Here is a 72,089-nt window from a genome sequence, read left to right on the forward strand (position 1 = left end):
AGCGCCACCTCTGTTAAAAAGCATGATTACCTTTACCTGGTGAGGTAGGGCAGTTGCATTGTTGTGTTCAAAATATTTCAAGCACAAGTTGACGATTTGAAATGTACGTTTTGTGGACATCACTATCCACGCTAAACGTAATGAAAAGACATCTTAACCGCGAGTTTACGGATTGCGATTTATGTTTTACGAGACCCCTCGCTGTTTAACGATTTGCATCTTCGTTCCTTTTTTCTAAAATCTCTATGAAATGCATATTTCACTTTTCGCGTGGATCTTTAACGATTACGTTGTTTTTACGAAATATGGTCCTACAGCCCTTCACGCGGGTCTTTTTCTGAAGATAAAAATGTCGACATTATCAATATATCCTCTTCCCAACATGCTGCCTGTTAGGGGTCCACCAGCGCCACTGTCAGGCCTTTACTGCCATAAAAGTGTAAAAATGCTTTAGTTTTGATTTTGAAAAGATACACCTTGTGTTCGAAATGGAAATGACTATTGCAAAGTATTATCCTACATCATATGAAAATTTATACAAAAAAGTGGGAACAAATCTATTTACAATAGTTGACGAGAGAAAAATAAAGGTCTCAACAACACGTAATTGATGTACGGTAAGAGCGTCTAAACGTCAGTATACAAACAGCCGATTAGAAAGAGGAATATATAAAGCGACTGTAGGATGCGAACGTGAGTGCAATTTGTGTATGGATGTATGTATGTGTGGGTTTGCTTGTGTGTGTGTGTGTGTGTGTGTGTGTGTGTACGTATGTATGTATGAATATGTATATAGTAATGTATATATTGTTTCAAACAATATTTTATTGCTACTCGAACATCAGTTATTGTTGCTATCCGATAGCTGCGTGATATTTCAAACATATTACCAAATATTACAAAGTAATTCTTGGGACTGTCATTGTGTCAAATTTCTAATTATTACACTCTACACAAATAATAAACAGTAACTGCATTCATAAATGTACTCATCCCTGCAATAACTATTGAATAATAGAATCAATTCTCGATAATGGGTCAACAAAAGCAATATGTACAATATACAATACACGATCTACCCATTAATTCAATTATACTTGTCACAGCAGTAGTCAGCAAATAATGGAATCAATTGTTGATAAGGAGTCAACAATATAGATTAATTTCAATGTTTTAATACCTCCCCGCCCCAGTCTCCTCACATCAAACTATTTAATAAACAGATTTAAGTTTCGTTATCTAAAAAAGGCACCTAGTACCGCGCGCCTGGTGGACTCATTAACTTGCACCAGCACTCACCCCACTCACCTCATTCTCTGTACATTATAGTGTCTATACGTTTTTTGTTGTCGCAATGTGATGCCAGAATGACTCTATTTTGTGTCTTTTCTTTTGTTTTCGATAAGTGTACATGATGTATGTTTTGCCCATTTTCTTTTTTTTTCTTCTCTTGTAAGGTTGTCGTATCTTTAAGCTATGTGCTTATTTGACGACACTCTTCTGCATTCACACTCCAAATACATGCGACATAATTCAGTCAGATCACTTGATTCACTATATCCCGAGTGGTTCCCAATTGACGTGTCCTCTTATTCCTTTCGTCAATCTGTACACGTATATCTCAGTTATGTTCGGATGTACACACTGTATGTTTAATTGTCTTGAAAATAAAAAGAAATGACTGTATTTTATTTGTAATATATGCAATGCAGAAAATTCCCAATAAATTCATTTGAATTGAATGGAAAAAAAAGCCTGCATACGTATGTACACACATACATACAAAAGCTATACAAAATGTACATGATCAATATCTGTACATAACCCATACCTATAAAACATTATTCCTCCATCGCTCACACAAATCACCTAATCAACAATTCCCACTCTAGGCATACCCAGGTATACCTCACCTCAGTACAGATATATACTGCGAGATATCGATCCTGACCGAAACGTACGCAGTGTCTCATTGTGAAGCATGTGTGTGGAAGAAATCAAGTGTGAGGCGGACGTTGCTCTCTGCTTGTCCCTTTTATAATCAAGCTGTCGGCCTGTCGCGCATGGCCTTCATCAGGATCTTCCAAAAGAACACATCATGCCATTGAGACAATTATTGTAATGGGTTATTTTGGTAGATCCTGATGAAGGCTATGGCAGGCAGGCCGAAAGCTTGATTAAAGAGAAAAGCAGAGAGCAACGTCCGCCTCACATTTGATTTCTTCCACATGTACATACATGTCATACGGATAGGTGAATACAGCACGGACGCAGGCATCCGCAGGGTCGTAAAGTAGACATCCACAGACTGTCCGTAACTGATCCGTAGTGAACCGGAAAATTTGGGTTTTACGAAATTTTGGCATTTTCAACATTTTATTTGTTGCAAATATTCTATTTATTTTTTTAATTTGTCGTTACCGGAATTTAATAGGGATTTGTTGAAAACATGGTTGAAAAAAGGGGAATTAAGGTTTTCTTATAATCAAGTAAGGAAAGAAGTATTTCTGAATTAAAAAAAAACGTATTGAAGGAAAAGAAGTTAAAATGAAAATTTGTATAAAAAAGAAATGTTTCAGATTGAACCATAATGGATATGAATGGGGAATTTCATTCGGTGGATTATTTTTGTAATAAAGGGCAAATGATTAGAGAATTCGAAAAAATATATAGAGCGCCGCCAGTTAATCAGAAAAGGAATGCAGATAACATAGAGGTAGAGAATGATGAAGAAATGGGAGGAAAATCCCTCTGGATAAGATTACCTCTGAAGATATTCATGCTGTATTGGTGAAGAAAATAAGTGATGATTTATGGATGAAAGAAAAAACGATTAACATTTTTGTGATTTTCCCAGTTTACTAGCTATTTTTATAGGGTAAGATGTAGCACCTTCAGTTCTGTTTTTAGGGTTTTTCAGTTTAAATCATTGCATAGAGTAGTGTGCACAAATCATCACTTATTTAAGTTTAAGTTCGTAAATGGTAATTTCTTTAATTCTTTTTGGTATTGATTTACCAAAGGAAAAGCTCAAATAGCTAATCACTTTTTAACATCGGTTAAAAAAAATACTTTCTTTAGGAAGGAAAAAAACACACCGACAACGGAACACTGATTTAAATCTTTGCAGAAAAAGATAATGTAGAAGAAGAAAAGAGCAATTAAACTCAATACGTTTCCACTACATTGAAAAAGTGGGAAAACTGGAAAAAGTTTTCAGATTCCGTTTTGGTTTGTTTTTATCGAGTTGAACATCCAACAGAAAATGCCTTTCGACGCGCTCGAACTTATGCACATGTTTTAGTTGTCCCTGAGGATATTTTTTTTGTCTTGGTGGGGAGGGGGGGGGGTGGTGGCGGGAAGGGGTAGGGAGAGTAAGGCGGGAATGGGGAACATGGCGAGGGTATTTTAGTAGGGGTTGGCGGTGATTTTGACAGGGGGAGGATACATCTTTAAGAAAAAAAAACTTCGGTCTATATTGACATCAAAGGTCAGGTAAGAATGAATGTGAGTATAAAGGTTCTGTTCTTGATATTGAAAATAAGTTTTGTATGGTGATGAATGAATAATACCGGAGAGGGATTATTTGTCATTAAAAATGATAATGCGGTAGATAGATTGTCATCCATTTTGGTGAAATATTCATCAGAGTGTAATGACCATGACACTGATGTAAAGATATTGTATATTTCTTTTGTACAATTTGTTTCCATTAATGAAGAATAAGATATTTTTTAAAGAAAAAAAAAAAGATATGGTGGATCGCGTGCAGCTTCTGGGAAAATACGATTGCAAAGGCACTATCGATCATCACGTAACGTTTAACATAATTTGATACAATGAAAGTTCCAGGATTTATTCTGTAATATTTTGTAATTGGTTTGAAATGTCACGCAGCTAGCAAACAATAACAAAATGTTCAATTTGTAATCAAGTATGGAATCTAAAAAGATATTGTTTGAAACTAACAGAAAAAAAGTTCTACCTTCTCACAATGTTGAACTGGGAGGGCTCTTTTAGCATGAAAGTTGTGTACCACGACCAAAATTACCCAACAATTTAGCACTTAAAATACCCCCAAACAACTCATTATCCTGGCAAATCGCATCAGTCAGCGAAGTTTCTTGGTAGATCCTTTCGATGAATTGCAAGCATTTTCCAAATTTTGGAAGAATAATTTTGGGCCCTTATGAGAACTTTGTTTTGGCTTTAAGACTCAAAAACTGATTGCTGTGCTTGCCTTTATTTCAGGCCACCAGAGATAAAAAGATATATAAATAAAGTTATCATATATATATGATATATAGGCCCTATACATATGTAAATTGTGCGTGTGTGCAAGCGCGCATTTGTGCTTGTATTTCAAGAATCAAGAAGTGTTTCGTCAGAAGCTCGCGAACGTCTTCTATCTCCTGTTGAATGAGACTGAAGCGATTGTGATAATGGCTACGTCCATAATGAATTTACTTGCATATACAGTGGTACCATATAAACATAATAGAATACTGAAGTACATTTTTATAACGAATATCATTTTTGGGGGGTCAAATTCAGCCATTATCTATAAGCTCACAGTCAGTTGCATTTCATGGCAGTTTTAAAAGAATAAATCATAGAACACGGTTACAGGGAGCTTCTGGACAAGTTGAGATTTGTCCGACAAGAATTAGTAAAATCTTACAAGCACAAATAGTGAAATTTCGGTCAAATCGGATAAAAATTAGGGCAGTTATACATTGTGAAGTTTTGCTCTTGAAGAAAACAATGAACGATCAATAACATATTCAGCCTATTCTACCTTCGGTATCTAAAATTTTGGAAAAGCTTGTCCAAGTTCAACTGACTAATTACTTGAAAGATAACAGCATATTACCCCAAGCTCAGTCGGGCTTAAGGAAAAAAACGTTCACCCATTTCTACTTTACCAAAAGTAAATAATGACTGGCTGACCGCCATAGACCACGGTCAGTACACCGGTACAGTCTTTATAGACTTACCTAAAGCATTTGATACTGTTGATCCTTGCATTTTGTAAAAAAAAAAAAGTTGTCTGCTATAGGTGTTGCTGAGAGCTGTTTGCCATGGTTCACTAGTTACTTAACTGATCGCCGAATATATACACTATTTAGTTCATAAACATCAGTGGAAGCCAATATGGATTACGGTGTTCCGCAAGGGCCGTTTTTTTTGCCCGCTCTTGTTCATCATATATATTGATAGCATAGACAAACATGTACATTTTTGTTCAATACATTTATACTCTGATGATACTGTAATTTATTTCACACATACAGACATCACTACGATTTAGTCTGTTTTGAATCCTGAGCTACAAAATATATTCAGTTGGTTGTGTACATCTAAGTTGAGCCTTAATCAAGATAAAACTCTCTGTATGTTATTCGGCTCTTATATTAAGTTTAAAAAATGTAATAAACTTCATCTAATGGTAAATGGTGATATTATTCGTCAGGTACAATCTACAAAATGTCTTGTCATGATCTTAGCTCCATCTGAAATGGAACCTCCATATTGACAAAATGTGATGTCGAATAAGTAATCTGGTACTGTTGTTATCCCGATTGCGACATACAATCAATTTATCCAGTCTGAAAATTGTATATAATGCAATTATTCTTCCTATTTTTGATTATGGAGATATCGTCTATGGTGCAACCAGTGCTAAACACACAACGTTATTACAGAAGCTTCAACACAGAGCATGTCGAATAATGATAGGAATAAATCCGTATAGACATGCCTCGGTCAGAGAGCTGCATGCACGTCTAGATTGGAAGTCAGCTCGACGTTATTGCCATTTGAACACCATGGTTTTTTAAGGGATTAAATTACTTTGCACCTCCGTATTTAAAAGATCAATTTCAATATTGTCACTCAGGTCAACCGGTAACTTAGCATTACCAAAACCTAGGACAGAATATTATAAAAGGACGTTATATTATAGGGGTGCCGTGCAATATAACATTCTCCCTCCTGATTTAAAAGTTGTTTGTAGTCTTGCCTCATTTTCTAGTAAGTTAATGTCATTTGTTCCAGATATTTTTTATAATCCCTCCATAGGTATAAGTTTATTTTCTTCGTAGCTCATACTTTTTTTCTGTTGTCAATGATATACATATTTTTACAGTTTGAATCTTTTTATCCCAATATCAATTTCATGTTAGGACTCCATGGAAGAACAACCCATGTATTCGCAGACAGAGTTGAATGGGCGATCCTGCCGTACATATTCATAGCTTATTTTTTTTTCTTTCTCCCGTTTTCCTTATGATGTATTTCCATTTTTAAGTACATATTCTTCTGTTGATAACATGTTTGTATATCGCCTGTCATACTTTTCCTGTATTCTTTTTTTGCATGAATTTACGGTGAATAAATGAATCAAAATATGAATATGAAAATGAGTAAGATGATGACGTCTAATATAACAATTTCCACTTAATTGTACCCCAAAACAGACAAAAATTAGATTCTTCTGCTATGAAATCAAGGGCAGCGCAAATTACCATTTATAGTCACTATTGCAAAGTAGATAAACTATTCGACTTTTATCTGAGTGTTCTTGTTGTGTATTTTTATCTCTATTATTTCAACGACTAACATTTTCACATCTGACAATCCTAAATTTGGGTTTTTATGGTAGGACATTTTTACCCCTGACATTTTTAAAGTTGTATTTTCAATGATCGCACATATGTACCTCCGGTATGTTTGCCTGTAAGATTTTTTTAACCTCCTATATTTCACCTCTGGCATTTCTTCCTGTGACAGCTTTGCATCTGCATTGCGTGGCAATGCGTAACGCCTCAGGCATTTCCCCTTTGTCATATTACCTGGGTCATTTTTACCTCTGACATCTTTCTGACGGAAATGTAAGGGCCTCTGCATTTTTTTGCCACCGGGAATGTCTAATTAATCAAGCGTTTTCTATCTCTGCAATTCACCTCAAACATCCTTACTAAGTGCATGTAGAATCTAATGCATGCAAATAAGTGTTGTTGATAGTGTATCGAGAACCTCTCGAATGTGATTACGTATAGGCATAGGGTGTTCATTACATTTTATCTTCACCTTTCTCTTCCAGCCAACGTCATCCTACTACCTGTCTTTCCTAAGAAACTCTTGCCAGTTCTGTCATTTCGCTTCTTTTCGTATTACCAAACGAACTTTAAAATTGTAAGCTCAACCCTAGAGCAATCGAATGTGCAGTTTCAACACATTTCATTGTTCCCCTTTTCTCCCGCTGGTATTATTGTTTTTACTAAGACTGACGACTATTGTTTGCTTATTCGGGGAATCTCGTGGTTGATTGAAAATAACGCCATAAAGTAGCGGCAATTCACTCGTGCATCAGCTCTCCTCTGCTCAATATGCAAAATCGCCATGATAAAGATAACAATACAAAATCTTCCCTTCATTTGGCGATAGAGCTAGACGTTTGTGTCATATTGCAGTAGCGACCCAGAGATTGATTCATCAGTTGAGTGTTGGATTCTTGAAACGATGCCACGGAGTTACATATTAATTGATTGACATTTTTTGTTTCCTTTGAAAAATGAAAAGAAAAATGAAAACGTGGAACTATGAGTATTTACATTATTAGTTCTGCCTTGCAAAGTCACTATTCAAGGAAAGGGACACAATGAGTATAGTTATTGTTGTCACAGGAGTGTAACATCGCTTATTTAGCACTCCACGTTAATTTCAAAATAGTCAGACCGCATAATGCAGCAATGGAGATAACGAGGCAGAAATCCTGGTTTTATGTACAGCACACCAGGGCACACGGGATTTCTTTGTGCACTTTGCATGCTAAGATGAGGTGAGACACTGCTTTACCAAATCGCGATAATTCATGATCACAATAGTGTGTGATAAAAAGGTGAGCATGACAGTATAGGAGATGATGCTTGGAACTTCTGAACTATATACAATGATTTTACTTTGATACTTGATTAAGTGATAAAATATAAAGTCAAACTGATGATTAAATATGAAATGTTCTTTTCTGTTCATCAAAACAAAATATTAAATCTTCTCGCATCTCTTTTATTCTTACATAATCTTATAGAAAAACTCTTCCCATTTACCTTAGTGTTACTTGTTGCAATTTCAGTGTTTCAAATGGGTATAGGAGCTTGCAAAGAAACAGACAGATGCAAAATGTGACAATGGATCTCTACATTCCACGTATGTGGACGCCAGGATTTATGAGAACAAACAAAGTGATTGCACTGAACATTTTTCGTGTTTATATTAGCTTTATACAAAAGGTTCTGTCGCTTTTGCCAAAAATGTCCCTTGACTTCATCTATACCGTTTTAAGCATGGGCTACATGACGACCCTGGTGTAGTGATAATGGAAGGAAAGTGCTCAAAGACAAGAATCTATTCGAAGTGAACAATGCTGAAATTTCATGACTATTATCATCATCACCATCATTATTGTTATTATCATGATTGAATTATCTATAGCCCCACCCACCATAAGCATCTTCACCAGTAAAGGCAAAGGGATGCATAAACAAAGAACTATAATTATTATAAGGAAACGTGACTTTTGAAATTGAATATTGTGTTTCATATCAACCTGATTCAGACCATGATGGAAATCTCTCGATGGTCCGGCATAACAGAAATCAGTTGACATTCTACCACCCTAGTGCAAGTGCAAAGGCTTTATGGCTTCGATCAGCATTCTTGAATAAAGGCAACCCGTTTTCTACAAGCGTTCTGTCGCTTTGACTATAGAAGTGAAAGACGGCCTTTGGGGAGCACTGCATACGTCACACAGCCGTCTGCCTAGCGGCGTCTTCTATGATAATGCACACTTTCTAGCCATACTCTTATCGTCTAAAAAAGGGTAGAAATAAAACTACAGGCGAGGTGAAACTGGGTGCCTCCTGTTCGGATAGATAATAGACAGAGAAATTAAGACAGATTAATGATAGACAGATATAGACGACTACATACCTACCTAAACATACACACACACACCCACACCCACACCCCCCCCCCACACACACACGAAGAGAGAGAGAGAGAGAGAGAGAGAGAGAGAGAGAGAGAGAAAGTGGTCGGGGTAGATACATGGGTATTCGTACGCACGAGCTATAGCATTTATTTTGGTACAGCTCTCTAACTGCGTGGAATAAGTATGCATTCCTCTGCTTGCATAAAAAGGTAAAGAGTACCGTTACTTGAAAGGAACGTGTTGTCAACATACGTCATCTCTTTGTGTTTTTTTTTTAAAGATGGCAGAAATGAAACATATGGTGTATACCTATCAAACTGTTAGTAATATCATTTTTCCAAAAGAGCATTTCCTGCAGGATATCACTGCGAGAGAATGTTTTGAAGGTTCTGAATTCCCTACAACAACAACAAAATACAATTTTCCAAAAGAGAATTTATGCAGGATATCACTGCGAGAGAATGTTTTTAAGGTTCTGAAATCCCTAAAACAACAACAAAATACAAATATTTGCATTCGCTGAGAACTAATGCATTTGACATTTTTACAAATGAATTCTTCAGAAATATTTCTGTATCTCTGTATTGCAATGGTAATTCACATAAGTGCTACAGGTAAAAAATTGATCAGGGTTTCATGAAAATAAAACAAGATTAAGCTGTAAAGATTAACCTTATTCTATGTTTAATTGTCTTACCAAATGAAACATACAAGCTAATGAAAGAACAAAATAATTAATCCCCGAAAGTACTCTATTTTGGTAAAGCACAAAGAAATCTAAAAGCAAAACATGAAATAAACGTAATTTGACTACATTGATGTGGATTTCACGTAGCACTAAGCATGGGGTGACTTAGGCTAACATGATTGTATCAGAATATATCAAAACACATGTGCGAATGTGTACCACAAGAGCATGATAAATATTAGCATGGGATTTCATTTTTAAAGCTGCTATCTTCAAAGCAGATTTTAAAATGACACTGCAGGACTTCCCGAGAAAATCATGACATGACGTGACTTATAATGCAGTGGAATGGCCGTTCAAATGTAAGTATCCCATCAGAAAGGACAACTAACACAATATACCGACTGACATTCCAAAGATAGTTTCGGAAAAAAAAACACGAAACGCGGAAACTGCCAGCATTCAATCATAATTGGCCTTGAAACTGAATATAATTTGCCAGAGAATGGTTACATTGACTTCTTCCCCAAAGATAAATACAGTTAATCACACACACACACACACACATCATATAAATATATATATATATATATATATATATATATATATATATATATATATGTATATACAATGTATATATATATATATATATATACATGTATATATATGTATATATATATATATATATATATATATATATATTATATATATAAGGAACTAACTGCTGTAAGTTGATGATCAAGGAGTAAATTTGGATTATTGCAATGGGTTATTATATGGACTCCCTGATTCTCAAGTTGGGCGCCTGCAGCGAGTCCAAAACTCCGGGGTCATCCCACTAGACCGACACCCACGAGTTATACAGCCCACGAGTTCGACACTAGGTAAAAACAGCCCACGAGTTCGACAGATACAACACGGGGCTTAATGTGTCGGTCTCGTGGGCCTTGTTAGCTTAGTGTCGAACTAATGGGCTGTATGACTCGTGAGCTGTATAACTCATGGGCTGTATGACTCGTGGGCTGTATGACTCGTGGGTGTCGGTCTCGTGACGTGCACCCAAAACTCCTGCGCAAGGCTTATCTGTAACAAACCCAGGTTCTTAAGGATTACTCCTCTTCTGAAAGACCTACACTGGCTTCCGATTCGTAAACGAATATTGTTTAAGATTTTGTTGATTGTATGTAAGTCACTCATCGGTCAAGCCCCCAGTTACATATCCGAATTATTAGTATTTAAATCTCATAGACATACTCATAATTTGCGCAGTTTTAAGGACACTCTTCTCTAACATATTCCAACACGTAAAAAAAGTAACATTGGGTGACAGAGCATCTACCTGTGCAGCTCACAAACTCTGGAATGATCTACCATTAGAAGTCCGGAAGTCCCCAACTGTAGCAGTCTTTAAATCACGACTCAAAATACATCTTTTCATTTAAGTGTTCATCATTATCAAGCACGTCAGAAGCTTTTGCAGCGCAGAAGAATATATGTCTTCAGGTTCTGCGCTTTATAAATTGATATATTACTATAATTATTATTATTATTATTATTATTATTATTATTATTATTATTATTATTACTGTACAATATTTCTTTTCACACACGCGTTCTTGTTGACATACCAATGCAACATATCAAGAAAGCAACTCAAACCGTCTGATGCTGATGATGACAAGATATGATTGGCACATAAATTACTAAATTCTTACCGTCAATAACTTAAATCTACTGTCATGCTCAAACTTATGTTTCCTGATCGTCATGAGTTGAAAGTATTACATCAGAGAAGCTGAGAAAAAGATATCGAAAAGCTTTGTTACCATTAGTAGACTCCTTCACGTTTTTGTAAAAAAAAAAAAAAATTCTTGCGAGTGTTGTATTGTACGTTCATCCTCCCGTATTTCTCTAAGTACATTTTGGTATGGGCAAACACATGCCAGTCACACCTTAAAAATAAGTTTGATCTTCAAAATAAAGTTTCGAATAATAGTTGGTGCATACCCAACGAACATTGCTGAGCAATACATCATAAAATGAGGCTAATGAAAATTCATGATCTTGCTTTTTCAATAAGGTGTCTCTTTGTGTACAAAACTATGAACAAAATTAAACCATCCCGTTTTAGAGACAATTAAAGAGTTTTCGTAATTACAGCACACGATCATCGACTTGTCTACATCTCGCAAGTCATAGAACAATCTCATATCGGTATGATATTCGTCTTACTGGACCAAAATTGTGGAACTCATTGTCCCTTCATGTGCCAGTGTCACAACTTTGAATGTACTTCAAAGAAGATTTAAGAAATGCCTGTTATCAATGCACTCTAAAAAATTATGATTTGCCAGAATTGTTGATTCATGGTAGATGAACACATATACATGTACATTATCATCATTATTATCATTATTGTTATTATTATTATTATCATTATTATCATTATTATCATTATTATTATTATTATTATTCCTTTTGGGGGTGAATAAGAATCTTGCTTTCCTCTTTTACTCTGTCTTCTCCATATTTCATTCTTCCTCTATTCAATTCTTTGTGTGTATTTGTTTGTTTATGTTTGTGTGTGTTTATGTGTGTGTGTGTGTGTGTGTATGTCATTTTTGTATTTTTGTATCAATTTCATTCACACTGTTACATCAAGGTGTCCAAACATAAGTTATGTGTTCTGTGTAACTTGTCGGGATATGCCCTACTGGTATGTATCAGATTACTGTTAACTATTTTGTTTGAGATATAGTGTACTCCTGTATTTTGCGATCGATCTGACTGGATTAAACGCATCGGAATGATAATGATCCTTTCATCATCATCATGTTATCCGTTCAGATCCATTAATGGATCATAGGAATCATTATCGATAAAATGCAATTCCACTCCATGTTCTGTAACTTCAATAAAGCAAAATCCAACGAAAAGAACTTTATAATTTTCATGTAAATAGGACAATGAAAAAGAATACGAGTCTTTAATTTTTCCTATGTTTTCACGAAATTGTGTGACATTAGCTCAGACCTATGCAGTTCAGATGAGGTGATGATAACTTCACCTCACAAGTCTCCATGAACACAAATCATCATCTCTTTATTCTTTCCATCAAATCGCTGTTGTTTTTTTAAATTCTCAAGTTGATGCATTGTAGGAGAAAGGGGTGCAGTTGCTAAATTCGACAAAAACGTAACTTTTACCGTTTTTGCGAGTATGAACCATGAGAAAATTGTAAGGTGAAGTTATTATCACCTCACCTAAATTTTCATGAGTAATTGCAAGCACCTTTACTGTTCAGATTTTTATGAAACATGCCATTGTGTTCATTCAATTCTACTCATTGTATTAAAGGCAACCAGCACAAAGTGTGCCATTGCTATTCAAAATAATAAAATTGTTGTGAGCGGGAGTCCTACAAATGGCCACTTTCGAGCACCGGAGCAACTGAAAAAACACCAACAAACACACACACAAAACAACAACAACAACAACAACAAACACAAACACACACACACACACACAAACACACACACACACAGACCCTCATATAAATAAGAATATACCTCGTATTTAGGATGGATTGAAAGCTTTCGTTAATATTTGATAACACGGAAATATGTGTACGTTTATAACTATCGGTATACATTATAAGTAGATTCATCATTATTAGCGTAAGCAGGTCTTATAATATGATTCGTGGGAATTTTCATTAAGAATTCCCTAGTGCCCATAAACACAACGAGATGTTCCAAAAACTAGTGCAAATAGCAAGAACATGCACATGCATGCGCAAACACGCAAGCACACACACACACACACACACACACACACACACACACACCAAAACGTTGATTACAAGCAAGGTACTGGCTGACAACGCCAGTAACATTAAACAAGATGATATTCAACGTTGCCTTGTTCTCAGGATAGAGCTCCCTGGATATTTCCATGTCATATTCTGTCCGGGAGTCAAAAATAGACCTTAGTCTCCATATCTCCACCACTGTTTCATCAATGGTGAAGGCATAGTCCTTGGTCCTTTCTTCAATGTCATTGTCTTTTTAAGCACTATTCAAGCCCGTTGAAACTGTGGTGATGAGCAACCAGAGTCACTCTGTTCTTTCGATGTAAACGTACCGTTAAACATTGTAAAGGCATTCAATGACCGTCGAAAGGCAGTAAAAACATTATTTTTTGAAGAACTCGTCTAACATGTACTCTGCATTTCAATTGCAAGCAGAGAAAATCTACAGGAAATAAGCCATCATTCATATTATTCCAGCGTCAAATGTCTGTCATCAAAGTCATAATGATTTATCTGGCTCGGTATAATCTTCGCAATATTTGCTCCTTATTGGCCTTGCTGTTTGTTTGACATCAGTGAAATATTGACAGGATAAATCATGTAGCTATTTGTATGTAACGTAAACATTCAATTTTGAGAGAGTAGTCATTCCTTAGCTGTACCATATGCCAACCTGTGGTACAGCGAATCGCATTGCACTCGTCGTTCGTTCACGCTGATTGAACGAGATGTCGTGAGCATGATGTCGCTTTTGAGGTGCGGATGCACGTAAGACTCGTTGCTAAGCAACGAAACCTCTGTTGCTCGGTAACGGCAGCTGCGAGGCAAATGCCTGAATTGCGAATTGGTTAGTGGGGGAGGGGGTTTTAAGGACAGATGTCAAGGAGTTACAGAACAGCAAATACCATGGAATATGTGAATTTAAGAAGGTTTTGGCTGTCAATGGGATGATACTATGTGTGCCTTGAACAGAAAACAACCCTTACCCGTTTTTCCCCACCTTCAGTGTTTCTGCTGACCCAGACGCTAAAGAGGATGTTAATTTTAAAGTCGGTCGGTGTCATTTGAGGCGAAATGCGTGAATTTAATCATTTGTTTACTCATTGTTGTACGGTTTGAAAAAATATTTCTGAATGTGATATACCACTTCAGTCGAAATTTGTTGACTCAATATTTGAACTGAATTCAAACAATACACATCACAAAGGACATAATTAGTCAGTATAGACAATGTACAGATTGAAAATCGCGAAGTAAATGGACAGGGAGAACAAGTATGATAGAAAATTTTATTGCAATAAGTCTTACAGGGTTAGTCATATATCCATGAAATAAAGTTGATGATTTCACTCGTTTTGGTACTGACTATTTTTCTCATATCGATTTAACTCTCAAAGACTTGTCAAAGATGTGAAATCGGTAGCATCACAGTCGCTCATATCGCAAACTTCGCCAGGATTCAAACAGATACATTTGTAACTGTCAAGAATGTCTGATGCTTATTGTAGTGAATCATATTCGACTCTAATAAACTTAGTGGATGAATTAAAGATTAATGTAATTCTATCCTGCTATAAGTATCACATAAATGTCATGACATCAAACGAACCCCCCCCCCAAAAAAAGAAGAAAAGAAAAAACCCAAACAAACGAACAACGGACGGATCGGGGGATTAAAAACACGCACAATGTGCTATTCTATGTAAGACATATAGTAGGAGCTCAATGTACTATGTTATCATCCTAAAAAGGCAGGGAAATACGAAGCCAAATATCCTTCCTACTCATGATGTTCTAGGAGTATGTCTTGTCAAACCACTGTTTGAATGACCAGGTATTTCTACAACATGGGCTATCTTCGTTGAAATGCTTAGAGAAAATAGGATTATCTGCATATCCAGGAATATCAGTATGTTTATAAATACACTGTATTCTTCTAGGACACAAGAGAGAGTTGACATTTTACATTAATACCGAGAGGCATTCGCACTAATTCGCGCACCCTCAGCATGTGAGGGTAACATGTATTGTGTAATCACGCGTCACAAAACACCTGCAGGTGACGCACTCTCGTCAATGCTACACTGCCATAGAAACGTACGAGGTTCTGGAACCTGCGGGCAATTTCAGGCAATCTTATTGCTTCAATATCCAAGATAATATATGTTTTCTCGCTCAATTTCATCACATTTGCATTCAATTTAACAATGTGATCATTCAAGTTCGAGTGAATTTGAATGATCAACGAGATCAACATTCAAAAAGGTATAACTATACTCATTCAATTTAAGGCCGTGTCACACCTTTCCGGGCAAGCCTTGCGTGCGACTTGTGAAGAACAATTTTTACTACCCGGAGGTCCCCGCAGATGACCGTTGCTGGCACGTATCTCACTCGTAGTCGCCGGAGGTGCGCACGGACAATCTTTTTTACCCGCAACCATGTTTAGGCCCTGTCACACCTTTCCGGGCACGCTAGGCGGGGCTTGTTGTGTGTGTGGGATATTTCCAGCATACCGGACAATTTCTGAACACGGACAAGGATTTGGGCGAGTCAGAGCATGTGTCTTACTTACTGACGCGTTCTACTTAAATTCTACTTGCGGGTATACTGTGTGACCTGTTGTACCAGTCGCGTGGGTGCTGACAACTCAGTGAAGGAATTCCCATGTAAGATTTGTAAGATTTGTAAGATTTTATTGACTTTATCGACCCCCTCTCGGGGTATGAGAGTACAAACATATTTACAATATATGAATACAAAGATATAGGTGATAATGTACATGTACATGTGAAAATAACAGATATGAATAAATATGTTTACAAAAACAAGGCGTAAAGGACGTTTAACTACTCTACCACTACGTGTACAAACATTCACATCTACTTTACTTTCTACTAAAAATACTGTCTTTCTTCTTTGGTATTGAAGAGACCTGAAACATAATAATTCTGACAAATTTGGCTATTTTTTTCAAATGGCAAGCATTAGTTGAATTGAATAATTTGGCCATATGTAATGCACTTGGTCTACTGGCCGTCAAGCTACTTGGTAAATACAATAATCTCTCTTTGTTGAAAAAGGGACAAACAAAAAATATAATGAAATTCATCCCCTATATCGTCGGATATGAACAGATAGTACAATGCAATTCATCTGTCAAGCTTTGCATCAAACCTGCCCTTATTAACGGTAATCCATTAGATCTACATCTGAATTTACTTAACGTAATATAATCTTTCTTACACAAGACCTGTAGATACTTCTCTAACATCAATTTATCCTTAAACATTCTATAATTTGTACAGATTCTATTTGACCATGTTTGCTGCTCTCCACTCTTGTTGAAGGAATGGCAATGAAGTCCCACAGAATGTCATTATCTTAGCTGCATATGCGGACTGCGAAAGTACCTGTGTGGGAGTTGCCTGCGAGGTGCTGCCGCTAAGGGCCTCTCCTACTGGCGTTCTGCGTGGACCTCACTCCGGGCATCCCCGCGACTCACCCGGAAAAAGTTTCGGTCATGCTCAAAAACTTGGCTGCGGTTAAATGGGACTTGCGTGCGCACCCTCCGGGCAACTAACAGGCGAGATACGCGCTAGGTACTGTCAGGTGCGGACCAACTGCGGAGAGCTCCGGGTAGCAAATTTGTTTCCCCGAAAAGTCAAGCCGCAAAAACTTCCCCAGATACGGTAATGACAAGGCCTTGAGCATGCTCAAAACTTGTTCCGAGTAGAGTCGCAGAAGGTACACGTAGAACACCAGTAGGAGACCCTTACCGGCAGCACCTATCATGCAATTACCTGTAAGTCGCTCGTAACAGAAAACGGATCGGTTTCAAAGCTCTCAGGCAGGTCACACGGAATACACGCAAGTAGAAGATAAGTAGCACGCGTCTAGTAGGTAAGAAACAAGTGCGAAACTCGCAAACATTCTTTTCCCCCCGGGGAAATTCTCCCGCGTGCTGGAAAATTCCTCTACGCAACAAGCCCGAGTAGCTTGCCCGGAAAGGGTGGCACGGCCTTTAATTTCATCAGCATGCGATTTCATGACTTTCTCCAATAAACGTGTAAAGAGGGCGTTCAGTTAAAAATGCACGTGCAACGCATTCAAATTCACGATAAGACAAATATTTATAACATATGGACATTTTTTTTTCGTCGTTGCTTGTATTATTTGTAGTTACTTGTCTGTTTGAATATGCAGATACATTGTGCCTTGAAATGGTACTTTTGCTCGCATAACTCCACATTCAAACACAGACATGTTCATTATTTACACACGACTTAAAGGACAAGTTCACCTTCATAGACATGTGGGTTGAGTGAATGCAGCAATATTAGTAGAACACATCAGTGAGAGTTTAAGCAAAATCGGACAATCCGTTAATATTTATGAATTTTTTTGAAGTTTCTGCTCAGTCACGGCTGGATGAAAAGACTACTATAGCTTATGATATCACTTGAGTACAACGACGAATAAAGAAAATTCAACATATTTCCATTTTTCTCGCATAACAAAAGAACACTCGACTTCTCTCTTTCAGAAGGCAGGGGGAATAATATTACCCTTAACATACGTCAGAGCAAGTCGAAGAAATGTGCACTTTATTCAAAAAAGTCAAGTTTTGTGAAAATTCTCTTTTTATTTTCCTTATTTATAGTTGTACGCATGTGACATCACACACTGTAGTAGTCTTCTCTTCCAGCAGTGACTGCGCAGATACTTAAAATATTCGTAACTTTTGAATAGATTGTCCAATTTTTCCTCAAACTTTCACTGATGTGTTCTACTAATATTGCTGCATTATCTCAATCCTTATGTATATGAAGGTGTGACTTGTCCTTTATATGCGGCTGCTAGAGCAAAGTATACATGGATATGATCTCGAATATGGACAGAATTAGTGAGCGAAGCATTTGACCACCAGCAAAACTATCATTGGCGAAACCCTTGGGTGAAGCAGGTCTACAGCTGAGTCGATTGTGATAACTTCTAATATATGACACGGGGAATGTAGGAATGGAGGTCCAAAATTTGAATATGGATGTGGACATACAAGAAATTATGATATGGCCATTCCCTGTAAAATTAATGTTGCATCCATACTGTTAGGTGATAAATTGAAAGAGGAATAAAAGGTCTGGCAGGAAAGAAATAGCTAAAGCTAGATACATAAAAATAATGATATCATAACTCAATATATCACAGGGGGAAAAAAGGGATCCGTAGAAACGCGTTGAAACTGTGTTAATTGAATTCGACGACGTTCAAAGTGTGAAGTTGTGTTCCTATAAATGAAATTGAAGTTGGTACTTGGGACGAAATTGACCGTCTATCCAGCTGGCATGAAATTGAATGGCAACGTTGAGAGTCGTTAAATTGAATGAATTTCTCTCATAATTGAATGAAAGGACTTGCATGAAACGAAATTTAAATGCTCAAGGAATTAAAATGAACCGTGGGAGTTGATCAGTGACTAAAACCGCTTGAATATGAACGCCCTTTCATGAAATCGAATTCATATCTGATGAAACTGGGAGGGAAAACCTATATTAAGTGGCCATACGCAGTTTTGCCATTGTAATGAAGTCGTCTCCTAAAGGACTGATATTACATTGCACACAGTTCCTATGGAAAGACCGAATTTATGGAATCACTTATTCGTTCAATTCAAGAGAACATTTTATTTAATGGAATTTCAAGTGATTCCCTTGATTGTGTTTCATTTTTCCAAGACTTTTGATATTTGGAAATGAAGAATTTAAATATACCACTAAACTGTTTTTTACTTTTCTATCTTTCGTGCACACATAGATTTTCCCCGTCTCTGTGGGTAAGATCCCTCGTTTTTCTCCTCGAATACTGATGAATCTTTGACACGTACCACACAACGAAGCTGATTAATCAGTCCATTCTTTTTTGAGCGCGATAACAGCAACTATTAACCAAAAGGAAAGAACAGGAAAGACCCAAACAAATCAAAACAATCCAAATAAGACAAAAGCAAAATTGCTGATATAAAGGTAAATCATTGAAGTTCTAACATAAACTCTCACGAGAAGAAACCATTGGTGTATAAATATCTATAGTCTTTCATATAAAGATTATTAGTGTTATACTACTACTACTACTACTACTACTACTACTACTCCTACTACTACTACAACTCGAGGGCATGTGTTAGCTTCAGCATATGCCATCTCGGGTTCCATAAACGAAGTTGTACCTCCAAACCTCTCTATCTAAAACATGACTGCCAGCAGTACATTAATGTTATCAAGGCCTGACGGATGAAAGTGACCCCACTTCTTCCTCTTTTTGCAATTCCCTGTTTGTGCCCCCAGAGTATGAGAAAATTGGCAGATAGCTCAGGGTGTTGCGCACAGTGTCCCGTTAATCTCATCCTTCTCTCACGCACTTTGTCAGACACTTATGGTAATGTACCATACAAGTCGACATTCTAATGTAGTCACTCCACGATAAATTAATACATAATTCGAGGGCATGTCTTAGCTTCAGCTTATGCCATCTTGGGTTCCATAAACGAAGTTGTACCTCCAAACCTGTCTATCTAATATGGCTGTCCGCAGTTCATTAATGCCATCAAGGCCTGACGGATGAAAGTGACCCCTATTTCTTCCTCTTTTTGCAATTCCCTGTTTGTGCTCCTAGAGTACGAGGAAATTGGCAGATAGCTCAGGGTGTTGCGCACAGTGTCCCGTTAATCTCATCCTTCTCTCACGCACTTTGTCAGACACTTATGGTACTGTACCATACAAGTCGACATTTCTAATGTAGTCACTCCACGATACATCAAAAATTATCCTGGCCACGAGTGTGTACACTCCGTCCAATGCTTTCTCTTTTCGGGTTGTAAGTGTCCACGTCTCTGCTCCATACAGTAGTACAGACTCAACTGTTGTGTCAAAAAGTCGCCATTTTATGTCATCATTAAGTGTGGATTTCCACACTTTCCTCATACTGTGCAAGGCATCCATGCGTGGCCACGTCTGATCATGATGTTTCGTTCTGTCGAGGCAATCCAGAAGCCCAGATACTTGAAATCGTTCTTCACATCGAATACTGCACCATGTAAGGTTGTGATAATGGTGTCGTCAATATCAGGCCATCACCTTTGTCTTCTTGGCATTGAGCCATAGACCAATCTTCTTCCACTCCTTTTCCACTGCAAATAGCAGTTCCATTGCCTTTTCAGACGTATCTGATATCAAGGCAATATCGTCAGCAAAATCAAGATCAGTGACCATTACAGGTGGAACACGACGGCTTTGACGGGGCACCAATGTAAATCCGGTTACAGCTCGTTATTCCGAAGGTTCGTTATTCCGAAGGCTCTTTATTCCTAAGATTCGGAATAAAGCCACACATTTTCGGATTAACGAACCCTTTTTCATTTTCGGATTAACGAACCTCTAGGTATAGGGAATTTGCGTGTTTCGGATGAACGACCCTTCGGAATAACGAACCTTCGGAATAGCGAACTTTCGGAATAACGAACAGCACCCGTAAATCCAAGCTCGTCCTCCTTGCCATTGATCGCAAGCCTCAAAGCATAGTCATGGACTACGATGAATAGAAAGGGTGCTAATGTGTCTCCTTGAATTACCCCAGCCAGTATTCAAAATACTATGTCTCTCCATCATGCGAGCACACCTTTGCATGCGTCTTGTAATAAGTGACATTAATTGCATGAACTAGTTTCTCAGGAATTTCATAAACACTGAGAATCTCGAGGAGCTTCCCTCGATGGATGCTGTCAAAGGCCTTCTTGAAATTGATAAATTTGATCACTGCAGATAGGCTTCTATCTTTCACTCCTTCAAGTATTCTTTTAAATGCTAGGATCTGTCCTACAGTCGATCGTGCCTGTCGGAAGCCATTCTGATAGTCCCTTAGCAGTGGATCCATGTAGTGTCTGATACGATTCAAGATCATTCTGTTATTTCTTTTGGCTACTACTGAGCTCAGGCAAATCCCACGGAAGTTGTCAGCCTTGGAGAGATCCCCTGACTTTATTACTGGGATAATGTTAAATGTAGACCACTGTTCCGACTGGTCCCCTTCTTCATATGAGCGGTTGATAAATTCTAAGATAATGTCATCCACAGGGACATTTTCAGAACTGCAGGGGCTACCCCATTCTCCCCACTGCTTTTGTTGTTCTTTATGCATGCTTTAGCCTTCTTGTAATCACTCATAGCAAACGGGACATCTGATATGGGGGAGGTCACTGAAAAATAGGTGCTGTTGGTTCATCATCTTCTAGAAGCTCAGGAGGGTTGCCCAAGAAGTTCTTAAAGTGTGAGTACCAGGTCACAACTGAGCTCTTTTCTCCACTTTCAACCCGAATCCTGACAGACTGAGATGTCATTGGTAGTGCATACTTTCGATTTTCATGTGCTCCCTCTACTTCATTTATTAATTTTGCATAATCAGTTTTTCCTGATCCAACATTGTATATGTCTTGTATAAGTTTTTCCTTTACCTTGCATACTCTTCTCTGATCTTGCCATCTTCACTCTTGTCTGTGATGAACGCTCTATAAGCAGCTGTCGTCTTCTTCCTGGCAAACAACTTTAGGGTTTAAGCTTTTGTACTCCTCCCTCTTGGCCTGTTTGAGACAGGCTTCTGCTGCTTGTTGGTTTGCATCAATGAAGCGTTCGTAAGTTTCTGTGGCTGACTCAGTCTCCTCATGGAGCAGGTGGGCCGCGGAACCGGGGGCGCTGGGGGGGGGGGGGGGGGCTGCAGCCCCCCCCCCCCCACACACACTTTTGGATCGTGAAAAAAAAAGAAAGGGGAAAAATCGGGGGAAAAGTCACGCTTCCCGAATTTCTCACAAAAAGTGTTCTTTAGATCGCTTTATCTTGATTTTAAAAACGCAAAAGCTCCATCGAGTGGGAGGGGGCATCCCCCTCCCACACCTTCCCCCTCTACCTCATTAGGTTTTGTACATACACATAGATGATGCACACGCGGAATAAGAGCTAAATGCCGTGATTTTGCTATTAACACTTTCCTGAAAAAAAAATCCAAATTATTTCCAGAAATATTTTTTTTGGGGGGGGGGGGGTGGGGGAACTAGAAAAAAAATCCAAGTAATAATAATAATAGTGAGACTCTTATAAAGCGCACATTTCTACCTAAAAAAATATACTCAAGGCGCTATAGAACTGAGTACATATTGTGTCACGTTACAACAGTATCACAGAAAATAATAAGACAATAAACCAACAAACAATAGGCCTATATACGTACACATACTATACATACAGGTATACAATATTGTAAATTCAAATTAAAAATATATGTCTTGAGATTCTTTTTGAAACTTTTATGGAAGATGCTTCTCTAAGAGATTTTGGTAGGCCATTCCATAGTTTTGGGCCCATAAAAAGCCCGATCCCCCCCAATTATGCTTGATTCGAGATACCTGTAATTTTAGCGAGTTTGATGAACGGAGATTACGTGGTGGTTGGTGAAGATGAAGAGTATTTTGAAGGTAGACAGGGGCAAATTTGCGCAATGTACGGTAAACAAAAAGAAGAATCTTGAAGTTGATACGTTTTTCTACAGGAAGCCAGTGTAGGGGCCGAAGTATTTGGGTAGTATGCACAGTTTTCTTCTTGAAAGTAAGTAATCTAGCGGCACAATTCTGAAGACGTTGCAGTTTAGTGAGTTCTTTTTGTGGAAGGCTGCAAAACAGAGAATTGCAGAAATCTAGACGAGACGAAATAAGAGCATGCATCAGTTTTTCTGCTGCTGATCTAGTTAAATATCTCCGAATTGAGCCCAGGTTACGCAAATGAAATCTTACAGATTGGGATACATATGAAATGTGGTCTTTGAATGTCAGATTTGCATCATGAATAACACCAAGATTACGAACTTTGTTCGAAGGCTTGATATTACTATTATTGCACCAAAAGTTTGCACCAGATCGCTGAATTTCAGGTCTGAAAATGTAAAATCACCTTCGTGTGGGAGGAGAAATATCCCTACGCCAGTGCGTCTAAGCGGGGTGGGGGGGGGGGGGGTGTTGACCTTGATACACCCCCCTCCGGCTGCGCAGCCCCCCCCCCCCCCAAACCGAAAAACGTTCCGCGGCCCCTGAGGAGTACATGGAATCTATTTCTTATTTCCACTGCATATTGCTCTTGTAATTGGCGGTCAGTTGTTAGATTCTCCCAAGCATATTTCACCCTTTTCACTTTCTGCTTTTTCGGCGCCCTGAGACTAAGTCTTACTGTTGCAGTCACCACCCTTTGATCAGACCCAAGAGAGGAAAAGGGCCCAAATGTTTCATTGTTAACGATGCTTTCAAGCCATTTCTTACGTGTCAGAATGTTATCTTAACTGACGAGTGGTCTTGTTTAGTGACATCCAGGTCCATAGTTTTCCCTTGTTTATGGCCAGTAACTGGACATTCTTTCATCATATCAAGCAATCGTCTTCCATTGTCATTATGGTCACTGCATGTGAACAGAATATCATCTGGACCGAGTCGTGCATTGAGATCGCCAAGTACCACCAAGAAGTGATGTCGAGGAATAGCTTCGATTGTTTGACGAAGATTATCTTTGAAATCGGTTATCAGTGAAATCAAAGTCAGTACTAGCTGGCCTTCATTCACTTCACTATTCCGCTCTCTTTTAGCTTTCTGCTGCCTTTACTTTTTTTTTTTTACTTCAGTGAATGTTGTAAAGGTGTTGGGAAGTTCAATAATATAGAATACATACCGTACAGGTAGCACACTGTGATACTCCGTAATTCGAATAAAACCACTGAGTTTAGATTGTTCCTGGGTTGAAGGACGGACTTTTCACTCATACATTCATCAAAGAATGTACGCGCGTAAACACGCGCACAACACAAAACAACACAACACAGCGCAACACGCCATGAGTTCAACGTCAATGTACAAGACCTATAATAAGCCTCTTCGTGGTTCCACTTTGCGCATGTGCAGAAAAAGTAATTTATGACAGGTATATTGGTTTGAAGTTCACTGAGATAGCCTACGTGATGTTTTGATAATAAGCCATATCAAAGCGTTTATAATTAAAGCCTAGCACTTGGCAATATTGATAATGGAAAAAGTTTGTTAGTGCTTTTAACGAGAAGCGATGAAATGTATGATTCCTCACGTGTTCATTTCTGGTCACAGGTCCACCCAAGTTCATTCTTTGTTTGAACATGAATACATAAATTACGTTACGTCAGTCAAGCTGATAATAATTGCGAGCTTTAGATCTACGACGCGAACGCTAAGACGAGATAATTAGACAAAAAAATGGTGTTCTGCACGTGCGCAAGACAGCTGTTTCCATTGTCCAACCCGGGAGGCTGCGTCGTCTTAGTGTTCGCGTCGCAGATATAAAGCTTGTTACTAACGAGAAAAGTGCTGAAACAAATGAGAAGAAAGTCACTGAGTGAAAAATAGTGAAGGTCCATGAATTGGTCCTGACAGAGGTCACATCTTATGTTCAAACACCACGTACTTTTCGTCGATGTCTCATTAATCACTGAATCAGGAACATTCAATTCTTCTAATACTATAAACAGTGTGTGTATCCATGCTTTATGATCAGGCGTATTAAATGATATTGAAAGGTCCATATACGCCGAATCTGTAATTCCATCACATGGTGTAATATCAAGGCATGATCAGTAAAATGATCTCTCATAAATCCCACCTGGTTTGAGTATGTTATTATTTTCTTGAAGCGACTTATAAGCGATCAATGATTTTTTTTTTTTTTGGTCTATGCGTGTTATCTTCGTAAATTTTAGGGAGCTAGGACAGCCACCAGTTATGAACAATACATTGAAAATATGTGTAAAGTGCACACTAATGTTTGTCCCCCACCCATTTTTCATGAAAGAGGGGTAACTGCCCCCTGCCCCCCCCCCCGAACTCGATTCTTGACTCGAACTCAATACAACTGTAGTATACATCAAAGAGAAACCACCCATGTAACTGTACGTACCCTCCCTCCTCCCCCATCCAGCCCCCCCCCCCCCCAAAAAAAAATGAAAACAGAAAGCTGTGCTTGATTAGAATAACTGCGAGGGAACGGGAAAGGCTCTCCTATACGCGGGAACGTGTTACGAGTAAGCTCTTATAGATGCGTATGCAGATGACATACCTCTAGGCTTTCCACACAAGACGGTTACCGCGTGCGTGTATGCCAGTAAGGGCGATTTTCCCCTAAAACGGATGAGTGGGCGTAACTCGCTATTGTTAGATGCGACGTGAGTCTTAGTTTTCCTGACTCCTGACCTTTTTAAGAGCTAACCGTATCATTTTGTTGTAGAATTAGTGAATATACTTTAGAGCAATGAATAATAGTCATACTAATTGTCCGAGGGTTTTTGATTATCTATAGATCATAGAGGCTGAAATCTGACTGACATAAAATCTGTTGCAAAACGGCGTATTTTCAAACATTTTTCTTGATTTTCTGATTTCAGCGCAATTTCGGCATTTAAAAACCTCTGTTATTCCCCACAATATTTTCTGTCTTTGAAATCTAGAGATCAAATTTCCATTTCCTTGGACCATGTTTCAGCTCTTTTTCCATGCAAGCCGTCTATATAGACCGGTTCTGTAATCGCCCTTAACAACCAAAACGCTTTCCGGAGGGTTGCATTTCCTATTAACAACTAAGCGAATTCCTGCCTATGGGACTTAATGGGAGGGAACGGCAGAATGAAATGCGTCGTTACTAGGCTGTGGGAAAAGAAACATCCACATATAAATTGTAATAAATTACAGAAAAAGGTCTATTGTAAACCAGAGCGATCTGACTGCATACACGTACTTGTATTTCTTTTTGGAAATTGGTTTCTGAAATCCCGTTTTAACAGAGCCTTGTTACCGCGACAACTTCCGGATAGCGTCCGGGTAAATTTCTTTATCCTGCCTGTTATGTTAACGGTCCCCGCAAAATGTTGCTCGGACGTTGTCGCTGTAACTTTTGCCAAATTCTATCCTATCCAGTCTATTCTACCCTGACACTACCCCGATAACCCTTCTGTTAGAACGCAGTTACGGTAGCATTACTTTGATACACTGTCACACCGCGCGCCGATCACGTGCGTGGATTGTAACAACTGGGCCCCGTTGCTAGAAACTCGAGTTGCGATTAAACGCAACTTCACATCAAACGCAAGCATCGCCCGCAAATTGCGTTTGATTCCTGCATTCCGTTGCAAGAAGAGACTTGCGTTTGACCGCAACTTGCACATGATTCATTTTCAGATTTAGGCCTAACCATTTTCGACGAGGATAGTCTGAAATTAGCCGAAATAAATCCCTGCAAATAGGAAGCGCATCGTCTATACATTGCATCAAGCGACGGCGGTAAGTATTGAAAAGTGCGCTCAAATACTGAAATATTGGCTAATATCAAATCCCTTGAGTAATGAAGTTTTACAGAACACCAGTTAAGGATTAAAATAGCTCGGATACCTCGATATGCGCATAATTTGCTTGTAAAAAAAAACAAAACAAAAAACAAAACAAATAAACTCACGTTCATGCTAACTTCAGTCCCTGAAAAATACATTCTGCGATATGACTTTGAAATCAATAACTGGGACTATGGGATTATCTAAAGCTGTGGTGAGCTCGTTGGGAAGGAGTTTATGCGATCGCATTTAGGCCTAGGGCCTATATCAGGTTGTACAAAGTTTACACATTGCATAATTCCTGTGCGAATTACGAGATCTAAATTACATACACACTAAGAAATACGGGTTCAAATTTGAACCCCATAATTGTCGCTATACAACCACCCTATAGGGTGCAACCTTCACCCCAATAAGCAATTTGCACCCTTAGAGATGCAATACGCTGAATTTTGAACCTGCAGGGGTGCAAATTTGCACCCTCAGTTTTGTGCTAATCAAGGATCAAGGGTGCATACATTCACCATAAACATTAATACATTGTGAATTGAAAATTTGGACCACGGGTACCAAGGTTTTACTCGCAAGATCAAACTTACATTCTGATGGATACGTCTGCATCTTTGTAGGTACAAATATAAATATTAAGAGATTTAATTTTGTACTTGCATAATAAAAGGTGCAATTGTGCACCCCAGGGTGCTGCTATAGGGACAAACAGGGTGCAAATTTCAACCTTTATTTTTTAGTGTGTAGATATAACCGTTGAACTATACAGCAGCGAGAAAAAAAAATCGATAATTACGATAGAAAGTGTATGGTTTCAATTTCGCGGGGTTATTGCAAGGACTCCTACATAGGGCATTACACGTATCATATCTACCATGTATAATATGACCTCTTTGCTGTAGGTAGCTACGCGATGCACGTGGACGTGCATACATTCCATGCTATCTTCGATAGACGGGCAATCATCAAGGGGGGGGGGGGAGGATTGTTCGCTTCTGGACTGTCACAGACAGTGTAGTAGTTGATGAAAACTGACTTTCATCATTTTGAATTTCTGTATTGTTTAAGCGACTAACTTTACTTTACATGATTCAATAAAGCTTTGTTGAACAAATTATCACCATACTGGTATTGACAAAGTCTTTCTTTTTTTTTTTTTTGCTACAATGCTGGCAGTTTTATTGGCCATCATGAATCAAACGCAAAGTTGCGTTTGATATTTGTGTACAGTATCAAACGCAAGTCCATTCAGCAACGCACTTGCGTTTAAACGTAAAGTTGCATGCGATTTGGAGGACTCGCGTTTGATTTTTCGAGTTGCGTTTAAACGCAAAGTTTCTAGCAATGGGGCCCAGATCTCTTTGTAGTTGAGATCAGTGGTTGTAACCACGTTTTGTTTACGCACATGTGGCGCTGGCGGTGGGCGGGGTAGTCGCATCAGTGGACAAACCCCCTTCGTAGAAACCTAGCCGGAGATGGTTTTCGGTGTATATCCGTTATTATAAACTTCCCCTTTATTGCCCGAGGAGAGGAATTTTGTTCTCCTGACGTTGTCGCGGTAAGGTCTGTCAAAATGGGGCTTATATAGGAGCTTTCTTTTCTTTTTTTCAAATGAAATATAACTTGTTACATTTGTGTATTGACAGAGCTCTGGCTTGGTAGTCCATGGTTGTTTCCTTTTTCTGAACAGATTTATTACTTAGGAGGGATATATCTTTATCATAGAATGAAAAATTGCGTATGAACATCTCGTATGCCCTGTCAGCAGCAATATCAGTCAGAACATTTTCCCAGTCTTCCAGTTGCATACGTTTTGTTTCTTATCTAATGATACTAATACACATTGTAATACCCAATATCTGAAGTAGCGCTTGTTCTATATAGACCCAAAGCGTTTCAGTTATTTCAACAAAATACAAGAAATTAACAACGTTTACTGAAAAAAAAAACGGAGAGAAAGGACAAAACAAAACAAAACAAACAATAAAGTTGTTAGGTCAATACCAGCTATGCAGTAGAATTAACTCAGAACTAAAAAGAGGTCCTACTTTCCGGAACGAATATAAGTTTGCAACAGTTTTTGAATTGATTTGTGTTGACTGCTGACTGGATTTTAGAGGGAGACTAATCCAGGATTGTGAAGCTGCAACACCCAAGGCGCGATGCCGGGCTCTTTGAGTGTTACCCTTACTAGAAGAAATACATTACCCCTGTTTTGTCCGCATTGCACTGGTTACCCGTTGAATCTCGCATTGTATTTTAATTATTACTGTTTGTTTGTCATTGCATTCACGGATCTCCCCAGATTATAATGTTAATTTGCTGACATTTTATAATCCTCCCAGATGTTTAAGATCATCCGATTGTAGATTGCTTGTTGTTCCAAAGACGAAGAAATCGGGGGGGGGGGGGGGGGGGGGGGGTCGGTCATTTGCACATGCTGGACCTTACCTGTGGAATCAGTTGCCTCAAGCTATCCGTTACATTTCGAATGTTTAAAGTTGCCCTCAAGACTCATTTGTTCGTAACTGTCCTCCCGTAGAATTGTATATTATGATTTTTTTTTCATCATCATTATTGTCATTCATTTTCATATGCATGTTTGTGTAATGATTTTTGTACTTCATAACTCACTTTTTCTACTACGCCTTGAGCATGTTAGTTATGTGGAATTGGCGGATTATAAGTACCCTGTATTATTATTATTATTATTATTATTATTATTATTATTATTATTATTATCATTGTTATTATTATCATTATCATTATCATTATTATCATTATTATTATTATCATTATCATTATTAAGTATAATACGTGTGGTTGACCGGATGTTATACGTTGACTGGCGGATGCGAAGGAGCTTAGAAAGGTTTTCAGGCACTTCATTATGGAGGGCTTTATACGCAAGTATGAGAGCAGCCTTAAAGCCCAAACAAAGCACTGGTACGCCTGCAAAAGTTGTCAAATTTCGCTCCCAAATGTGAACGTATGCTTAGGAAATGTGCAGGATAGCGATGTTATTACAAGATATTCGATGGGTAACGACGAAAATGCGAAATATTAACCAAAAAAGGTTCAGTCTCAGTACTTACCCGAACGGGGTCAGGCTAAATTCGGACTCGGGGGTAACTCAGCTTCGATTTGACGGCGGGATGAGTTGTAATGGTTGTCCCTCTGATTGTACAATGTTGTCCTATGGGAGCGGCCTGTATAAACTAGCGCTTCGTGTTCTGGCTACTCGCAGTAATGGTCCGAGTTGTTACAACGCGCGCATCAAAAACCTCTTTTGCGCGCATGCAAAATTAGTGTGCGCCTAAACAACAACAAAAACTCCAAAGACCGCGCGTCTCAGCAATTGAGGACCGCGCGCTGTCATTTTTGTTTTGTTTTGTACAGGATTACGTTAGCACGCACTTTCCTGTCCATTCAGTTAGGCCTTATTTGGCATTATGCAGTGGCCAGTAGAATGTGGCGATCACTTACTGCGTGTGAATTGTCTGAAGTAGGGTCGAATTTTTCCCGAGACCGAGTTAGTCTGGAGTCTTCTGGAATAAAAGTCGGTTTTCCTACTATTATTATTTTCTCAAAATACTCCAAACCGACTCATCATTCCGGCAAACCGCGTCAGCCAGGTAAGTTTCTTAGTGGACTCTTTCGATATATTGCAAGCAAAAATGAAATGGTGCTAGACGGGTTCTCAAGCACTTACCGAAACTTAGTTTTCACTTTAAATTCAATTCCCTTAACCCCCACTCACACCTTTGCGGTTTCAGCTGCGTATAGCTGCGTAAGCCCAACGCAGCCTTAAAGCAGCCTTAAAGCAGCCTAACGCAGCAGTCCGCGGCAAAATATTCTGTAGCAGTCACATTGTTGCGTTGTAGCTCGTATATTTTTCACAAAATGATTGCCTACGGTTGCCTTAGGTTGCTTTTCACCTCGCTCCAGCTCGCTTTTGCTCGTAAAGACTGTGTCGTCGCCTCAATGGAAAAAGGGGTTAACGCATCCGAGCTACGCGGGGCTGCGCGAAAAAAGTTTTCGAGATAATCGACTTTAAAGGTTTTTTGGCTTCAAAATTGGGTTTAATCAAGGTTGATTCCTTCATTTCTTATATATAGTGTAGATTAACGATTAATTACTTTACAAGCGTACTTTCAGCGATAATCCTCATTAAATCTTTGAGTAATTACAATTTTTCCATTAGTAACCTTAATACAGCCATATCTTCGCGTGCTTTTGAATGGCAAAAAGGGGTTAACGCTAAAGCGCGCGTCGATAACCCCTTCTTGCCATTTAACATCGCACGAACTGACGGTGTTGAAAGGGTACTGTCATGTGTGCATTAAGTTTGTCTGTACCCAATAGTGATTTTAACGTAACTGCTAGGCTTTATCAGTCGTGTCTTTTATATACTGTAGTGGGGCCTTATCCCCATTTTATTACTGGAAAATTCTAAATTATAGGATTCAATATATTGTATTTGTGAGAAATGCATTAACCCCATGCATACCAGACCACATTCCTAAGAGGACATCAATCGCTTTTTAGTATTAAAATTAGCAACATAAATTTCTTCATTTCTAAGTCAATTCTATGAAAATGTATGCTTTGTGTATACAATATGGCATAAAAACATGTGGCAATCCTTTCCAATCGAAAAAGTTGCCAATTTGCACCTACAACAGTGTATAGAATTATGTTGCCAATTTAAGGATTTGCAGCTTATTTTGCCTTTAGATAATTCCTGCAAGCTATTTCAACATATTTTGCCCGTGACAAAAGGGGATAATATTTTGCAGCATTGGTTATTTCATTTGGTACATAATTCATAATTTTTAAAGAAAAAAATAATCAAGAGTTACGCATAGATAATACATGTATATTGTACGAGAAAATTTTAAATGTGGTCTGGTACTAAGCACAGAGATAGTTTTGGGAATGAAAAACAGAAAATAAAATAGAACTTGCTCTTTATATCTTAAGACATTCTCGCAAGTGTTTCTAAATAATTTTCACGCTTTGAACAAATATTAGACTAACGATTTATTCATAGTTACACCTTGTAAACTATAGCTGATAATGTGCATGTATTCATTCGAATGCCCTCGAGACCATTCTTAAATAACTCACATAAATTATTTAGAAATTAATGAAGAAATTTAGAGCAATTACTACTGCTCAATGACTTGGCACAACGATCATGATCAAAATTGATACTACAATTTTTTTGAGAAGTATTTTTCAAAGGTTTTCAGATTTATCAAAGCTATCTTTGTGCTTTAATGGTCTAATGTAGCTGACCAATGAAATACCAACAATGAAATCAAATCAAACACCATGTATGTTCAAATGAGTTTATTATATATATATATATATATATATATATATATACAGCCAATTAACATTTAAATTGCGGCATCGGTCTACCTGACATGACACTTTTAAGCTATATATTCAAAATTTGAAGTCGATAAGTCACGCGAAATTCAAATAATACACATAAACAATACATGATTGATAGTTCTTGCTCAGACAATTGACATGTTTATTTGTTGAAATAATAGGTTTCTGTGTATAATTTGAAAAAAAAAACAAATGTTGAACATATTATTCATTATTGTAGAAGATATTTTGGAAAATATTGTAATAATATGGTGAAAATAAGGACTTCACACATCATTACATAATTACAAATAGGGACTGTAATACAGACTAATATTTGTTTCGAGGTATGAAAAAAGGTCGTTTGAAATTTAACGGCATAATGTTTTGCGTGTATACATCAAGATTCCAAACGTGAAAGCTTCAGATTGTCTAAAATTACATTTTAATCAACTTACGATGTTGCATAGCTATTCAAGGAACGAACCATCTTTAAGGCAGTTAATACAATCAAATTCATTTTATTTATTTTCTCAAAGTTACCTCATTTTTCCACAAAATGACCTCTGTGACCTTTGACCTTTAACCCAATGACCCCAAAATCGAACCAAAGTATTATTCCCCCCCCCCCCCCATATACCCTCATACTAAGTTTGATGTCAAACCATCACGGTTCTTGAGATATTGAAAAAAACAAAATGGGACGGACATACGCACGGATGGACGACCCGAAAACATAACGCCTGCGGCCACTTCGTTGGCGGAGGCATAAAATATGAAACAATGCTAAATATCAAAATATTATTCACTTTCTTGTTCATGCTGTGCAGATATAGTTACGAAAGTGAAATCGACAATTAGATTAATACATTTCGAATAATACACAGTGTTGCATCTATGCAGGACTTGTGATGACATTCTGCCAGGTATATACTCGCGTCTCTAACTATGATACTTTTTCAAAACTTGTTGACATTTTTTTACTGTTCTTGCCTTTATTTACATTAATATGAATTCATGCTCTCCTTGCTGTCATTGCATCGCAGAATATCCAAATGCTAATCACAATTATTAGTTATGTTGTGAAAGTAGTCTAAGAAAGTGAAATCGTGGCATTTCAAATTGCAACTTAGAAATCAATTTTCAAACAACACATTTGTAATTTTGCAGGGCATGTCACATTCTTCCAATACTTACATTTCAAAAAATAAAGATAATGGTGTAAATTAAGCATAAATTTTCTTCACTTTGGGCGAAAAACCCCAAATCTCATCAAGTTCATCGGAATATTTTGAAATACAAGAAGACATGTATTCAAATTTCCCAAGGTTTGAGGATTTGCAGATTCGATTCAATTCGTTTTGTAATTTATTATGATACAATTGTCACACAAGCACACATTATACCAGGTATTTCTGTAATTATTGTTAGTGTCCTTATTTGCACTTAATTTTGAATATTTCGAATTACCAATGGAAAAACAGAATTCCTAGAATACATTTTAATTCATCCAAAAATGTGTACATACTTACTGTATTTTCTAAGTACAGGCCTACGTGTTCAATCTAAGTAATGTCCAAGTCCAAGTCATTGCATTCTCCCTTCAATGTGGTGCCCTAGTTGGGCAAAACGAAGTAAGCGACAAAAGTGATACTCCTTGTAATGACCAAAATGTGTCTCAAATTTGCAAGGGCATCAATGGAATATCACAATGTATAACCTATTATATCTCTGAGCAAGGTGAGTGTTTGTGCATTAAATTTGACTTGGAAGAAGAGCACATTAGGTGTAATATAAAAACGTCAATTACTCAAATTTGGATGGTATGTCTCTTGATTCCTTTTACCAAAGTAAGGCAGTATGAAATCTAAAGTTCCATTCCATATGCTAATAGGCTCTAATGCAGACATCAGGTTGGCTCATGTTATATACTGTATGTGTATCTCCGCCTTAAAGTTAGAAAGTCCTTTTGCAGACTTCCCTAAATACACCAAACACTGTATACAACTAATGATACTAGTATTTGGATCATGTCTGTGAAATGTCAAAGTCGCAAGATGTGTAGAATTCAAACGATGCACAAGAGTACTACAGCTGTATATGTATTTGTACTGTCGTCTGTGTTCAAGCCACAACAGTAGGCCTACAATATGATTCACTGTTCGGATGTTTGATGCATGTGTCCATCATTTTCCTCCTCCTCGGATTCATCACTCTGAGACTGTTGTACCTCTGTCGTGAGGTTTTCATAGTAGCTGTGATACATCGATGGGATAATGTTGTCCTTGCACAAACTAAGCAAATCTTGCTTCTTTTCCCTTGAGAGGGCGAGATGTTGCTTGTACAACAGAGGCAGACGCATGTCATTTCTTCGACTTGAGCCCGAGACGCGAACTTCTACGAAGTCTTCGTTGAAATCATACTTTATTTTGATGACAGAGGGGTCTGTCCTCTGTACGCGGATCTGACGAATTTTCAACCAGTTGACGGGATTGCCAGCCCTGTCTTTCTTCATGTACTTCACACAGGGTGTTGTCAACTGACGCAGATCAAGGAAGTCCTCTTTCGTCATGTGGGTAACTTCATACCGATTCCTGTTCCTTGCTGTTTGAATAACTGGTATCCACTGGTCGGGGTGATGGATTGTCACTCCCCTTTTGTTCCTTTCGATGCAGGAATGCATCGCGTCACATTCCATTTGAGTATGTCCGCTGATCAAGAATTTATGGTCAATGATGGCAACATTAGTGTGCAGAACTGCATATAGCAAAGTGCAAGCTATAATTCTGTTCCGATTTTGGCCTCCACAGCAGTCAGAAAAGAAACTTATGTGTGTGGTATCAGGATCAAGTGACTGCATGAACTTTAAGAGGCATGAGCCAATCTCACATGCTCCCCGCTTCGCTGTAGTCTCATGCCAGACAAAGCAATTTCCACATGCAGTAGCCTGGTTGTATACAGTGAAATTATACGTAGACATTTTCCGCTTGTAATAGAACGAAGATGTCTGGCCATAGGGTGTAGTCAAGACCTGTTGAAGATCAAAAGTAAAGGAGCTAAAGATTGGATCGATCTTTGCTCGTTCCTTGTCTCTTTGTTTCTCTTCTCTTGCACTTTCCTTTTCAGCAATGTGTTTCTTGTAGTTCTGCTCTTTAACTTCCCTTTCTTCCGGAGTTGAATTATTGAATGAAGCACATGTGTTACATTCATCTTTCTTCGGATGATGAAATCCCAAATTATATTGGGAATTGAAAATGTTTCTATACACTGCGAAGGAAACTGGTTTCGATACAGACGATTCGTACATTGCGTACATCTTGGAAACGCTTAAAGAAGGGTCCAGATATTTCCTTTTTGAAGACGCACGACAGTAATGTGATTCAACAACAGGAAATGAATCAATGTGTTCACATACTTTCTTAACATCTTCTTCTGAAGTTTTGTTCACTGACGGTAACTTTCCCCTCCTGTCTTCTCGTGCAAACGGGCCTTCATACTTCTTCAATGTATACTCAATAAGCTTGGAACCAATTCCCAAAGTACTGAGAAAGAAATGTTTGCACACTCGTTCCCTTTGTGATGTGAGCGGGAGATGGTATTTGTACATGTGACGCACTCGCTTCTGACTTTTTCTCTTTTTTCTAGGTATTGCTTTGGACCGAGAAATATGGTGATGAATAAAATCTCGCTGACGGGTGTAGGAGCCCGTTTTCCAGTAATCCTCGAACAATGTTTTCCTGTCTTCATCAGAGAACTTAGAGAAGCACTTATGGGGACATTTTGTGTTACACTTCTTTCCTATCTTTCTGGCAGGGATTGTTTTATTACGTACAACATATTCCTCTCCCCGATTACGTTTTCTTGACTGCTGTCTTTTCTTCCATTCTTCTGGATTCCGTTTTCTCTTCCTCCCACGTTTCTGAAATAGAAAATAACACATGATTAACTCTTTCTTTCTCCTTGCTACAAGTAGCACACAGAATGTAAAAAGGAAATTTGTTTCATAAGTTTATTGTAAAAAAGTGGGAATATACTGAAGGTTCAAAAATAATCCACAGAAACATGTCAATATGCAAGTGAAAAGTCAATATTAGATATGGGCCATGTTTCGTGAATACAAAGGTACTGTCCTACACTGAACCGTTTAGCGTCTAAAAACGTATGCGTTTTTCAGCGAGTTTACAGACGTAAATTAGAGGTCGAAAAAACGGCACGAGGCAGTTCTCATATTAGTTTCCCTAAAATTCTGCAACAGTAAGTAATAATGATAATAATGATTGATGAGATTTGTAATGCGGCAAATCCACTCTGTAGAATGCTCCACGCGAAAATAGAAGAGTAAGATAGAAAGTAAATTATTAATACAAGGCATGGGTAATCAAAAGGTAGCATTAAAGAAGTGAGTTTTAAACTACTTTTAAAGGACTCTGATGAAGAGCAAAGTTTATCTAACTAAAAGGAGATTATTCCATACAGTGGAACCAGTCTGATCCTTGTGTGCCCCAAGTTGTAGCGAATTTTGGAATTTAGAATTTAGAAACTAAATTTCTGGCGCGTTTGCAATGGACTTGATTGTAAGCTATTGCAAGTCTGTAATTGAACTACAGTACATAACCCGTGTATGAAGAGCCAATCACACTTTCCGAAATAAGCAGTTACTAAGTGTAGATAATGATTTGACAGAGATTTTTGTTGTTGAAATACTGCTCATATTATCATAATTCATGACACCTTTTATATCATATAATCACCTCAGACTGACTGTCTTGAACCTCGTGCATGTTATCTTCATGTTGGGTATGCTGACCCTCTTGATGCTCGAGGGAGTCACGGTCACCTTGATCTTGCTCCGTCTCATTTATTTCATCCTTCGAGTGATATATGGAGACAAGAAGCCAACGTAAGAGCATTATCTGAATATCTAACTGGACTCAGTAAAACAAAAAGAAACAGAGAATACAAAAAGGGGGTTAAATTTTTAGCAAAGTTTTCATTAGCCTTTCAAAAGCTTTGAAGGTGCCTGTGATGACATGTTAATAGTTTTAACTGAAAGCTCATGCTGTCTTCAGGGAACTATGTTATAAATTCACAAATCTATGAATTAAGAATAAAAAATATCGCTTTTATTCAAAACACGGGAAGAGGCTGCTATCGTTCTGCCTGGCTAAATTTGAAGGAGCTTAGTCAATTGCCGTTATGCCATCAGGAGAAATAAGCAAAATGCTAGTACAAGCACAATTGATATGATTGTTTTAATAAGTTTGTGATTTAGAGGACTTATTGATAAGGAGAGCCTTAAAGACATTATGTCCCTTTTGCATTGAATTTGTGTATACAATTGGTGTAAAACAATAAGGTATATAATGAAGAAGACACTGTTACAAAAACCTTTGTGTAGTTTTTAGACCTGTAGGGTCTTCACTTGTGAAGTACAAACTACCGTTATAATTTGAATTTATTTTTTCGAACCTCGAAAAAATATATTAGTCTCTGACACAGTCCTTTTCAATTACTTTTTACAAAATATTGAATAATGTCTTCTATAATGTACATTATGTTCATAATGTGTTTTGTAATTTAAATTACACACAGATAACTATTATTTCAAGAAACAAAACTTCCAAGTGTCTGAGCAAGACTATCTCTCATGCACTGTTTACGTGCATTATTTGAATTTTACATGATTTAACTATTTCACATTTTGAATATACAACCTGCCCACCATGCTCTAGGGTTTACAGATGTTTGGATGGTTTTCTGCTGATCTGCAAAAAGGACGATATGTCTTTAATTGTGTGATTGCTTGTTGTCACACTGATTTATATTTGAAAGAGAAGAAAAAAAATCCGTATTACCTTCTGCTGTTCAGCATCATCAAGGTTAAGTGAGACCTCCGGGTCTGGCTGCTCACGGTCGCTTCGCTCTCGCTCGAAGTCTGCATGGTTAAGTGAGACCTCCGGATCTTGCTGCTCACGGTCTCTTCGCTCTCGCTCGAAGTCTGCATGGTTAAGTGAGACCTCTGGATCTTGCTGCTCACGGTCGCTTCGCTCTCGCTCGAAGTCTGTAACATCCTACATATATATAATTATATATATATAATATATATATATATCAGAATCAAACAGAAATTTAATTCTCATAAAGAACTAAATGCAATTTTAATTATCTATAATTAGTACGAGTCACACACAATGCATCAAAACATATCTGGTTTCAATTCCGACACTATTTCCGTTTACATGTGAACGAAGTGTTGAAGATTTCTTGTTTAGTTCTTATGCTATCTGCATTAGTTTGTTCGCAAGAAGAAATCAATATTAGAAATATTAGTTCATTTCCATTGACTTAAGTTTTTGTTTGATTTTGATTACAACATAGAAACATTAGAAATAATCATATGTTGTGGTACAGTCTCTGAAGAATTAGAATAAATATTGACTGGCAATGTTTATCACATTCAAGTTCATGTATGCATGTGTATATTGAATAACGAGCTCCAAGCTTACTGTAAGTCACCATGACAATATTTTTTATGAGAAGTTCATGAAAATAACAATAGTATGTCAAGGTCTGTCTACTATGTCAAGTATGTGAAACCTCACGCGGAATTATTGGTGAACTGTTAGTATTTAGTTTCTTTTTGATATTTTTAAATTAAAGCTTAGACTTAACGTGCTAACTCTTACCTCCCAAGCTTTGCCATCGTGACAACTGCAAGGATCCTTTGCGACAAAATGTTCATAGCAGATCAGCTTCCAACATGTCATACATTCCTGGTAAACTTCACGAGTACATCCTCTATTACAACAGAACATAGGTAGGCCCTGTTGCAGTTCATACAACGACTCAGGAAATGCTTGACTTATATCCAAGAAAGTACCTAAAATGGAAAACAAGTTAACACTCGTTGCCGAATTCCAATCACTTTAACTTTTCATTTATATTTCCATTCAATTGATCAAATGCCTCTTTTTAGTAAAACAACTAATTACTTTGAATGATTCCAAACACATTATCAAATGTCAGTTGCCTTATTGCTCACTTGTGTTTTAAGGGGGCGTGGCTCATTTCCATTTCGGAGATGGCTTACTTCAAGTCTTCGACAACAGATTCATTTTCATGTTTTCACACTAATGAAATTATAACCTCTTCGCCCGATATGTTACAGAGGACTTGTATGTTGTTTTATCTTACACTTTCAAATCAATATTCCCTTATGACCATGAATTAGGTAATTACGTAGAATGTGACAGCCAACATTGTTTTAACTAACTGTTACCAACTCATGGCTTAAGTAATACATAAAATTATATTTCACACGAATAATACCCCACCGTCGTTACCAAGAAAAATGGGGTAGCACTGGAAAATGACATATGCCACTTATTCATATTAATTCACTTCCAAAATTTTAATAAGATTTTGTTGTTGATATTATAACCATGTGATATTTATTTAACTGTAAGAACGTATACATGAATTCTGTATCGTGTCTGCTTTGCTATCCTGCTCCTTAATTCAGTTTCCGGACTGCATACAATAATAATTTTATTTCACTAGGGTTTGCAGACTTGACATCGAATGGATGGTCATAAATGGAATTTAACAAAATTGTAGATGAATTACCCGAACTTGTGTCGATTTTGTTTTCTTTTAAGACACATACTGTCATACAGTCCCATTTGTAAATGCAATAATATATAATTTCTATTCAAGCAACCTGACCAGTTAAATTCAAGCCATTTACATTTCTCTAATTCCCATAAACTCTGGCACATGCCCATAAAACGGCTGTGCGTTCTGCCAATAATAATTTCTTATCATATATATCCACTATTGATCTTTCATTCAGGCTATTCGCAAAGTATATGTTGGTTGACAATTCTTAATCTTAATTGAGTACCTTTTGGGGTCAATTCTGGTAGAGATGACTCATCTCCACCATCCTCGTCATTAGTATCTGTTCCCACCGCTTCCTCAATAGAGTCTCCAGAAAATTGCATGGGCTCAGTGGCCTGGTAAATGTGGTCCATTCCTTTAAAAAAATGTTACAGAAAACTCTAGCATTTAGTTCATGTTTCCTTTTCAACAAATTATGATAAAAGCAATTGGATAGGTTTCACGAAGTGCTAGCAATTTGTTATCATACGCACTGCTGCTAATTAAGGGGGCTTTCACAATCGGTCATGTCGATCGCTTGCGCATTGCTTGCGATCCTGTACAAAGTATACTATCAAGAAATAATGGCAATAGCGATCGCACAACCAATTGTGAAAGCCCCTTTCCCCAGACAAAAGGGGTAGCCATCGAAAAATTACATGTGCCACTTATTTCCTTTCATTGTCTTTCAAAATGTGAACAATATTTTGTTGGTGATATCATAACCATGTGATATTTATTCCAACTGTAAGAACGTATACATGAATTCTTTATCGTGTCTGCTTGGCTATCTTGCTCCTTAATTCAGTTTCCAGACTCCATACAAATAACCACATTTATATCACTAAGGGTTTGCAGATTTGACATCGAATGGATCATCATAAATGGAATCTAACAAAATTGTAGATGAATTACCCGAACTTGTGTCAATTATATTTTCTTGTCAAGACATATACTGTCATACAGGCCTATTTGTAAATGAAATAGATATATAATTTCTATTCAAGCAGCATGACAAGTTGAATTCAAGCCATTTACATTTATCTAATTCCCGGAACTCTGGCATATGCTTGTGAAACGGTTGTGCTTCTGTCAATAATAATTTCTGAACATCGTATATCCACTCTTAATCTCTCATTCAGGCTATTCGCAGTTATATGTTGGTTAACATTTCTTAATCTTAATTGAGTACCTTTTGGGGTCAATTCTGTAGAGGTGACTTATCTCCACCATCCTTGTCATTGGCTGTTCCCACTGATTTCTCAATTGAGTCTTCAGAAAGTTGCATGGGCTCAGTGGCCTGGTTAATGTCATCCATTCCTTAAAAAAAATGTTACAGAAAACTCTAGCATTTAGTTCATGTTTCCTCTTAAGTATATTATAATACAAGCAATTGGATAGGTTTGACCAAGTGCTAGTCATTTGTTATCTATTCATAATTATGTCACAGGAAGACTTTAGAATACGCAGTAGAATACTATAATGAACCTGTCCCTAAAAGTATTTTAAATAATGCAGATAAATTCTCACGCTCATTTAAATTTATGTGTGTGCTAATTTATATTTATATAAACACACTTTGTTCAGTCAATTCTGCCAAGGACAGCTCGTCAGCATTACGGTAGTTGGTTATGTTCATTTTTATCATATTTCATTGACCAGAATGACTCAAATCCAGACCTGCACTTTGTTGTGATCAACATCCATGGACGAATTAAGCTAGGCAATTACAAATTGGTATAGTGCAATGTGTTTTAATTTTATTTTAAATTTTCCTTTCCATACCTGGCTTAATCAATTCTGCTAGGGGCAAGTCGTCGTCGTCGTCACCACTGTCGTCTTTGTCACTACCATGTTGTCTGGGCTGGGTTATGTGGTTCTTTCCTGAAAGAGTATGCAACAAATCACTCGAAAACAATGGCAATTTTTAGAATGTTTTCTTCCAGCAAATCATAATACAAGCAGTTCGATAGGTTTGACCAAGCTCTAGTCTTTTATCATAATTATGCTCAGGAAGACTTTAGAATACGCAGTAGAATACTATAATGAACCTGTCCCTAAAAGTATTTTAAATAATGCAGATAAATTCTCACGCTCATTTAAATTTATTAGTGTGTGTGCTAATTTATATTTATATAAACACACTTTGTTCAGTCAATTCTGCCAAGGACAGCTCGTCAGCATTACGGTAGTTGGTTATGTTCATTTTATCATATTTCATTGACCAGAATGACTCAAATCCAGACCTGCACTTTGTTGTGATCAACATCCATGGACGAATTAAGCTAGGCAATTACAAATTGGTATAGTGCAATGTGTTTTAATTTTTATTTTAAATTTTCCTTTCCATACCTGGCTTAATCAATTCTGCTAGGGGCAAGTCGTCGTCGTCGTCACCACTGTCGTCTTTGTCACTACCATGTTGTCTGGGCTGGGTTATGTGGTTCTTTCCTGAAAGAGTATGCAACAAATCACTCGAAAACAATGGCAATTTTTAGAATGTTTTCTTCCAGCAAATCATAATACAAGCAGTTCGATAGGTTTGACCAAGCTCTAGTCCTTTATCATAATTATGCTCTGGAAGAACTTCAGAATATGCAGTCAAAATAGTATAATGAACTTGTCCCTGATGTTAATGGAATTGAATATCTGTCAATGATTTTTTTTTTTTTTTTAAAGAGGGAAATTACAAGGACGTTACTCTCTACCACTTTACCGTAGCTGGGTTTTTTTTCTGTATATACCTGGCTTGATCAATACTGCTAGGGGCAAGTCATCGTTGTCGTCACTGCTGTCGTCTTTGTCACCACGATGAAGCACTGATTCATTCTTGGCATCGGTAGTAGAAAGTTCCTTAAGTGGGCCTTCGAAAAGTTGTCTGGGCTGGGCTGTGTGGTTCATTTCTGAAAGAGTATATCAGAAGAGAAGTGTGTAAATAAATATTGGCAGAGTAGCACAACGTTAACCAAGGTACACAGACCATACGTGTTCTAATTGTTCAGGAAATTATTGCACTCGGTCCTTACACATGTTATTGTTCGAACTATACAATTCTGGTTTTAACAATCAACTTTTTTGGATTCTTATTAAATTTCTTGTTCTACCATTTCAAATCTTATTTTTACTTAACACTGGCCGATGACTTTTGTTTTGAACATATTAATTGTAATACTCACTTTACTCTCCTTATCAAGCTGTGACAACATCTCAGTCTCAGCTAGTTGTATTTCAAATTATTACAATCACATCAACACACCGAAGGTGACTGAGATTAGTTCCATTAATATTGAATCCTTTGTTTTCGTTATCCTATCATTTTAAAGAAATACATTGGTTGATATGGGATGCCCCAATACAATCTCGCACAAATCATTACAAACCTTGTTGGGTTGAATTAGCACGAGGAGACTCCTCTTCTTTTTCGATGTAGGAGCTGGTACTTGGGGCTTCATCATCACTGCAGTCATCATCATAAATTTCCTCAGTGTCTATAATTGTCGCCTTCCAGATGTCCTTCCTCCTTTTACCACATTTCATTTCTATTGTATTCCCTGGTAGAGGAAGTCCGATACATTTCACCTCACTCAGTTTGACGACATTGCGGGATTTATCTCTTTTCCATTCCACATACATCAAGAGGTCAGTTTCAGGTCCAGGGTGAACACCACTGTCACCACTGACGTCTTTGTCACTACCATGTTGTCTGGGCTGGGTTATGTGGTTCTTTCCTGAAAGAGTATGCAACAAATCACTCGAAAACAATGACAATTTTTAGAATGTTTTCTTCCAGCAAATCATAACACAAGCAGTTCGATAGGTTTGACCAAGCTCTAGTCCTTTATCATAATTATGCTCTGGAAGAACTTCAGAATATGCAGTCAAAATAGTATAATGAACTTGTCCCTGATAATGTAGAGTTGTAAAAATGGAATTGAATATCCGTCAATGATTTTTTTTTTTTTTTTTAAAGAGGGAAATTACAAGCACGTTACTCTCTACCACTTTACCGTAGCTGGGTTTTTTTTCTGTATATACCTGGCTTGATCAATACTGCTAGGGGCAAGTCATCGTTGTCGTCACTGCTGTCGTCTTTGTCACCACGATGAAGCACTGATTCATTCTTGGCATCGGTAGTAGAAAGTTCCTTAAGTGGGCCTTCGAAAAGTTGTCTGGGCTGGGCTGTGTGGTTCATTTCTGAAAGAGTATATCAGAAGAGAAGTGTGTAAATAAATATTGGCAGAGTAGCACAACGTTAACCAAGGTACACAGACCATACGTGTTCTAATTGTTCAGGAAATTATTGCACTCGGTCCTTACACATGTTATTGTTCGAACTATACAATTCTGGTTTTAACAATCAACTTTTTTGGATTCTTATTAAATTTCTTGTTCTACCATTTCAAATCTTATTTTTACTTAACACTGGCCGATGACTTTTGTTTTGAACATATTAATTGTAATACTCACTTTACTCTCCTTATCAAGCTGTGACAACATCTCAGTCTCAGCTAGTTGTATTTCAAATTATGACAATCACATCAACACACCGAAGGTGACTGAGATTAGTTCCATTAATATTGAATCCTTTGTTTTCGTTATCCTATCATTTTAAAGAAATACATTGGTTGATATGGGATGCCCCAATACAATCTCGCACAAATCATTACAAACCTTGTTGGGTTGAATTAGCACGAGGAGACTCCTCTTCTTTTTCGATGTAGGAGCTGGTACTTGGGGCTTCATCATCACTGCAGTCATCATCATAAATTTCCTCAGTGTCTATAATTGTCGCCTTCCAGATGTCCTTCCTCCTTTTACCACATTTCATTTCTATTGTATTCCCTGGTAGAGGAAGTCCGATACATTTCACCTCACTCAGTTTGACGACATTGCGGGATTTATCTCTTTTCCATTCCACATACATCAAGAGGTCAGTTTCAGGTCCAGGGTGAACACCACTGTCACCACTGACGTCTTTGTCACTACCATGTTGTCTGGGCTGGGTTATGTGGTTCTTTCCTGAAAGAGTATGCAACAAATCACTAAAAACACACAGGCAATTTTTAGCGTGTTTTGTTTCAGCAAATTATAATACAAGCAGTTCGACAGGTTTGACCAAGCTCTAGTCCTTTATTTTAATCATGCTCAGGAAGACTTTAGAATATGCAGTAATAATGGTATAATGAACTTGTCCCTGATAATGTAGATTAAATGAACTTTCAATTTCACGCTCAATTATCTCTACATAAGTGCTAATTTATGTATATTACACACCCTGTTTAGTAAATTCTACCAAAGGGCAACTCATCAGCATTACGGAAGTTGGCTATGTTTATTTATACATTAAATTTTAATTGACGAGATCGACTCCAATCCTGCAATTCGTTGTAATCAACATACCTTGAAGAATTAAGCTAGGTAATTTAAAAATGGAATTGCATATCTGTCAATGATTTTTTTTTTTTTTTTAAGAGGGAATTTACAAACACGTTACTCTCTACCACTTTACCGTAGCTGGGGTTTTTTCTGTATATACCTGGCTTAATCAATACTGCTAGGGGCAAGTCATCGTCGTCGTCACTGCTGTCGTCTTTGTCACCACGATGAAGCACTGATTCATTCTTGGCATCGGTAGTACAAGGTTCCCTAAGTGGGCCTTCGAAAAGTTGGCTGGGCTGGGCTGTGTGGTTCATTTCTGAAAGAATATGCAATAAATCACTAAAAACACTGGCAATATTTAGAATGTTTTCTCTCAGCAAGTTATAATACAAGCAGTTTGATAGGTTTCACCAAGCTCTAGTCCTTTATTATAATTATGCTCAGGCAGACTTGAGAATGTGCAAGTAAAAATAGCGGGATTTATTACTTTTCCATTCAACATACATCAACAAGTCAGTTTCAGGTCCAGGGTGAACTGGATGAGTGAAACATACAAGTATTTGAGTACTTTTAGAGTACGGTAATTGGGTTAATAGTTTCTGCCAAACTTCATTTCAGTTATTTGCTCTAAAATTAATAGATATTAATCTGCATTCATGCCAAGGAATAAACACATAGATATTCCGTTTAACTTTAAATTACATTTAGCCACTTAGCTGCATACTAAAGTACATCACAAATGTTATAAATATTACAAAATTATTACAAATTAAAAGACGGAGCGAATAGCATTCTTATACATCATGACATGGAAATGTCATACATTCCCCTCCCCTAACATTTGAAATTGAATATATCCGGCAACAAACGATGGATCAATTTTAAATGGCATTTTCACCCTTACCATCAGACTTGTTCTCCAGAGGCCCTTCCATGCTGACGTCTATATGATTGTACTGTGAGGCTTCCAGTAACAGTTAAATGGTGTCCTAAAATGATTTAAGAGGATACAGATACAGAAGATTTACATATATTTGATATTTTATATGGAATTCACGAGCCCACTGTAAATCTGAAAATGGTATAGATGTAAGGGTTGTCCAAAAGGTCAAGTAAAGAGGGTAGTTTTCAGGGCAGCTGGACATGTCATGTACGCAACGTGAATACTGAAAACGGTATGAAATTCAGTCATAATGGCTGTCCAAAAAATTGTATATTTTTGTGCTGTTACGTACTTACGGTCCACTCCAGTGTCATTTTTTGTTTTGTTAAATGCAAATGGACAAATGGATGGGTTTACGCAATGCAAATGACGTTTTTTTTAGAAAAATAGAATGGTGTTCCACGTCTAGATAGAGATCTAGACAAACTCAAACTACAGTAGATCTAAAGACTTAGCATATTATTGAGGTAGTGGCTATTCTTGCGACGAGTCATCGCTCGCACAGCCACTGACTTAGCTACAGTCGGTATTTTGTGTATCGCGAGATAGCTAGCGATAGACGAGTCTACTTGTCTAGTCTCTAGTAGAGGCATAGATCAATCTACTCGTGAAATAGGCCCCATCACTACAAATACATATGATATGGGACCTTACATGCTGATCGATCATAACTCTCTATATCAAATTACTGATCGCGCTCAGAACCAACAGATGTGAATTGTACAGACTACAGCTAGGGCCTACAGGATTTATACGGCAGTGGGGCTGGTGAGCACAGTATCATAGATCTACTCGTGTTTACGACCCCACCAAACGGCGTTTGCGCGCTGTTACCACATTGGTGGGGCTGATATCCACCGTGCATCTTTTATATAACCCTAAACCTAACCTATCAATATGTCGCGATTTCCTTAACCCTCGGCCTTGAATCAGTCTCCTACATGTATATCAGGATTTCCCCAACCCTACCTAGGCCGTGAGTCTGCCTCCTTATCGCGATCTTCCTAACCCTAGGCCGTGAATCTGTCTCTTATATCGCGATGATCGATTCAAGTAATGGGGCCGGAAACACGATTTTGCCTCTCTAACGTTAGAATCTAGAAATATTACCTAACGCTAGATCTAGATTTTACACAAAATAATGAATGGGGCTGTGCGAGTGACGTGACAATGTAGGACTTAAGTTCGAAGCCGATATCGACCCTACCCGTGATCCGATCTCGCTCAAAATTTGGAAGACTGACTTGATGTTTGAGAACATTTCCTGCGAGTGTAACTTATTTAGATCTAGATCTAACCACTAGTGTTAGGTCTATCTAGAGTCGAGCCTCTAAATGTTAGGTCTAGAAATTTCGTGAAATTCTACTCGGGAGAACATATCTATATTATGAGCATGGATACGAAACTAAATTAGCGCCCAAACTAACATCTAGATCTAGGGTCTATACATATCTATACATATCTATATTCTATAATATTAAAATTATAGACCAGATCTAACTTTAGTCTCAGACTAGATTATAGTCTAGGTCTATCTAACTACTTACTAACTTAGATCTAGATCGAGGTCCAGCAAATCTAAATTGTAAGTAATCCTATGAGAATCATGCTGCTAATTCTACAAAAAAAAACCCAACAGCAATTAAAATAGTGTTAACATAAAGTCGTCTAACTTAATTAGATCGGCATTATCGTGAAATAAGTCCCCAGTCCATTCACTGCCGTTTATTTCGTCAGTGCTGTTGCCCGTTACCCTCTCCCATCGACTTTGTATACGGAGCGAGCGCACGAGCGAGGTGAGTGGTGGCTGATTTCACGATTTGGCCCTTAGATCGATCTAGATCTACTAAGGTTTATCCTTACCATTTTTCCGATTCGTCTGAACTCTGACGTTCGTCGTCGATCACGGGTAGATCTACGGAGTATGAGATAGTTGACGTCCTTCAATTCAGCAGTCCAATGCAATTAATGATATCATATTGAAGTCAATTTTAATACCGGTAGACTCTGCGTACTAACCGTACCCATTATGCATACTAATGATGTACATGGCATATTGAGCATGCAGCCGATGCGCTAGCTTATCTCAGGCGGCGCGCGCGCGCGCGTCAGTACAGTTAGAACGACGATAACGCCTTTTCACTTGTCAGGACGCATTGCAAGCGAAATTACGAGAAAGCGTTATGTGGTTGTGCATGAACGATAACCCCTTTATGCTTCTCGTACCATGCTTTAGGCAAGAGAAGCGAAAGAGCGCATTCACGTTAACCCCTTTTTGCTACCACAAAGACGTGCATACGGCACGTTATCGCCTTTTTCTTTTGGGATTTTTTACAAAATTAGATCGAATTTGACATATCTGTTGATATGAAAATGTAGCTCATGCCATCTGCTTTCGAATGACAAATTTTTATTTTCTTGGAAAATTTGAGCCCGAAGGTGCGCTAACCCCTTTTTCCATTGAGCCGACGGTGTCACACCTTTCACCTTGCGTGCGACCTATGAAGAACAATTTTTACTACCCGGAGGTCCCCGCTGATGACCCGCGCATGATAGTACCTAGCACGTATCTCACTCGTAGTCGCCCGGAGGTGTGCACGCAAGTCTTTTTACCCGCAACCATGTTAAAGCCCTGTCACACCTTTCCGGGCATGCTACGCGGGCTTGTTGTGTGTGGGGATTTTCCAGCATACCGGACAATTTCTGAGGACGGACAAGGATTTTGGCGAGTCAGAGCATGTGTCTTACTTGCTGGACGAGTTCTACTTAAATTCTACTTGCGGGTATACTGTGTGACCTGTGTACCAGTCGCGTGGGTGCTGACAACTCAGTGAAGGAATTCCTCCGAAGGAATGGCAGAAGTCCCACAGAATGTCATTATCTTGGCTGCATACGGGGACTGCGAGGTACCTGCATGGGAGTTGCCTGCGAGGTGCTGCCGCTAAGGGTCTCCTACTGGCGTTCTGCGTGGACCTCACCGGGCATCCCCGCGACTCACTCGGAAAAGTTTTGGGCATGCTCAAAATTTGGCTGCGGTTAAATGGGACTTGCGTGCACACCTCCGGGCAACTGCAGGCGAGATACGCGCTATAGGTATTGTCAGGTGCGGACCAACTGCGGAGAGCTCCGGGTAGCAAATTTGTTTCCCCGAAAGTCAAGCCGCAAAACTTCCCCAGATACGGTATGACAAGGCCTTGAGCATGCTCAAAACTTGTTCCGAGTGAGTCGTGGGGGTTCGCTTGCAGAGGTACACGCAGAACACCAGTAGGAGACCCTTACCGGTAGCACCTCTCAAGCAACTCCAACGCAGGTACTTCTCAGTACCTGTAAATAGCTCGTAACAGAAGACGGATCGGTTTCAAAGCTCTCAGGCAGGTCACACGGAGTACACGCAAGTAGAAGATAAGTAGCACGCGTCTAGTAGGTAAGAAACAAGTGCGAAACTCGCAAACATCCTTGCCCGCCCGGGGAAATTCTCCTGCGTGCTGGAAAATCCCTCCTCGCAACAAGCTCGAGTAGCTTGCTCGGAAAGGTGTGACACGGCCTCCCACTAATTAGGGGATTCAATACGAAGATTGCTCGCCCCGTTGGGCGTGTACCACGTTCGCCACTCGTTCGTTGCTCGCTAGCATCTCGCACTAGCTCGCTAGCATCTCGCACTAGCTCGCTAGCAGCTCACATTAACTCGTTTCTCCTCGTTTCACTGCTCATCCACTCGTTTTAACTAGACTGTTGCTCTTTCCGGCTCGTTCAGCTGCGTATCAGTTCGCCCTGCTGCGTACAAGCTCGTAGAGAGTTGCACGAGTATATAAGCTGTTGACATTTTACAGTTAGTGGGGGGGGGGGGGGGGGGGGCACAAAGGACTTTTTGGTTCAAATTCTTCTAAAGGCACCAAATTTGGTACACACGTTGCCCAAACCATACTATTTCGATTTTTGATGGGCGCCAAGAAGGGCACCCTCCAGGGCCAAATCTAATATGGCCGGCATCTGAAATTTAAATGTCACTTGCATTGTTTAAAAAGGTAAACATTTCACAATCATTTTCAAAATATGTATTAGAGGTTTTCTGGGTCAATGAAATCGATTCTGATGTCGTTTTCATGGTCTGAAGTCAACGTTTCCTTATAGGGTCACCCTAAATGTCGCTTGGGGGTCAAGACATTATTTTCATAACAGGTTATTTGAAAATGGCTTGCCTATGGTCACTATTTAGCAGGAATGACAACCTTGCTAATATACCTGCAGTTGTTGAGGAGTGAACAGACCAAAATTACTTTTCTGCAATACATATGTGTGGTAATACAATTCGAGAAAAACACGATTTCCACAAACCCTAAAATAACAGCGGGAAACTCAGTAAGAGATGTTTAAAAAAACTGATATGATTGGATCTGATGTTGCTGAAAGCACACAATTATTACAAAAGCTTCATGATTTGATGAGCATATTGTGTTTCTTATGTCAACTAAGCGAATTTTAATCAAATCTAACTAGATGTTGTATTCACAGACATATACGCAGTCACAGCAAGCTACGTGAGCAGCATCGAACAGGAACGAGGAGGAACGAGGTAAGGCGAGGATGAACGAGGGGGAGCGAGCGACGGACGAGCTAGATTCACAATAGGCGTTTTCACATCAGCCCGATAAAAATCCAAGCTCGAGATATTTTTTTATTTCCCAAGTCAGAAAATAGCGCGCTATTTCGAAACATCGGGCTGATGTGAAAACGCCTAATGTAGCAAGCTACATCCGCAACGGTCCTTGCTAATGCGAGCAGAGTACTAGGAATAGAATGTGGTGATGCGAGCTTAAGCGAGGTAATGCGAACTAAAGCGAGGTAAGTCGAGGTGAAACGAGCAGGTATCGCAACCACACGCAGTGAAACGCAGCAGTTCAAAGTAAAGCTACGTTGGCCTGCGTTATGCAGCTCGTTGTCGCTCGTCCTTGCTCGTCCTTGCTTGCATTAGCTGGTTGCCCCTCGTCTTAGCTCGTATGGATTTTGAGCTTGCATTCAATTGCGGATGTTTGAAAAAATTTCAAACTAGCGAGCTAGAACGCAAGGCCTCTGCGTTAGTCTGCGTATTGACCTCGTATTAGCTCGTTTCATTGCGTAGTACTATATACGTTAGGCTGCGTTAGACTGCGTTCGGGCAATACGCAGCTGAACGCAAGCTCGAAACGCAAAGGTGCGAGCTAGGCTTTAGAGATGGAAAGCCAATGCAAATCATTCATGAGGGGTGTTACACGAGTAAAGTTGGGCTTGTTATACACTAGTTTATCAACATGATCTTTGAGAAGCTGTAAACGTTAGAGATTTTGTGATGTAGTCCCATAAGATAAACTATTGCAGTAATCTAGTCTGGAGAGTACAAGCGCTCTTACTGCGTCATGCGCCGAAGACTCGTCAAGGCATTTCCCAATACGACCAAGGTTCCTCAAATGATACCTGATAGTGAACAACACATTAATGACCTGGTCAACGGTAGTCATATGGCTATTAAAGACAACACTCCGTATGTGAGCTGATGGCGAGGGCTTTAGCACCACATCATCCAGTGCAATGGTCACATTTCGCGGATGGTTTTGATGTAATCGGGAGGATATGACACAGAACTGTGTCTTATTCTAATGCAATTTCAACTTATTCAGCAATATCCATTTCTTAATCTCAGACATTACCACCTTACTTAATGTCTGGTTTACATTTTCTCTCCGGGAAGGATCACAGGTGAAGTAGATTTGTACGTGTATGTAATCTGCATACATAATGATAGCGAATGTTATGCCTCGTAAGAATATGAGCTACAGGTTTGAGATACAATGTAAACAGGAGAGGACCCATCACTGAGCCCTGCAGGACTCCAAATTCACATGGAACATCCATTGATGATTCACCATCAGTTCGCACATGGGATCTTCTGTGAGCGAGGATCATCTTAAGCCAATTCAAAGCAAGGTCTTATTATAATCTTCTTCCATTCTAGTTAACAACAGTGACTGATTTAGCGTGTCGAAAGGAGACGACAGATTAAGGGAGAGAACAAATGCCGCTTTTCAGTTGTCAAAGCTTGTAGGAAGTTATCTTGAAGGTATAGGACATGATGAACATATCCCTGATGTCAGTAAATCATTGATAATTTCTGCCAGTCTTGGTAATAAAAAATACAGGTGATGCTTCATGAGCCACGTTGTAATAGGGTCATGGTTGCAAGTCTTGCTCGGGGAGTTGGTGACGAGCTTCTTCTCTTCGCCCATAGTGAAAGGATGAAACTGTGAAAGGCTCACAGCAGGTGAACGCAAGCTTGACGTTCCAGATTGTTAAGACGAAAAATTCAGGATCATGTTCAGGTCAAGTGGGTTATTCCGCATGTGTTTGATTTTGTCCGAGAAGGACACTGCAAAGGATCTAGCCAGATTTTTTCAGAAGAGTCGACATCAGGAAGAAAGCGTTAGTCCTTATTTGAAAGGTAATATAAGTGTTTCAAATACATGTATCTGCTTAGGGGAACTGTTTGTGAACACACTTCTATAGTATGATACATTTTTGTTTTTGCCCCTAGGAGGATTTTTGCCATGTGCAATATGGCTTACATACATTGTGTCTGATCACAGTCTGGATTAGACTTTGATGACTTCCAGAGTTTCCTTTATTGTCTCTTTTGCTTTCCCTTAGCCTGCTGTACATCAGCATAGTGCCACTTTGGCTTGTGACGGAGAGTTACTTTACTCTCACAAAGACGGGCATGACCGTCCAGAACAGAGAAAAAAGGACCTTATCGAGTACCTGGATGTTCTCATTGAGGTCTTTGCTGACACATGTGGGCCCTGTAATTTAGAACATACATCGTGAATCGATGTGCAAAAGACGACTGGTCTATTCGCGCAACTTTGCGATACTGTCTCATTTTTTGTTGAGCAGTTGCTTTGTCACAATTTTATTTTGTAACTGATTGCCGCATGGTCAGATATCCGATCTGGATCAACAGATATAGACTTCATAAGATTGTCAGCGTCTCTCGTGATCACTACATCAAGAATGTGTGAACGTGTGTTGCTTGTGTGTTGTTTTAGTAACATATCATCTTAGTCTAGTTGACTGCAGAGCATTTTCTATGTGGAAAACGTCAGATCTCAAAAGGTAGCCAAAGTGATCATTCAAGTGGCTAAGCAGGAACGATTTTCGTGGGAGGTGGTTAAATTAAAAAAAGAATACAATAAAGTCATCAAGGTTCGCCAAATATTCTGTTTTTTAAAGACCATTTTGGCAGGAAGGGGGAGGCCTATGGACAACTATGAAATTCATAGGTCTGCTACATTTGTTATTATGCATCATTCCCATCAAGTTTCATAATCCTTTGACAAAGGGACACGACGAGGACGTAGTTGTGACATACAAATAGCACCAAGTCCAACTCCTCTGCCACCCTTTACTTATCCTGGTGGTGTTATCTCCTGTATAATATCATCATCTTCATCCGACAGCCACGTTTCGGGGAGGAGCATAATGTCTACGTGTAACAAATAATATAGTCAGCCAGGATCAGTGATTTTTTTTTCACCGTTCGAGCATTCCAAAGACATAATGTCAGCAGCTTCCTGTTATCACAGTTCTCATCGGCTCAACTCCAATGGAACACGAAGATTTCTTTCGCCGAGTGCTTATTGTCCCTCATGGCGCCCGCGATATTTCAAAATGCTATATTCTTTCACTACAGACACCACACTGGGTAACACTGCATGTTTAGAGTCATTTTCTCTCAAAGCCATGAGGCTTGACCTTGAGTACTGTAACCCACACCCATGATCATCTGCCATGGGGGGGGGGGGGGGGTAGTGAAGTACACCATACCTTCTGCAGAAAGCTCCTTGTATACAGCTCTTTGTTGAGATAGTCCATCAAGTTGTATGCTCCGATTGTTTCTTGTGACTGCTACCCCGAGGAATCTTTTAAGCTGCTACCATGTAGTGCTTGTAAGGCCAAAAAGGTAAGTCAAATGTCGACTGGTCATACAGTCCATGAGTTCGACACTAAGTAAACAAGGCCCACGAGACCGACACATTAAGTCCCGTGTTGTAATATCGAACTCAAGTGCTGTTTTTATTGATCTCATGGGCCGTATTTGCCTATTGTCGTAATCATGAACCTTTTTCAATGTCAAACTCGTGGGGGTCGGTCTAGTGGGATGACCCCGTTTAAATGTCCGTATAGCTGAATAAATGTCCACAATTGAATACAGGTATTAAGTTAGGGTAGTTCACATAATACTACGGTAGTTATGTTGAATGTCTATGTAGCACATCTCGAATATGTGTGACTTAAGGCAGTTCAAATGTCGCATAACCAAATTGGCTAGAGCAATGTTCCAGTAGAGAAATCAAATGTCGATCAGATCTCAAATGTCAATAGTCTTACGCAGAGCTTACTTGAACCCCATAAGACCATTACCTGACAGTACGATATTGTATTGCTTAGTATTTTCTTGCATGTACCATACATAAAATGCCAGACGATGGTGTCAAAAAATATCACTTTTACTGAAAATTTCGTATAGGTTTTCCAGGTTAAATTTCCCCTATAGCAGAGCAAGTGTCATATTTTTGGGTACATCAGATATCAGTAAGGAAATCAAATGTCCACTTAGGAAGACCAATATCGTAATAAGTAATAAGATTCATTCTATATACAAGTTTAAGGTGATGATAGATTATGTTCTACCCATTATGAGCTATATTATACAGTATTGTGTAATGAACTGAACATATTTTTACATATCAACGTTATCACAGCACAACGCACACCTTACGGCACTATGCACATTCTGCACCACTATACTCACTATATCGTGAATTGCGACATAGCGTTGCGTTTTAAGATAGTTTCATTCATTGTGTTGTAAGTTTATCCGGGTCCATCTTCGTAGTCCAGCTCTGCTTAAATGAAGGTGGTCCCTGCATTTCATATTTCATCTGATTCATTCCTTATACCCAATCTTATTGTTACTTAATACCGTGCAATGTACATTCAATTTGACATTGTCTATTTTTGTATCTATACGTTTTCTTTCTATGATAGTTCCCCACAATGTGTATTAATGTGTTGGAACAATTCATATGATTTATGACATATCGTCAAATTTTGTTATACAATGTATCGAAAACGGAATGCAGAAATAAATTGAACTGAACTGAAAAAGACGTTCATAGTAACTCAACATAGTTACTCAAGAATATCAGATGCCTATAATAGGCAATGGGAAGATTGTGTTGAATTGCAAGACTTCTTGGCATCAAACGCGACTGCACAGCTTATCCTATCATCAGTCGAACGGAGGCCAGAGATTGAGTTGTTACGTTCTATATATCTGCATCCTAGGCACTTGTTTATATAGAAATGTATAAATAAGTGCATTGATTGAAGATATAGTTGAAACTTTGATTATTGTTTTTTCATTTACATTTAACAGTGCGAATAGTACTTCGTTGAGATGATACTGATAAATTGACTGCTTATACAGCACAACGCATGTTCATAGAGGGGCAAAGATAAGAGTGGTTGGTTACTTTTGCCTGTCTGTTCACTATGAATGGTTTATATTGACATGGTAGGGAGCATCTCTGCTGTGATCGCAAATGTTATGCTTTATTTTAGCAATTCATACGCCGGCCATCAAGCCGTGTGTACCCACTGTAATGTCGTTGATTGTGTCTCATCTACCTCCATGTAATCTCCTGTGTTTTGTGTGTGTTGTATGTTTGCGTGTACGTTCTTCTTCCAGATCTGTATATATATTTCCACGTACTTGCTGTTTCCAGGTCGAGGTGGAAAATTCATTAATCCCCTTTTTTGTATATTCTAAACACGTGGCTATAAAAGGTATTTGCTCTGAATTATTTAACTGCGATGTACAGTGCGTATCAAAAAAGGTAATCCAACATGGAGGGCTACTGTTTCATAATAATAATGATACATACATACATACATACAATTTCTATAGAGCTATTCTCCACTTTGATTAAATGCGTAAGGCGCTTTACATCAAAGCAAAAAGACTGAAAATACAAGTACATATACACCGTAATAGAAGAATATGAAAAAAAAGGACATGAAAGTCTGTCTTCGGAAGGCACTGGTCTTCAAAATGCACTACTAAACAAATAGGATTTTAAATTACTCCTAAAAGATGTTATGGAGCTTGAGTCTTTCAGCTCACGAGGAAGTGAATTCCACAGTGTTGGTCCAGCGTGAGCGAAAGCTCGTTCCCCCAAGATTTCCTAGAAAACGGAATATGTAAGAGACCAGAAGTTGCTAAATAAATAGGCCAGCTTGTGCGAATGCAGGTTTGTGTTTAGGGTTTGTGTTTACGTTTTCTTCTAACATTCTATTGTCCATAACCTTTAACATGGCCACCTGTTTGATAACTTGGTCACTCCCACAAATTCCAATCCTCACAGTACATTTTTCTCTGTTCATATATTCAACACATCGCTCGCAGCTACAAACCATGTTGTGAATATGAAGAGAGAAAATGGATAATGGGTTTACCTTTGTGGGAGTGACCATGTTATCTACAACGTGGCCATGTCGAAGGTTACGGCCAATAGAAAGTTAAAAGAAACCCTAAACACAAACCTGCAGTCGTAAAGGCTGACCTGTCAATTTAACCACTTTCACTGACAGATCTCATTCATTCAGTGAGACTTTCATTGTTCCTTCACGAAAACACTCAAACTTGTTAAAGGTGTAATTTGTCATTATTTTCTTTAAAGTTCATGTTTCTCAGTCATGCATGATATTTGTAAACATAGTTAGGTATCAATGGAAGACGAAGAGTTCCCCTCTCCTAACAACTAATATGGTGCTCTCCATAGGAGACAGTTATTATGAAATAGTAGCCCTCAAAAGTTGGATCACTTTTTTTTATACGCACTGTATTTTGTAACACAGTTAGATGCTCTTCCGAGTCTGAGCACACAACATTTCCAGTCCCTATACAAATAATATTATCGAATGAAAGACTCAAATGATCGTCTGCAGAGCTCATCATGCGGGGTTTTTTTTTCTGTAAACCATGCAGAATAAACATATTATATTTGCTGGCCCATCTGAATACATTATGTAGTATCAAGTTATGTTTACTCCTAACAGAGAACCCTGTAAACTTGTTCCTTCATTGGGCTAACAGAATCATGGTTGAATCTTGATATAAGTGATTTATTTTCCTTACCCTGCTTCGAATCTATGCACAGTAACCGAAATAAGATAGTCGGTAGTGGAGTTGGCTTGTATATCTCGAAAAATTTTAATGTTTTATCCACGAGGGGGTTAAACGTTGTTCTCATGACCGAGGCAGGTAAATCCCTCTTTTTAGGTTGTTCAATTGGCAAATGCAAGTGATGAAAATATACATCAATTGGTGTTATTACAGATTACCCATCGATCGTTTACCCCGTCGTAAGAAATAAAGATGCATATATAATGAACGACTTCAATATTGAATCTATGAAATGTGACTCACAAAATACCTCACAAGAATTCATAGAAACATCTGCTTTTTACCGTTTATTGCCAAGCCTACCAGTGTTGCCGACAAGTCAGCCACTCTGACAGATTGTGTGTGTGTGTGTGTGTGTGTGTGTGTGTTTCACTATTCTCCATCTTCCAGAGTCTGGTATTGTCTTTCGGACATCTCTGATCATTATCCCATATTTGCAAAGGGTCTCAATCAATTAATGACCAAACAAAATAAGTATTAGAAACGACGTGAGATTAATAAAGAGAATGTTATCAATAATGTGCATTTGCGACATAGTTTTAAAAGATATCAATGTGTTTTATGTATATAACACCACCGATCTTAACTTGTCTTGACTATTTTGTAGAAACTATTACCTCTGAAATTAATGATCGTATCTAATTTTGCAACATAAAAATATAATAGAATTCCAAGTCTTCCGTGAATAAACCAATCTATTTTATGACCGATAAGCAAGAAAATGATTTGCTTCATAAGTACAGATGCAACACCACTAAAAAAGCTAGCCAAATAAATGTGTCTTGTAAAAAAGCGCTTACTAAATTATTTCGTAATACAAAATAATTTTTCGGGTAGTCAGAGTGGTTATCATAAAACTCATACAAAAAACTTCCATAATGATTTTTAAAAATGCTATCATCGCATCATATAATGTTTAGAATATTTCAGAAATATAATGGGATTACAATATTCTGTAATGCATCCTTTGGTATGGTTGAAACATTTACTGATTTTTTTTTTTTTTTTTTTTTTTTTTACTATTGGAAAAAAAATTGTCACAAAGTATCCCTCCGTGTAGCAAACCGTTCAGTTTTAAATACATAGACCTGTATTATCTTAGCTGAGTTCTGATAGGATTGACAAATACCTGCTACAAAACATAATTACTCAAACAGTAGATCCTGTAGTACAGAGTATAAACATATCGCTTACTGGCCTTTTGCCAAACAGTATGAAGATTCCTGATGTTATCTATATAAATGAGGAAGGGGGAAAAGATGATATTGATCATCAGAGACCCATATGCTTACTAACTTTGATTTCTGAAATTGTCAATGGAATAAATATATCAGAACAGTGAAAATCTTTAAAATTAGCGATACATTTACAGTTTTTATTTGGGACCTGGAGAAAAACACAACACAACACTCGCGCTCCATGCCTTTGTAAATTGGACATGCATTTTATCGAATGATACATGGGAAGCAAAAATTGCAACATGTTCGTGTCTATGGTCAGTACAAAGATACTTATTCATAATCCTTATATTCTGCGAAAAAATGGAGGTGCCCACTGAAAAGATTGTGCTATAGTGGGTACCTCGGAGGGAAGGGGAAAAATAGGGGGTGAAGAACTTACAACTACAAAGAGTACGGGGAAAATGAGGCAAGAAGGAACACAAAGAAACAAATAAAAAGAAATGAACATAAAACAGGAAACAGAAAATATGGAGGAAAGAGATGAGACAGTTAAAAAATAAAAGCCTGGATGAATGCATAGACCAATGGTAAAAGCTCACAGGGACAATCAGCCATATCAGGACAGTATGACGTATAAAGCAACTACGACAGTGGCACAGGGACTACTTACTGCTGGCAGCGGAACTGATTATACTCCGTGAATGCACGTATTTAGTGTACGCAGTAAAATGAATATTGGGTGTGATATGGAATGCCTTAAACGGACGCAGCCTGAGAAGAAACACTAACGCCGTGCTTACAAAAACATACTTGAGAAACAAAATTGATTTCTTTCTATTGCATGATACGATTTCAAAAGAAACATTTTCAATCTCTCTTTAAACGAATTCAATTAAGGTACATTTTAGATGTGAATACTAAAGGAGTTCCAGAATCTTGAACCTGTATAAATAAATGTCTACTGAGCTAGCACAGTTCTTAGCAAGGGTAAAAGAAATTTTATTTCACCGTCTAGTTGGATATTTATGATATGCCAGGTTAAGAGGAAAAATGGAGTTAAAGATAGACGGGAGGCACTTATCATTATCACTGTACATAAATTGCCCTGAGTGAAATAAGAATCTTTGTATTAAAAAAAACACAAAAAAGCTGCATGCCAACTTTGAGCATGATTACAAATAATTGGAAGTGCCTTCTTTTGTAACAGTAAAACCATATCCAATGATATTTGATGCGTGTTTCCACACGCTAAGATTCAGTAATTCAGATGAGGTAATATCAGTTGTTGAGAACGTGAGAGCGTGCAACGACAAATCTCCCCTCATACATAACATTGAGGATACTCTGTTGTCCGTTATATCTGATAGAAAATGTGGACGAGGAGGCGGAGTCGCCTTATTCTTTTATCTAACTCGTTATCGTTTAAAGTCAGGCCTGATTTGATGTGCAATAGGAATAAATCTGATTATGCATGTGTCGAAATCAATATGCGTGACTAAACAAAAAAAAAAAACCCACCAACAACAACACTCTGTGTGATATATAGGCCTTCTCATCTTCTCATACAACCAGGGGGTAGATGTGGGGAAACAGTTGGCCCCATTGCAAATGAAATTATGGGCGGTACCAAACATATCATTTTGTCACCCAATAATTCGCGAGATGTGGAAAATGTTCTTCTTTTTTTTGGTCAGAAAACTGTCCAAATATTTCACCCAAATTGCGCACCGGTTCGTTGAATTTCAATTCTGAAAGTGCCAAATCTTCCCTCCCATGACCCCCCCCCCCCGCTCGGTCCTTTCCTATAGACTTAGTACACTTTTACACGGACAGATTTCCGAATATTTCACCAAAAGTGTGCACCAGATCTGTCACTTCAAAAAATGCGTGTAAGTTCCGTCTCGTGGGAGGGGATATCTCTTTTCAGTTGACTCTTTCCCCGCTAGGTTCCCTTCCACAGATTGAAGGTATTGTTTACCATTGGGATCAGTGATTTTTAAAAAAAAATGTTCGAGATATCACATTTGATGCATAAAAATGTCCGAGATATCACATTTGATGCATGTTCAGGTCAACTGTATCACAAAACATCCTATCATAATTATGAAAAGATATAACTTATTTTTTCTCAATAAACCATAACTATAGAAGGTTTAGTCTAGAAATTTTTTTATTATAACTATTGTTCACATATTGTATTTTTAACAATACTTAACATTGATTATAAAGATTAAAAATTTTACTTTGATCACGTTGGTTGTTTCTATCCCTAACTCACATTTTAAACTATTTTGAAGCACTATATCTGTGTTTTTGTTTCATCTGTAAATGGTAAATAATGCCTTTAAAAGTACACTATTGGGATTGAAAATTTCCCAAATTCAATAAAAAATGTGTTTATGAGATATTTCAATTTAAACTCTAAAAATGCAAAAGCTCCCTCGTCTGCAGGGGCGTCGATCCCAGAGGGAAAGTGGGCAGTTGCCCCGGCTCTCACAAAAAATATTTTGGGGCAAATATATCATTTTGCAAAAAAAAAAAAAAAGATTTTCAAGAGGCGGATTTTTCCTTTTTGCTTTTTTGAAAGAGAATTGTTCGAATATTTCACCCATAGTGTGCACCAGATCGTTGAACTTCAACTCTGAAATTGTGAGAAATCTTCTTCGCGTGGGAGGGGGATATCCCTCAGATTTCCGTGAATGTTCATTTGTCTTACTTTTCTGAGAAAAAAAAATCATCAAAAGTGTGCACCAGATCGCTGAATATTAGATCTAAAACTGCATAATCTCCGTTGTGTAGCGGGGGGATACCCCCTTCCCCCACCCTCTCCCAGCTCGGTCGCTCCGCTCGCACATATTTTCCAAGTCCCTCCCCCCCCCCCCCAATCGTGAAAACGGACTGACGTACCTGATACAAACAGTAATCTATGTCGGGCAGTTCTAATATGTTAGTAGAGATGATTAATCAAGAAAACAATATTTGATGGGTGATGTCGATATTGATCTTTTGAATATAGAGAACATTTAAAAGGATTAACCATGCAATCGTTTATTCCTGTAAATAAAAACAAATATTTGTAATACTAAAATGTATAATCCATCGAGAATTACGATTAACTCATCAATGTTGATTGATAACATATTTACTAGCACTGATATAGATTATTTAAAATCTGAACTTTTGTATAGTTACATTTCTGATCACTTACCTATTTTTTATTCGTGATGATATAAAGGCAAATTTACATCACAGAAGATATCATTACTGGATGATGATTTAATTACAGAAACGTGATGTATATATATATATATATATATATATATATATATATATACAGACTCAAACATGTTCTGGAATGTATTTCTATCTTATTTTGATACACATATTCCCAATATTGAAAAGAGAAATAAAAAGAATAATTATGAATCCGTGGATAACAAAAGGGAATTTTTTGACTCAGTTAAGATATGAAATACGTCGTATGATATAACAAACATCATCCTGATGATGAAAATGTCAGTAGGTATAGATATTACAAATTATGACTCATTTACACAAAAAAAAATGACTCAAATTATTAGACTTTCCCGCAAAATGTAGCGTTTGAAAGTGCCAATGGAAGTATGTCAGCCGCTTGGAAATTTATTGATGACGTCAGTAGTAAGCAAAAGGAAGTGTTAACATTCTCACATTGTACATGAAGGACAAATGCTATATAATTCTAAAGATGTAGCAATACAATTTTGTATTTTACGATAGTTAGAGACATGAGAGGAGTCATCTTTTTTTAAGATTGGAACGCCTTCTGCGATTTTGCATGGGTTCGGAAATATGCAAGTTGAGACTGCAATGTTGCAAATATGTAATATCTCCTGTTCTCCCTATCTCTCTAAAGTAATAGAAAAACTTGCATATAACAGACTATGTGATTTCTTGATGATAAAATGATGTACTGAACTATGATCAACGTGGTTTGAGGAAATTCCATTCCACGGATTAGCCAATAGTGCGATAGAGTGTCAAATGCATATTGATAGCTGTGCTGAGCGAAAGTATGTAATCGGTGTGTTCATGGACCTAAGCAAGGCATTTGACACTCTTGACTACCGCACTATCCTAATACACAAATGACAGTTCTATGGAAGTTGAGGCATTTAATTAGAATGGATGAAAGATATTTGCCAAATAGAAAGCAATATGTCTGATATTAATAAATCAACTCTATATACAATGTGGTGTCCAACAAAGCTCTATTTTTTACCTCTATACTATTCTTAGTGTATACATCAATGATATTTCAAACTCAACTTTGTTAATACAATCCATCTTATTTGTCGACGATACCAAGGTATTCTGTTCCAATTTAGACTTTCGGCCACTCTTACAAACTCTTGATACTGAGTTACCGAAATTGTCTACATGGCTTAAGAGCAATCAGATTATTACATAATTAAAAAAAAGGACTGATTTTATTCATTTTCATAATAGGAAGAATAATGAAGATATGCAGCATCCCAATCTTATGGTGAATGGTACATTATGGCCCGAATTCACGAAGGTGGTACAATTGAAACCATGGTTTAAACCATGGACAAAGTCTAAAGACCGTAGTTTTGTATGGGGCGCCAAGTTGTCGCATGGCCTATTTCGTTACGAAATCAGTCATTTCGTCGACGAAATGAAAAATGACTGATTTCGATACAAAATATAGGCCATTCAAAAACATTAAAAGAAATAACGAAAAACATCCAAGGTTAAGGCTATTTGATAATACCGATTTCGTGGTCATGTTATCACGACGTGCTGACCAATTACCTTACAATATCCTTTTCCTTTCATTCTTTATGACTTCAAAGCACTGGCTTCCGCAACTTCCTTGTAATTGTGATTGATATGCGTGAGAGTAGTTGAGAGGATGCGCGTTTGCATTGACATTCTCCAGCACACATATCTGTCTGTTTCTGTTTCTATCTCTTGCCTTTCTTAGAACGGGCAAAAAGGAAACAACCCATGATGATACATTTGAAATCCCCGTACATGCTTGCAGATTTGTTATATATATTTGTTAAATAATAATATTATATTCACTGTTTAAGATTAATACATGGCACGTCAACACAAGGCATTCGAGGGGAAAAAGGTATAAAAGTATCATAGTGCATCATGGAAGGTAGAATACAATATCTTCGGCGATTCCTTATTCCCAATTAGGCATACATGCGTACAAAGACGGGTAGCATATACAGTTCTAATACGCCCTTAGACACTGGCTAGTTGGAGGAAGATGTGTGCGAAATGATATTTTGCCATATCGTCGATTTTTTTTACATTGTTGCTAAATATCTTATATGAATCTGTTGTGCTTTTCTAACCTCCCAGTGTGTACGAGCAACAATCGATCATTCCTTACAAACGTATACATATATATATATATATACAATGTATTTTTTTCTTTCTTTTATTCCTGAGGGACCATGTCTCACAAGCTATGCTTCACTAAGGTCTCGTCGTTTGCCTTTCTCAAAATATTTGTTACCCTTTCTTTATCATTTCACATGTACATGTAACCATATACTTATGTACTTGCCAAAATTTTTAGTACTAGTTGTTGTTGTTCCTATATACTCTTGAAAGAAAGTGTCAATGTTATTGTTATGTTATTGTTATATTTTTTTGTTGGAAGAAAGACAAATGAATAAATAAACTTGAAAACTTTAGTCCGAAACTCAGCGTTCCCATTTTTCACCGGTATGTATATAGATGGGCAGAATGAAAGCTACAGGGTTTCGTCCTCGAGCATTCATAACAAGTGAGATAAAGGATCAGCCCATATTTGGTCATAAGACTTTTTACTGGATGGAGTAGCATGTTGCACTTCTTTCAGGATTGCTCCTTCAACCAGGCAAAAGAAGTCCGCATATATATACATATATAATTATACAAACTTGCAGGACGGAGTGTAATGTAATTTGCTTACTTTAAAGGTTATCCGCTGATTTGGGTTTACAGCAGCAAGACGTCATGCAAGTGACCATGGAGATGTGCACTGTGACAAACGGTGCTTCGAGCTGCACCTCTCCGCTTATATGGCAAAGATCCTCTTGGTCGCGTCATTGGGTCATGGCAACTGACTTACATTATGGACGGTTCCGATAAGCTCTTCCTCAGCAAAGAAGTCTGCACTGATTTGAGGGTCATTCCAGACAGCTTCTCCATGTTCGACATGACACAAGAAGGGGCACATTAACTGGACACGGCAGCTGCCCTCAAGGAGGCCTTTGAGGAAATTACCTGTACCTGCCCTCAGCACCAACAGACCCCCCCCCCCCACGAAACTGCCATTCCCTGCGACTGAAGTAAACTGAGTCAAGCTTCAACAGTATCTCTTTCATTACTACAAGTCAAGCACATTCAACACTTGGAAGCATCAACCCCTGTCTCCAATGGACGGCCCCAATTAAATTGACGGTGGACCCTGACGTCCAGCTAGTAGCATATCACACTCCTGGGCCTGTTCAACTCCACTCGCGAAATGCATTAAAGGCTGGGTTGTATAATGATGTTAAGTTGAATGTTAGATGGGAACCTATTGCTGGAACAACAAAATGATCGTAAACCACGTGGAACTGTCGACTTCCAGGCCTCCAGCGGGCAAGCTACACCACACGCCATCAAGGGAAAGAAATGAAAAAGAGAGCATTAAATATATAGAGGGGATACAATGGCGTGAACGCACCCAGAGGATACCTTACCACCCTCATCACTTATTGGGCAGGTACAGCTACAAAATAGCCCCCCCCCCCCCCCCCCCCCAGATGTATTGCCTCTGGAGACGGATACATCAGGCGATATGAAGAGATTGCCTGACGTGTCAAGAACAAGATAAGTTGTATTGACGATGTCTTCGGATGGTCTTAGACATTAGAAAAAGTTTCTTCCATGCCGTTGTATTGCTGGATATCTGCTGCCACAACAGGATCACAGTCAACCCCAGGAAGTTTACGTTTGGTGCAGATGTTGTGGAACTGGATGGTTTTGAGATTACCGCTACACAAAATACACTCTTCCACCATCCCCAAAACGAGATTAGGAATCCTCCAAAATACTCTTATTCATGATGGCCTACAATTTAGAATTCTCTGAGTCTGTAAATAGTGTTCAACGTTTTAAAAATTGCTGCAGATTTAAACGTAAACTGAAGTTATATTTAACATCTTAATAGAACAAAGGACACGACCGGTATGTTTTGATCCCTTGCTAACTTATGCTTTAACCTTGACCATAGTCGCTGAAACCAGTGTTTATACTGTAGACTTTTAACATGATATTCACTGCTTTTCAGTGAGTCGAAGATTTCTAATAATTGTCCTGTACTTCAGTTATTATAGTGCTTGGTACAAGTTGAAGAATTCAAAATTGTCTGCACTTCGCGTTAGTTCAATGAAGATAACAAAGACAAACAAAAACCAAAACAATTCATTCCTCCATCAGTCCATGGAGATGTCAATTTTTCCAAGTATCATTTAAACACGCCATTGAATTGACTGCAAATCTCTTCGTCATTTCCGTTGCTCCCACCCCCGCGTGAATGCGCATAAAAAGAGCACAATCATGTTGTACATGTTTGCCTACGAATAAAGTTCTATATATGTGAGACAGTAAATGAGCATATTATGCATACATACGAGTTTAGTGTGTGTGTGTGTGTGTGTGTGTGTGTGTGTGCGCGTGTGTGTGCGGGGGAGGGGGTTGTTAGGGGTTGTTGTTTTGGGGTTTTATGTCACTTCGCATAAATTTAAGTTCAGTTGAATTACGTATGTCACAAGTACTGTACTGTAAACGTGTGCATTATGTTCATAAACGAGTTTTGTACGTACGTGCGTTTTTATATTATGTTATCTATGTTTTACTCTAGATATTTCTGTCAGTAAACGTCTAATTTATTTCTACTCCGAAAAACCTATTCTATAAGTTTATAGGATTTTTATTATATAGGTTTTCCCCACTAAAATTAGTAAGATTTAGCTAGATTGCATGGACATTTTAATGTCTATTTCTTCTCCTCGCATAATGATGACGTATTGAACTTTATGTACTTTCAAAATGTAAAGTAGGTCTCACATTAGCGTTTTCACTTGCTTCACAACTGCTTTAATCTCTAATAGTTTTCTCGTTACAACTGTATTGATGTGTGTTTTGTCACTAATTATGCTACAAACGTCAATGTGTTCAGTTTGTGTCCTTTCTGTACGAGAATGTGAATTGAAGAAACAAAAATGCTTCCATATATAGCGGTCACAGGCAAAAATTCAAAATCTTATCGAAAGATCCGGCTCCGGCGACTTCCTCTTCCTCTCCAATGGTCAGTTTTGACAGACTGCTGTGGATGGCAACGTGAGAGAATACAGGGCTTAACCCATGACAAGCATTGTCATAGCCAATGAACTTTGGATGTACTGCCTTATACCCCATTAACACGGTCACGTCACATTATGACTGGCATTCTATCATTACTTAAAACGAGAAAAATCCTCTGGTACTGGCAAGGAGTATCCATTCTGCCAGTTGGGCCTCTATAACTCTTCCGCATGTACTATTGACTGCTCTTATAATGTACTTTGGTCCAATGGCCTCCTTGTGAATAGGTAGGGTTTACAGAAAATGACTTCTTGCCCTTTCTCCGTCTTCTCTTCTTCCCGCTAATTTAGTCCCGCGAAGTGATGTTAAAGGAGACCTCTGAATAATTTTCAGACTTTTATATTTGAATAACTGTACATTGGTTTTACTGGAAACAGAGTTTCAGAATTTATAGTAATCGGGATGAGGAATAAGAACGTTTTCAAAATTTATGAACAAATACGATGAACAAGGGTAATGACATTGTAGCCTGACCATGGGAATGCAAGAGTGGGGGCTCAAGGAAGCAGAACAAAAGAAGAAAGCATGCATAAATTCTACACAGGTGAACTTGTTGAGCAAGACGTATTGTAATGGAATTACATTGCTAAATTTCTGAATGTGAGCCTCCTACATCACTATCCTTGTTCAGTGTAATTTGTTTTGTGTTTTTTCAGAGTATTGGTTTATCCGCTCAAGGACCACAAAAGTTCCACAAATCTATACAGGGAGCTGTTTATTTCAGAACTATATGATGTGAAATTATGAGAATCGTCTGGGATCCCTCTTTAATAAAGCATATAGCTTGCCAACCCATAGTTTCCGTGCTCTGCAACTCCTGAGTTTCATGATCTATGGTACAAGTCGTAGACGACAAAAAAGACCTTCCCTATAACTTTCTTGTTCAGCTTAGCTGAACGCTTTATCGCATGTCGTGCTTTCTCTCGGTCTCCCATGAAAGTGACACCACTGACACCTCAAACCACCTCTATAACTATTAAGTTATTTGGTTCTTGTTCTCTATCAACATCTGGATCTCGATCATCTTTCGTCTTACAACGTCTTACCTGAAATACGATTTGCCACCATAGGTCGTGAAGAGACGAAAAAACCTATCATCTGCTGATGCCTTATTGCTGTCATCTTCCCCAAAACCCTGATAATGTAGTACGCTCTTTAACAGTAACAAACTGGATTAATACCGTAAGTTCTCTTCCTTTAATCTCATGTGGTCATTGTAATCTAACAAATTGTATTATTCAGCCCCCCTCCTCCCATCTAGGTTTCAGGGCCGATAACGAGTAAAAGGGTTCTTGAGATAATGAATGAGAGAAAATCAATAATTTCAACTGTCATTTGACCATAATGATACAAAGTTTAAGTCCTATTATCCACAGTGCTTTGCATTTGCATTCTACCCATATTTTCACCATTTAGAGATGATGGTGACGAGCTGGATCTGTTTTTGATGGTGGTGAGCAAAAATTGCGAGTGGTCTTTCAAGAGTTAATCAACCTTATCTACGTATAGAAAGACGACGACTCTCTCTCTCTCTCTCTCTCTCTCTCTATATATATATATATATATATATATTGCGAGAATATATGTGTATATAAGAAAAATTTCGTTTTCGATTTCGATTTCGTTTCTTTGGTTATAAAAGAGTTACAATTTATGTTTGACATTATTTTGTACAATGTTGTGCATAATGCAGTTTGTCTCTGCATAAGTTTTGTTTTTGTTTCTGTGAAAGTGAATTTTGGGATATGAAATTGAACGAAATTCGAATAAAGAATTTAAAAAAATGTGTGCATCCACACAGGTATCCATAACTTTAGACATTATACTAACTTTGTCAGGTCTCTAACTAGTTAATACTTCGAAACGAAAGAGGAAACTACTATTTAAAGTCCTGTGCAGTACCCAAGCGGCACTTTTACACATGAATGCACGATGCAAATGATAATAATGTATGGCAATTAAACTGGGGTACAGATGGAACAATGAGAAAAGACAGATTCTCGCAAAATAGAAGTATAAAACCACAAATACCAGAAATACCCGTGAGTAAACTGAGATGGCATCCCAACAGGTGAAGCGCATATGTTTTTGTTTTGTTTTTTTTTTGTTTCCATTGACATTCAACACATTAATCAGTAAAGAATTGAGGGTCACAACGAATATCAGATGATCTGGTGATATAATAATAATGAAATATATGTGGGACTTATAAGGCGCCAAATCCAACTAAAAATAAATGTTTAAGGCGCAACCATGTGCAACATGTGAATGACGTACAGGTACATAAGAGAAAGTAAACGACAAAGTGAAACAGTACAGGATATCTATCAAATATTGATAATCAATACACACCAAATTAAAAATACTTCTTGAGATTACTCTTAAATACAACATATACACAAAGCAAAACGTCAAAAACATCTAAGGAAAATGATATTCTGACATCATAGGTATAAATGAGATTATGATAACGAGTACACCCACATCACCTGAACATGATTATAATTTCAAATCTCAGCGCTTAACACTTGCCTCTTTTAGTCTTTATTTATATTTTCTTACATATTTCCTACCTAAACGAATCGACTTTGTAAAAAAAGATACACAGCAAATCTGTATTTCTCATAGACACCCATGAACACAGTTCCACGCAGTTGTATGCATAATATGTCGAGATATGGTTAGTATACTGATGTCGACTGCATTCCAGTGGATTACGTGCACGATACATGCATAATAGACCACATTCACTTGGAATTTTATTTAACCGACTTACAATGTATAGGCCTGTAGTATATGGACATGTCTATACGTGGGTGTGTGTACATTTGCGTGCATAAAAGAATGGATGCGATGTAACACATACTTCTGGTCCATTGCCTGTATACATCTCATCGTTATAAAGTCTATACTTGCTGAAAAACAGCAACTTACAAGCATAAAGCTGCTTATACGATAAAGCTTACTTTTAGACTAACTAATGATCAAAATGGATATTGAGGCACTGAAAGTATATATCTTCAGCTACTGCAATTAAATATGCAGCGCAATTACGCGGTCAGTAGACTGCCCCCCCCCCCAAAAAAAAAAAATGCCTGCTTCAAGGGCAAACTCGACAATATCAATAACTAAACGAAATTAGATTTATCCAGCTAGGCAGGTTGAGCGCTGTTCAATGCAACAGAATTTAACTTCATTAGGGACCTAGCCTCCAATGCAGTCTGACTTACGAAAAGAGAGATATTCGCTTCAACATACGATGAGTCGTATCTTTCTTTCCGAAGCTCTCCAAGTTTACAATGTAAAAAAAGTTAACTTTTTGTTTGATCTATTATACGTCATACAGTTATTATTATTCGCTTACTCAGATTTTTAATCAACACTATTTTGACTTGTTATCTGCGTCCATTTCATGATCATTTTTTTTCTTTTTTGGTAAAGCTGTGAACAATGCCTGTGACATGCTGCTTCTGTCCTTCACTCTTTATGTGATGTTATCATTAATCATTTCAAAGTCAAATCATTTGAACGATGTATACTAGTAATGAGCTTAATTCCCTGCTGTAGGGCATACATTCATCGATTATTTGTAATACACTAGTAATATTCATAACAGTTCAGGTACACTGAGTAGAAGCATTAGTAGGGCCTTATGTTGACAGCAGTAGTCCCAGTAGCAGCAGCAGTACATGTAGTACTCGCACTTGAAGCGTAAGAGCAGTAGCAGGGAGCAGCAGTGAAAATATTGTACTACAGCTTGCAGCAGAATTAACATTTTCGAACTGTGGTAACATTGGTATTATATGTCAAGCTAAATTGTCCAAACTAAAAGTAGTGTGTTTAGCTTTCACTTTAGTATTTCACTACAATGGGCAGTGCGTTCTCAACTTCACTCACAAGTTGACACATTATAATAAGCCCACAAATAATGAACACAGTTCTTTCTCTCTGTTTCTACATCGTGTTTGCTCTCTCCTCCTTTTTGTTAATTTATTTAGTGTTTGCACTTCGTATGGATAAAAATGTCCATTTCATTGTAGACAAATGAAACATTTCGCATTCAAGGATTCTGATATTTTGATGATCAACGTCGAGAGGTAAAGACTTGATCGAGGACTAGCTGAGCATGACTCATCCGCCTACAAGAGCTATCATTATGCATGCATGGGGCACGCATTGAGCAGAGATGGCTAACGAGGAATGTACATTGCGAAGCGGTTTAACTATATGTGAAATCCGTACATACGGAGCTGTACTGGTCGCTGTGTCTTCAGGTGAAACAGTGTGTCAAATGCGCTGTGGTGATGTGCGCGTGCGTCTCTACATAGAGGATTGCCATGCAGGTCATGGGGATATTATGTACTATACTTTGTTCGCCATATTGCGAAAACAAGGATTGCGGGCTTCTGTTCACATAGGGGTTTGTATTGGTCACAAAAGAACAGTGGTTTATAAATTAAAATTCTGAAGATCAAGATGGCGTACTGAAAATGGAAAAAAATAAAAAGAAGAGGAGGAATTTAAAGACATTCAGTACTAACCATATTAGGCCCCTATGTATCATTAGGCCTACACACCAAACAACAGTTTTTCGTACAGAAAATTGACAGGTTCCAGAATACCATTTTTTTAAAGCGGGTAGTAAAAGTATATCCATCATGGAAGCAATCAACCAAATTAAAAAACAGTAGGCCTACTTAATGGGATCCAAGCCAGCATCTGATGAGCTAGGATGTGACGTGTATTCTTCTGATGGCTTTGAAGAACAAAAATAGATATCTTTGGCGACGATTCAACATGTACAATATTCAATATAGTAACATCATGAAGATAGTATCACGATTCAGTCCCGTCGAATGCCACCATCAGGACAACTTGATGTAGCCTAATGAGCGTGGCACTCACACGGAAA

The 72,089-nt window shown here is 38.1% G+C and overlaps 2 protein-coding genes across 2 annotated transcripts; both read right to left on the reverse strand.

The window, feature by feature from the left end:
• Positions 1-32,954: 32,954 nt before the first annotated feature.
• Positions 32,955-40,453, reverse strand: LOC139730713 (uncharacterized). The gene is made up of 5 exons (XM_071641580.1): positions 40,223-40,453; positions 39,006-39,199; positions 38,175-38,390; positions 37,071-37,187; positions 32,955-36,238 (listed from the first exon to the last, which is right to left on the reverse strand). The coding sequence occupies exons 1-5, from the start codon at positions 40,350-40,352 to the stop codon at positions 34,475-34,477; spliced, it is 2,421 nt and encodes an 806-aa protein (XP_071497681.1). The 5' UTR covers positions 40,353-40,453; the 3' UTR covers positions 32,955-34,474.
• Positions 40,454-43,981: 3,528 nt separating this feature from the next.
• Positions 43,982-46,408, reverse strand: LOC139730699 (uncharacterized). Its single transcript, XM_071641565.1, has 4 exons — positions 46,262-46,408; positions 45,515-45,673; positions 44,650-44,997; positions 43,982-44,172 (listed from the first exon to the last, which is right to left on the reverse strand). The coding sequence occupies exons 1-4, from the start codon at positions 46,290-46,292 to the stop codon at positions 43,982-43,984; spliced, it is 729 nt and encodes a 242-aa protein (XP_071497666.1). The 5' UTR covers positions 46,293-46,408.
• Positions 46,409-72,089: the final 25,681 nt, after the last annotated feature.

Source organism: Diadema antillarum, unplaced genomic scaffold (genome assembly GCF_040938485.1).
Source record: "Diadema antillarum isolate AM-2024a unplaced genomic scaffold, OU_Dant_1.0 seq00000329_RagTag, whole genome shotgun sequence".
Lineage (NCBI taxonomy): Eukaryota > Metazoa > Echinodermata > Echinoidea > Diadematoida > Diadematidae > Diadema > Diadema antillarum.

Bases quoted from the DNA above. Each gene is read 5' to 3' on its own strand.
- LOC139730699 (XM_071641565.1), bottom strand. From the start codon at position 46,292: ATGGAAGGGCCTCTGGAGAACAAGTCTGATG. The intron at 44,998-45,514 runs GTATATACAGAA...ATACTCTTTCAG, and splicing joins AGCAGTATTGATTAAGCCAG to GAAAGAACCACATAACCCAG. The intron at 44,173-44,649 runs GTTTGTAATGAT...ATACTCTTTCAG, and splicing joins TGCTAATTCAACCCAACAAG to AAATGAACCACACAGCCCAG.
- LOC139730713 (XM_071641580.1), bottom strand. From the start codon at position 40,352: ATGGACCACATTTACCAGGCCACTGAGCCCATGCAATTTTCTGGAGAC. The intron at 38,391-39,005 runs GTAAGAGTTAGC...ATATATATGTAG, and splicing joins ACGATGGCAAAGCTTGGGAG to GATGTTACAGACTTCGAGCG. The intron at 36,239-37,070 runs GTGATTATATGA...TTTCTATTTCAG, and splicing joins TTCAAGACAGTCAGTCTGAG to AAACGTGGGAGGAAGAGAAA.